This window comes from Podarcis raffonei, chromosome 3 (genome assembly GCF_027172205.1).
Source record: "Podarcis raffonei isolate rPodRaf1 chromosome 3, rPodRaf1.pri, whole genome shotgun sequence".
Taxonomy (NCBI): Eukaryota; Metazoa; Chordata; class Lepidosauria; order Squamata; family Lacertidae; genus Podarcis; species Podarcis raffonei.
In genome coordinates this window covers 118,624,100-118,696,188 of record NC_070604.1, presented here as the reverse complement: position 1 = coordinate 118,696,188, position 72,089 = coordinate 118,624,100, and the positions used below count along the sequence as shown (strand labels likewise).

Below are 72,089 nucleotides of genomic sequence, written 5' to 3'. Positions count from 1 at the left end.
AATAAAACTATGTCTGGAGGTATACAGTGGTACCTTGGTTCTCAAACGCCTTGGTAGCCAAACAACTTGGAAACTAAACACTGCAAACCCAAAAATAAGTGTTCCAATTTGCAAACGTTTTTCGGAATCTGAATGTGCTCCATTTTGAGTGTTACGCTTGCATTACGAGTGTTATGCTGAGGACTGTCTGTTTTTCCTATTTATTTTCCCTTTTTGTTTTTGTGGCTCTTTTGTGTATTGTTTTTGCGTGGCTATTCCCTCCCCCTCCCACAAATGGAGTAAATAAAGACACAGGACACCAGAATTTAGGTTAATGGGCGAAAAATGGCCACAACTTTATTGATTACAGGAAAGAGCGGTATTGGCTTAGGCATTGGCCCTAACAGACTATCCGGTTCTAACCGGGAAGGGTTAAACACCAGCAGGGGGAGCCCCCGAGATGCACATCCCTAGGCGCTCCCCAAGGGGTTACCGCTCGGGAGCGCGCTTTAGGCCCTAGCCTCCGTAGGTTTCGGACGAGGCGACGCCCCTCGGAGTCCTTTAACGAACTACCCTTCAAGAAGTGGGGGAGGTGATGGCGTTCCTCCCCCCCGATCTCATTTGCATAACAATACCCCGGCCAATGCCTAACCGCCAAGACCAAGAAGTTGTGACGTTTGCTACGAGGTAGGCGAAAAAACCAAGTGGCTTCAAAATTCCAGCCAATTAGCCAAATGGAAAAACTCCTACCAGGCCCCTTGCGGCGACCAGCCAAAGCCCATAGCAAAGTCTGAATGCTAACCTAAAGGGCGGGTGGGTGGGAAAACACAGCTGCTGCGAAGGAGGAAAAGGGGCGAGCCAAGGGCTGCCCCGACCTTAAGTGCCCCTAGGTCGGCCCGCCCCTGCTGCCAGCCGATTGGCTGAGGCTGCAGGAGATGAATAATAAGAGGGAATCCCTGGTTCCCGCGGGGCTGACACCAGCCCCGCGAGAGTGCGTGTGGGCGGGGTCATGAGCCCGCAACACCCCCCCCTCCTAAATTCGGGAGTGGCTTTCTGACTGTTTGGAACCCAGTTCAGCCACTGATTGATTGATTGTGGGTTTGCAGTACATTGTTGATTGTTTTCACGTTATGGGTCAATGGTCTCATTAGATAGTAAAATTCATGTTAAATTGATGTTTTAGGGGTTGTTTTTAAAAGTCTGGAATGGATTGATCCATTTTGCATTAATTTCTATGGGAAAGCACACCTTAGTTTTGGAACGCTTTGGTTTTGGAACGCACTTTCAGAACGGATTAAGTTTGAGAACCAAGGTACCACTGTATAGCCATTCAGCTAAGTACCCACCATTCACATCTTAAAAGAGTGAGCTCTGTTGCCATAGAGAGGAATGGATGTGCCTTCTCTTATCTCACCCAACTGGAAGCCATGGGATCCTAGGATGAAGAATTCTTCCTGGTAGGCACATGTGCATGCAATTATGCCTAATATACTGTAATGAGTGGGCTTTGTGGAGCTAGTTTCTGTAAAAGCCTGGGCTACTTCCCATCCTGTAATCCTGTGGCTGGAGGGGCCTAGAATCTATAAGAGGAAACTTCCAGATCTGGTCTGGTCAGTTTAATAACCCCAAAATTCAGAGACCTGTGAATTTGGAAGGATGACTATATTTCAATTGGCATACTTTTTAAATGAACGCAACTCAGTTTGATTACTATTTAAAGGGAAACTGAACAGAATTTCTTCTCCCTCTTGTACCACCCTCCATATTTTGTCACTCTTCATTTTCCACATTGTGGCCCAGTCCACCTCACTAGACTATTTTGAGGGATCCTCACCCCCTCTTAGTCTTCCTTTCTAATGCTGTTTTGGGCCTCTCCACAAGCCATGCCTGCTGAAACCTCCGTCTCATGGATGTAAGGTGCCATTTTGGCTTCAGTAGCAAGAACACTCATGCTTAGAAATGAAAAACAGAGGAGAAAAGGCTTTTGGATCTGCTTTTATTGCAAGGTTCAAGCTCACGTGAGCCTTGAAAATGTTGCTTTTTTCAATCTTGATGCTTTGGAGAAGAAGTCCATAGCTGGGGATCAAGCGGGATCCAGTGGCTCTCAAAGAGAGGGAGCATCTTCCACTTTTCAAAGGCATCTATTACTCCTCCCGTCTAAAACATAGAAACCAGCAACAAAACAACAACAGTTAACTCAGTTTCATAGCAAAGTGACCATGTTTGAGACGTGAAAACAGAAAGCAAGGCATGTTGGACCACAAGAAAGATTTCATGATAATAAACCATTGGGTAGGCATAGGTCTGTTTCAGTTTTTTCATTTCCAGGAACTATGAATTACATAGATTCACCTTTCGATGAGAATTAAATGCAGTCTCTCAGACACCCCTACCCCTGGGGTACTTTTTTTTTTAGTTATAATTAAATATGTCACAGAATAGTGAGTGAGCTTTCAAGGTCTCCAATATTCTCCTGCAGACTGGATGTTATGCACAGCAGGGATTTGTTGTCTTTGTGGTCCTAAGGAAGAGTTCTGGGTTAACAGGAAGCTTGCTCACCATTTTGTGACAATGTTTTGAGAAACACGGGAGGTACTGGCACCCTGGGGTTCATTCCGTCCAGTTGCTAATTTCTCTGTATGCACCCAAGACAAAAGTCTACTGCCTCAGGTTCTTTCTTTAAAAGATAAAATAATAATGAATCTGCTTGGAATTGAAAGTGGGAGATTTGCCTGGAATGTATGGGATGTGAAACTGAGGTAATCTTAAATGGTGGAGGGCAGGACACCACACAGAGTAAGTGCCCAGCATCTGTTACAGCTGCAGAATAGACATCCCTTAGGCACTGAGATAAACAATGGATGAAGCTGCACAACAAATTAAATGTGCCCATCTGGTGTGGTTTAGGGATTTGGCAAAGGAGATCTGGCATAAGCTCAGAGGGCAAAGGGGCCAAAGACAGCTGGACCAGCCATGAGGCAGGTGAGGACCCTGCTTCTGGTGGCAGAAGCCCCTCAGACAACAAACCCATTGGTGACCCTCCTGCCCCACTGGTTCTGCCTGTGGCGAAAGAACTCAGCACCATCTTGCTTAAAATGGGCAACAATGGTAGTGCCACTTCTGTGCCTGCAACCAACAGGGTATGGTGTGTGTCAGTGGCAGATCAGGCCATGGCAGGAGGAGCAGGTAGATGGGCTTAGGAGCTGTGCTGGCAGAATGGCAAAGCAGCCATTACCATTTTGCATCAAGCGGCAATATGGGATGTGCCACCCTTGGCTGATTCTGGCATAGGTATTTTTATTTTTATTTTTGCAATGGAGCACTTGTGCTTGCAGGCAAAGGATGATCAGTTTAGGGGACTCTGCATTGGGTACTTAAAATGATCAATCCAGAGGGTAACGGGAGAGGGGTAGGAGGTGTAATTCTCTTTTGGTAAGCTGAAATTACCTTTTGCAACAGGGATATTCAAAAATACATCTTCCAATCCTTTTATAATTCTTGGGACATTCGAAAGGGTAGCAAGTACCATTGGCATTATGGCATTGCCTCTTATTCCTAGGTTCCTGGTACTGTGCAGATCCTGTGCAAAGAGAGAAACAAACATAAGTGGGGACAAGGAAGTTAAATCACAATAGAATGAAAGAGAGGAACAACTCCACAGCCCTTTGAACAGGAGTGGCTCTGTGACGCTCTGGGTGCTGTGGCATCCCAACTCCTACCCCCCCACCCCACCCTCCCTGCCAGTGGCCACTGGTGTTTACCACCCTTGCTATATTCACAAGAAGAAATGGTAAATGTGCTTATCCAGATATTTGCTCATGAGTGGAAGGTGTCAGTCCACGAAACAGGACAGCAAGAAGTGAGGCACACATGGCTTATACGTTATAGAGAAACTAAAGCCTGGAACTGAAGCCATCAGAGCCCCAAGGACTACCCAGAATAAAAGGCTCTAAATTACCTCAAGAAACATTCCCCACTAATTAGAAACTATATACCCCAAATTTATTGGCAGACCTGTGGAAGAGACAAATCAAAATATTTTGTAAAACATATTCCATAAATTTGCATAGAATTCCATAAAATCTAACCAAACTGAGAAAAGAAGAGGCTACTTTTGTTTTTCCTTACCAGTTTTACATGGAAAGCCATTTTCCATATATTAAAAAAAGGTAAAGGACTCTTTTGACAGTTAAGTCCAGTTGCAGACAACTCTGGGGTTGCGGCGCTTATCCCACTTTACAGGCTGAGGGAGCAGGCGTTTGACCACAGACAGCTTCCGGGTCACGTGGCCAGCATGACTAAGCTGTTTACCTTCCCGCCAGAGCGGTACCTATTTATCTACTTGCACTTTGATGTGCTTTCGAATTGCTAGGTTGGCAGGAGCTGCGACCGAACAATGGGAGCTCACCCCGTCGTCTGGATTCAAACCGCCAACCTTCTGATCGCCAAGCCCAAGAGGCTCAGTGGTTTAAACAACAGAGTCACCCATGTCCTTTTTTCCTTATATTACTGTGCCATAATGAAGACAACATGTGAACATCAAAGCACAGCCATCCTCTGAAAGGCAGCTCTCCCTCCAAGTAATGTGTTTAAAAAATGTACCTGAAAAAGTGTAATTTCATGACAATAGCATGAAAATATAGGTTATAATAGGGGAAATTGCATAGCAGTTATGGGCATAATGGGGGAAATTCAGCAACACAGTGCATATTTTCCCTAGTAGACACACTTTGGTAGGCAATTTTGTCAGATATATACATTTTTATGCAAAGAATTCCCACTAAAGAGATTACCACTAAAGAAACGTCTCTAGAAATAAAAGTGAGCTTCCTTTGCAAGGCCACAGAACAGCAACTGTACTCCTCTCCCTCTTCCACCCCAAAATAGGCTGGCAGGTTTCCCTCTGTCTTCTTCCTCTCCATCCCTTACCTGGGGAAGCCAGGAGCAGCAAAGAGAGAACTGCGAAGCACAGGTGAAGGATCTTCATGGCTCAAGATGAATTGTGGTGGCAAAGCCAGCTTTTAAGCCAAATGGAGCCCCAAACTTGCCAAGAGAGGGCAGGGAGGGAGAAGCAGATTGCATAATTGTAATTTCTTTGGGACGTTGTGACTTAGGCTGACGTGGACGAGAATGTTGACAAAATCACGTGCCTCTGCAATGCCATTCCTGCATTCTGTCAGTCATAGCAGTTTCCACTGAAGATCACAAACATTCAGGTATGCTGTATTCATGTTACAGAGGGAGATAGCTTAAATCAAATGAAACATTTATGAGGAGGATGCAATGCCCCACATAGGCAGTGCTAGGGGGGATGTATCCCTCAGGTAAATGACTCACCCCTCACCTGTCCCCACCACATTGCTGGACCCTTGCGGTTACCTGAAGGAAGGGCACTTTTCACATGCTCACCTCCCACAATGATTATTCTTAATCTGGCCAAACTTCGATTCACAAAATGTTTAGGGGTATGCGTTACCCCTGCATCACCCCAGGAAATAGCACTGGTAGTAGTAATAGCTTCAAACAGTTCTTCCAAAAAAAGAGAGATTCAAGTCCACCGATTGAAGTGGTTGAGTGGGACATGCAGGGCAAGGAGATTTCAAAGGTGAAATGGTGGACTCTTTGCTTACTTGAAGGAAAGGCAATCTTCACATGCTCTCTTGTCCTTTTTCTCATTCTTGCAATCATCATCATCATCATCATCATCCTTTTTCGCAAACACCTTTTTCTAACTAGACTCAAAGCCACTTACAAAAATATTTTCAAAGGGGCTCTGCTTCTCTGCTTGTTACACCTGCCATGTCCACTCTGCACCCCATAATAATTGGCCAACCTGTCCTTTCCTTTCTCCTTTCCACCCTTGAAGATGACTAAGCCCCCTTTCCCCCTTCCCAACCCTGTTTCTGAAGCTGCTTCACTCTTCTGTCCTGCGCTCCTTGGAGTCGCTGTTATTTGTGACTAAAGACAAGGGTTAAGGGATCTCCAGAACAGAAACATCCAAAGGCCGATGAGTTAACCTTCTCTGCTTTGAGGTTTCATTTGAGCTTTCATGCTCAGGCCTGGTGCTTTCATGCACAAGGTGCTTGAAACTGAATATGGAACCCTTTGCAAGGAATATATGGAACCTAATCCTCAGCCATCAGACTCGGGTGGCGCTGTGGTCTAAACCACTGAGCCTTGGGCTTGCCAATCAAAACGTCGGTGGTTCAAATTCCCGTGACGGGTTGAGCTCCCGTTGATCGGTCCCAGCTCCTGGCAACCTAGCAGTTCGAAAGCACACCAGAAAATGCAAGTAGATAAATTGGTACCGTTCCTGCGGGAAGGTAAAAGGTGTTTCCGTGCACTGTTCTGATTTCGCCAGAAGCGGCTTAGTCATGCTGGCCACATGACGTTGAAAAACTGTCTGCGGACAAATGTAGGCTCCCTCAACCAGTAAAGCAAAATGAACGCTGCAACTCCAGAGTCGTCTGCGACTGGACTTAACTGTCAAGGGTCCTTTACCTTTTAATCCTCAGCTATTCAAACAAGATGGAGGGGAGAAGATCACACTGAGCAAATGTCCAGCAGCTATTGAAGTTTTTCGGATGGGCAGTTATGGTAATCCCTTTCCACTGAGATAAACAATAAATGAAACTGCATATTAATCTAAACATGCAAATACCATGTGATTGAATAATTCGACCAAGAAGAATTGGCAAAACCTCACAGAGCAAAGCAACCAAAGACAGGGCTGATCCCAGAGCCTTGAGGCAGGTGAGGATGCTGCTCCAGGTGGCAGAAGCCCCCAACCAGGCAGAATGCCCCTGGGTGCCCCTCCTGCCCTGCTGCTTCTGCCAGTGGAAGAGAAGCACCAGCATCATCAGCACTGATTTTGGACAAAATCCCTGCCATTTGGCGCAATACGGGAAGTGCCGCCCTAGGCTGATTCTGCCATAGGTGTCTTTTGCAATGGACAAAGTATTGAAACAACTGGCTGCACAACCAATTAAGCTTGCAATCAAAGGACGATGTATTAAGGGACCACTTAAGTAATTGATGCTTTGTGTAACGAATGGAACAGGTAGCTGGTACTCACTGCTCTATCAAAATGACATTCTGTGTAATAAAAAGGTTGCATTAGAGATACTTTGTAAAGCCAGTGGTTGTTTAATTAATGAAAAACCTAATTATTGTTACAATTATGACAACTGCTTATTTCTGTTTCTGACGGAATAGAATGGCTCTAAGACACAGAATGGAGGGAAGAGGCAGGGAGGAGAGATGAGTTTGTATTGATGCAGTTTTTACATAATGGAGGAAATAATAAAGGTTTAATGGAATACTCAATTGGATATAGCAGAAAAATGCTATATTAAAGGAGGTTAAACTGGAATCAGATAAATGATCATCAACTTGTAAAGAAACCTATGGTTCATGTTAGCAGGCATCATAAAAGTTTTACGTAATGAAACTATTTTCTCAGTTCACTGGCTCCCTATGCCTAAATCCGAGAAGGGATGTCCATTTAGGGTGGTAGCCTAAAGCTACTCAGATCAGAGGCTCCTGAAAATGATTGATCCAAAAAATGCTACAAGAGGGGCATGGTGCGGGGAGGAGAAATAATACTTTCCTCTGGACACTTGTTTGATTCTCCTTTGCTAAGCTGAAGTTCCCTTCTGCAACAATTATACAGTGGTGGACAGATCCCAATGTCAGTGAAGACAGCAGGACAAACGAATGGGAGGCAGATACAATCAGTTTGTGATAGGCCATATCCTGTGTAGAGGAAGAACAAATACCATGGTCCACAAGTAAAAGGAAAGTTCATTCATAAGAGGAAGAAACGGAGGCACAACTTCATAGATCAAACAAAAAGTTTATGAGGAGAATAGGCAGTGCCAGGGGGATGTATCCCTCAGGTAAATAACTCACCCCTCACCTGTTCCCATCACATTGCTGGACCCTTGTGGTTACCTGAAGGAAGGGTACCTTTCACAATAACAATTGGCCAACCTGTCCATTCCCTTCTCCTTTACACCATAGAGGATGACCAAGCCATTTACTTACTTACTTACTGTGGCGATCACACAGGGCCCCCGGACGTTTGATGGTCTATTGACCCTGTGCCACCACTGTGATTGCTTTCTTCGCTGCCACCACCCCGCTTCTCACAGGGACACACGGAGTCCAGACAGTTGTTAACATTAACAAATAATCAAGTTTATTTTTAAATGCAGGAACAAGCGTATGGTTTCAGTTTATTTTTCTCTTGTCAGTTTCTTAATCTTAGTTCCTAACAACTCCAAACTGATTATTCCCAACTATCTATCTGACTCCACCTGACAATTCCTCTCACAATACATCTCTACCAACCCACACCTAATCCTCCCTCTTCCTTCTTCAACTCCCAAACCTCAACTCTCAACTCCCAAACCTCAACTGACTTTCAAAGTCTCCCACTCTAACTTTTACTCCCCCCTTGCATTCTCACTGGCCAATCACATCACACTCATTTTAACCCTTTCCTATGACGCATCCTAGGAGGCAAACGCCACATTCCTCCCCCCTTAAGAAGATTGACTCAGGAGGGATAACTTAACCTACCGTATTTTTCGCACCATAGGACGCACTTTTTCCCTCCTAAAAAGCAAGTGAAAATGTGTGTGCGTCCTATGGAGCGAATGCAGGCTTTCACTGAAGCCTGGAAAGTGAGAGGGGTCAGTGCGCACCGACCCTTCTCGCTCTCAAGGCTTCAGAAAGTTATCCGCTAGCCGTGGGAGACCCAGCTCTCCCACGGCTAGCGGAGTGCTGCATTAATCCCGAAGCTTGGGGCGTGCGGAGCTCAGCGCGCCCCAAGCTTCTGGGTGCCGGCAAGGTCTCCGCTAGCCGTCTAGACCTTGCCGGCACCCAGAAGCTTGGGGCGCGCTGAGCTCCGCAGCCCCAAGCTTCGGGATTAGTGCTCCGCTAGCCGTGTCTAGGCTGCGGATAGCAGCCTGCTTCCCGGAGCGTCGGGCGCCCTGAAAGCAGAGCGCCCGGCGCTTCGGGAACACATCCGCAGCCTAGGCAACCCTGCGGGAGGTCCCGCAGGGATGTCTAGGCTGCGGATAGCAGCCTGCTTCCCGGAGCGTCGGGCGCCCTGAAAGCAGAGCGCCCGGCGCTTCGGGAACGCATCCGCAGGGTGGGGAGCCCTGCAGGAGTTCCCCGCAAGGCTCCCCACGCTGCGGATAGCAGCCTGCCGCCCGGTGGGCGGGGCGCCCTGAATCAGAGCGCCCCTCGCGCCGGGCAGACATCCGCAGGGTGGGGAGCCCTGCAGGAGTTCCCCGCAAGGCTCCCCAAGCTGCGAATGGCAGCCTGCCGCCCGGTGGGCGGGGCGCCCTGAATCAGAGCGCCCCTCGCGCCGGGCAGACATCCGCAGGGTGGGGAGCCCTGCAGGAGTTCCCCACAAGGCTCTCCAAGCTGCGGATGGCAGCCTGCCGCCCAGCGGATGGGGCGCCCTGAATCAGAGCGCCCCTCGCGCCGGGCAGACATCCGCAGGGTGGGGAGCCCTGCAGGAGTTCCCCGCAAGGCTCTCCAAGCTGCGGATGGCAGCCTGCCGCCCGGTGGGCGGGGCGCCCTGAATCAGAGCGCCCCTCGCGCCGGGCAGACATCCGCAGGGTGGGGAGCCCTGCAGGAGTTCCCCGCAAGGCTCCCCAAGTTGCGAATGGCAGCCTGCCGCCCGGTGGGTGGGGCGCCCTGAATCAGAGCGCCCCTCGCGCCGGGCAGACATCCGCAGGGTGGGGAGCCCTCCAGGAGTTCCCCGCAAGGCTCCCCAAGCTGCGGATAGCAGCCTGCTGCCCGGCGGGCGGGGCGCCCTGAATCAGAGCGCCCCTCGCGCCGGGCAGACATCCGCAGGGTGGGGAGCCCTGCAGGAGTTCCCCGCAAGGCTCCCCAAGCTGCGGATAGCAGCCTGCCGCCCGGCGGGCAGGGCGCCCTGAATCAGAGCGCCCCTCGTGCCGGGCAGACATCCGCAGGGTGGGGAGCCCTGCAGGAGTTCCCCGCAAGGCTCCCCAAGCTGCGGATAGCAGCCTGCCGCCCGGCGGGCAGGGCGCCCTGAATCAGAGCGCCCCTCGCGCCGGGCAGACATTCGCAGGGTGGGGAGCCCTGCAGGAGTTCCCCGCAAGGCTCCCCAAGCTGCGGATAGCAGCCTGCCGCCCGGCGGGCGGGGCGCCCTGAATCAGAGCGCCCCTCGCGCCCGGCAGACATCCGCAGAGTGGGGAGCCCTGCAGGAGTTCCCCGCAAGGCTCCCCAAGCTGCGGATAGCAGCCTGCCGCCCGGCGGGCGGGGCGCCCTGAATCAGAGCGCCCCGCGTGCCAGGCAGACATCAGCCAGCCCCACAAGCTCGGGGGACAGCAGGGAGGCGCAGCGCCACTATCTCGCTGTTCCTCGACCTGGTTCGGTTTCCCTGACCTGCTTTTGGGGGGGAAATAAAGGGAATTTTTTTTCCCTTTATTTCCCCCCCAAAAAACTAGGTGCGCCCTATGGTCCGGTGCGTCCAATCGTGCGAAAAATACGGTAGTTATTCTCCTGATCAATCAGCAGTACATCTTTATGGCAAATAAACATTTCCTAACCTGTCATTTCACCCTTCACATCACACCTAACATTTGTACATCAAATACTGTGTTCTGGTAAAATATACATATATACAAAAACCTGCTACATCTTAAGCATTCACTTAACTTTCAATTGCAGGTCTTCTGGATAAGGCGTCTGCAACGGTGTTCAGGGTTCCTTTCACATTTTTAACTGTAAAATTAAAGTCTTGCAGTGATAGGGCCCACCTCATCAGCTTACTGTTGGTCTTCATGGTTCTCAGCCACAGCAAGGGTGAATGGTCAGTACATAAAGTAAAAGTTCGGCCCCAGATGTACGGCTTCAGTTTCTGTAATGCCCACACGATGGCAAGGCATTCCTTCTCGATGGTCAAATAATGTCTTTCCCTTGGTAGTAGTTTCTTGCTTATGAAGGTGATGGGATGCAGGTCGTCCTTCTCTCCCTGTTGGCACAGCACGGCCCCGATCCCGGCATTAGATGCATCGGTGAAGACGGTGAACTCACGATCATAATCAGGAGCAACAAGGACTGGATTTGATGTCAAGGCGCTTTTTAAGGCGTCAAACGCCTGCTGACATGCTGCTGTCCAGTTAACCTTGTCTGGCTCCTTCTTCTGCGTTAGGTCGGATAAAGGCACTGCTATCTCGCTAAATTTCGGAATAAATTTGCGATAATAACCGGCTAGTCCTAGGAAAGCTCTGACTTTCTTCTTGGAGGTAGGGGTAGGCCAGTTTGAAATGGCTTCTACCTTTGTCTCTAAAAGTTTCATCACTCCTCCTCCCACCATTCTTTGTGTTTCTCCCAAGTTGGACTGTACACAGCCATATCGTCCAGATAAGCAACTGTGAACTCTCTTAATCCGTTCAGGATTTTGTCCACCAATCGCTGAAAAGTTGCTGGCGCATTCTTTAAGCCAAAGGGCATTACTTTAAACTCAAACAGCCCTAAGGGACTTCTGAACGCAGTTTTCTCCTGGTCCCTAGGGTCCATTTCTACTTGATAGTACCCCTTTGTTAAGTCTAGGCAGGTGATGTAATGACACTGGCCTATAGCTTCGATCGGGTCATCTAAACGCGGCATTGGATATGCATCCGCTTTAGTGACATGGTTCAGCTCCCTATAATCCAGGCAAAATCTAATAGATCCATCAGGTTTGTCTAATAACACTATGGGTGCTGCCCAGCGGCTTTCCGAAGGGGTTATCATCCCTGCCTTCAGCATCGCCCTTACCTCATTGCTAACTTTCCCCACATACTCTCCAGTTATTCTGTAGGGGTTGACAGCAATAGGCTTAGCATCCCCAGTGTCGATATGATGTATAACTCCTTTAGCTCTACCTGGAGTGTTATTGAAAATGTCTTTAAAATCTTGTAGGTTCTGCTTAACCTCCACCTGCTGATTAAGGGTTAATGTAGGAGCTCTCTTTATTTCTTTTAGATTGCACAATTGCTCCCCTCTCCCTTCCCAGCATGTTATATCGGCTTCATCTGATTTGTCTGCCTCAAAACAATTAACTAAATCAGCATCTTCTTTCTGTTCTTGGGCAAAACTATGTTTTTGGCTTTTTACAAAAGGGACTAGCAGGGCTTGGTTTTCTCCCCTCAGAGTTCTGTTCCTCAGCTCTGTCTCCTTGGGTAACAGTAGCATTCCCCTCAGCATCGGGTGACTGTTGACCCCCCTTGGAGCGACTAACTACAAAAGAACTCTGTACATGCTCTAAGAGATCCCATCCGATCAGCACAGTAGTAGGAATCTCCTCAGAAATAGCAACCTGCCACTTCCCTGACCAATCTTGGAATTTAATATGGATTTCTGCAACTGGTAATACCTCAGGGTATTTAGAAATTCCTTTTAATTTCATAACTTTCCCTGGAATTATTTTGGTGGGACAGATGATCTCTGGGTGGACAATAGTGACTTGAGACCCGGTGTCTTTTAACCCCAGAAATCTCTTCCCTTCAATCCAAATATCTTCCCCAGCATTTTTAAAAAGAAGATTATCTTGTTTTATAGCATAGCAATGTGCCACTTTAGCCTCCACTACTTCAGCAGGCTTTGGCCTATCCTGACTAGCTTGGCTCTCCTCAGCTTCTTTGATACAAAAGGTTCTTCTCTGAGGGCTTATATTACCAGACTTTTCTCCTCCAGATCTACAATTAAATCTTTTGTGGCCAAATTTTCGACATCCCCAGCATTGAACTTCTTTGGGATTTGTATAGTTTGTTTTCCACCCTTTCTCCTCAGTGAGACTGGCGTGGGCTTGGGCCTTGTCATTTTGCCCTTTTGACAATGGCCTATCTCCCTTGTCTTTCTCTGAAGAGGGGTTTCCCTTTGCTTGTTGGAATTTATTTCTGTTAGTGCCCCACACTTTCCCGCCAAAACTTGGTTCATCAAACCTATGGTCCCTTATTTTGTTTATTTGGTCAGCTAAGTTAGCGGCTTCTTGAAGTGATTGAGGGTGTCTTTCCTTTATAAGATATTTTAACCGGTCTCCGACATTTGAGAATAAATTACAGCTAATGACCCACTGATCCTGGCTCTAAGGATCATCATCTTGTCCTCATCTTTCACTTGAAAGTCTTGACAAGCTCTTTCAAATGGTATAATGAAAGCCTCAGGGCAATCTTTTTCCTTAAACTCAGGAAAGCGTTTTAAATCTACCTTCACTTGAGTTGGACTACTGGTGTTATTACTATTATTTTGATTCTCCATAGCTGCTCATTCCAGTTTCCTCATTTCCAACTGAAATTGCATTCTTTCGCTCTCACTTTCAGCCCTAATTCTTTCGCTCTCCTGCTCAGCCTTAAGTCTTTCACTCTCCTTCTCAGCCTTAAGTCTTTCGCTCTCAGCTTTAATTCTTTCTATTTCTTGTGGAGATCTAATCTTTTCTAATTCCAATTTATATTCTTGTTCTAACTTCCATTTTACAAATCCTTCAGTGAATTTTGGATCTCCTGCCTCAGGTTCGATATTAGGTACATTTTCTAAACTCTGCTCTACTCTCTGAGGATTTCCATTCTCCTCTCCTTCAGAGCTTTCATAAGTTGTTTCCCTCACAGGGTTTCTTATCTTTTTGGGTGGCATATTGTGTGAGTGAGAATTATCAATAAATTAACAAAATACGGGAAATTTCCTCTCAGTACTGTTCTTTCTGGCTAGGCTTCTCTCAAGACTCTGGTCCCAAAGGTCTGCTATGGGTTTTCTCTCTAACCCTTCAAGCTCTACTTCCTCTGACCACGAGCCTAAACCGTCTACCAGAACAGACTTTGAGCTCTCTTTCTCTTTGTTATCTTGACTTCGCTGATCAGAAGGTCGGTGGTTCGAATCCCTGCAACGGGATGAGCTCCCATTGCTCGGTCCCTGCTCCTGCCAACCTAGCATTTCTAAAGCACGTCAAAGAGAAGTAGATAAATAGGTACCACTCTGGCGGAAAGGTAAACGGTGTTTCCGTGCGCTGCTCTGGTTCGCCAGAAGCGGCTTAGTCATGCTGGCCACATGACCCGGAAGCTGTACGCCGGCTCCCTCGGCCAGTAAAGCGAGATGAGCGCCACAGCCCCAGAGTCGGTCACGACTGGACGTAATGGTCATGGGTCCCTTTACCTTAAGTAAGTAAGTGAGTAAGTAAGTAAGTAATTAAGAAAATGGCTTAGTCATCCTCTACGGTGGAAAGGAGAAGGAAAAGGACAGGCTGGCCAATTATTGTTGTGAAAGGTGCCCTTCGTTCAGGTAACCGCAAGGGTCCAGCCAAGATTTATTTTAGGGGGGCCTATGAAGTTGTGCCTCCGTTTCATGCTCTTCTGAATGAACTTTCCTTTCACTTGTGGACCATTGTATTTGTTCTCCCTCTACACCGGATTTGGCCTGTTACAAACCGATTATATCTGCCTCCTGTTGATGATGTCCTGCTGTCTTCACTGACATTGGGAGCTGTCCACCACTGTATAATTGTTGCAGAAGGGAACTTCTGCTTGGCGAATGAGAATCAAACAAGTGTCCAGAGGAAAGTATTATTTCTCCTCCCCGCACCATGCCCCTCTTGTAGCATTTTTTGGATCAATCATTTTCAGGAGCCTCTGATCTGAGTAGCTTTAGGCTACCACCCTAAATGGACATCCCTTCTCGGATTTAGGCAAAGGGAGCCAGTGAACAGAGAAAATAGTTTCATTACGTAAAACTTGGAAAACTTTTATGATGCCTGCTAACATGAACAACAGGTTTCTTTACAAGTTCATTTATCTGATTCCAGTTTAACCTCCTTTAATATAGCATTTGTCTGCTATATCCATTTGAATTTTCCATTAGAACTTTATTATTTCATCCATTATGTAAAAACTGCATTGATACAAACTCATCTCTCCTCCCTCCCTCTTCCCTCCCATCCATGTCTTAGAGCCATTCTATTCCTTCAGAAACAGAATTAACCAAAACAAAACTCATTATAGTCATTATGTAGGTTGATTATACAGCCTGCAAGATTTACAGTTGTCTTAATTAGGTTTTTCATTAATTAAACAACCACTGGTAGTACAACGTATCTCTAATGCAACCTTTTTATTACACAGAATGTCATTTTCATAGAGCAGTGAGTACCAGCTACCTGTTCCATTCGTTACACAAATTACGTAAGTGGTCCCTGAATACATCGTCCTGTGATTGCAAGCTGAATTGGTTGCGCAGCCAGCTGTTTTCATACTTTGTCCATTGCAAAAGACACCTATGGCAGAATCAGCCTAGGGCGGCACTTCCCGTATTGCCCCAAATGGCAGCCCAAAATCAGTGCTGATGATGCTGGTGCTTCTCTTCCACTGGCAGAAGCAGCAGGGCAGGAGGGGCACCCAGGGGCATTCTGCCTGGTTGGGGGCTTCTGTCACCTGAAGCAGCATCCTCACCTGCCTCAAGGCTCTGGGATCAGCCCTGTCTTTGGTTGCTTTGCTCTGTGAAGTTTTGCGAATTCCTCTTAATCAAATTCTTCAATCACATGGTATTTGATTGTTTAGATTAATTGCAGTTTCATCTATTGTTTATCTCAGTGGAAAGGGATCACCATAACTGTCCATCCTAAAACTTCAATAGCTGCTGGACATTTGCTCACTGTGATCTTCTCCCCTCCATCTTGTTTGAATAGCTGAGGATTAAAAGGTAAAGGAACCTTGACAGTTAAGTCCAGTCGCAGACGACTCTGGAGTTGCGGCGTTCATCTTGCTTTACTGGTTGAGGGAGCCTACGTTTGTCCACAGACAGTTTTTTTGCATCATGTGGCCAGCATGACCAACCCGCTTCTGGTGAAATCAGAGCAGTGCACGGAAACACCGTTTACCTTCCCGCCGGAGTGGTACCTATTTATCTACTTGCACTTTGACGTGCTTTCGAACTGCTAGGTTGGCAGCAGCAGGGACCGAGTAACGGGAGCTCACCCTGTAACGGGGATTAGAATTCCCAACATTTTGATTGGCAAGCCCAAGGCTCAGTGGTTTAGACCACAGCGCCACCTGCGTCCGTTAGCTGAGGATTAGGTTCCATGTATTCCATGCAAAATGTCCCACATTCAGTTCCAAGCACCTTGCGGATGAAAGCACCAGGCCTGAGCATGAAATGAAATGAAACTTCAAAGCAGAGAAGGTTAACTCATTGGCCTTTGGATGTTTCTGATCTGGAGATCCCATCACTCCTGATCTTTAGCCAAAAATAACAGCGACTCCATGGAGCGCAGGACAGAAGAGTGAAGCAGCTTCAGAAACAGGGTTGGGAAGGGGAAAAGGGGGCTTAGTCATCTCCTAGGGTGGAAAGGAGAAAGGAAAGGACAGGTTGGCCAATTATTATGGGGTGCAGAGTGGGACATGGCATGTGGAGCAAGCAAAGAAGCAGAGCCCCTCATGTTTGAAAATATTTTTGTAAGTTGCTTTGAGTCTAGTTAGAAAAAGGTGTTTGAGAAAAAGGATGATGATGATGATGATGATTGCAAGAATGAGAAAAAGGACAAGAGAGCATGTGAAGATTGCCTTTCCTTCAAGTAAGCACAAGAGTCCATCATTTCACCTTTGAAATCTCCTTGCCCTGCACGTCCCACTCAACCTCTTCAATCAGTGGACGTGATTTTTTTTTTTTTTTGGAAGCACTGTTTGAAGCTATTACTACTACCAGTGCTATTTCCTGGGGGGATGCAGGCGTGCGCATACCCCTAAACATTTTGTGAATCTAAGTTTGGCCAGATTGAGGAGCAGTATTTCAATATGAGTAGGAAAATGAGAGTACCCCTAAACATTTTTTAGGGGGGAAAAGCACTGATTACTACTAAGAATAATCATTGTGGGAGGCGAGCATGTGAAAAGTGTCCTTCCTTCAGCTAATTGCAAAGGTTCAGCAATGCAATGGGGACAGTTGAGGGGTGAGTCATTTACCTGGGGGATACATCCCCCTAGCACTCCCTATGTGGGGCATTGCATCCTCAGCATAAATGTTTTGTTTGATTCAAGCTATCTCCCTCTGAAACATGAATACAGCACATCTGAATGTTTGTGATCTTGTGTGGAAACTGCTATGACTGACCGAATGCAGGAGTGCCTTTCCAGAGGCACGTGATTTTGGCAACATTCTCATCCACGTCAGCCTAAGTCACAACGTCCCAAAGAAATTAAAATTATGCAATCTGCTTCTCCCTCCCAGCCCTCTCTTGGCAACCTTCGGGGCTCCATTTGACTGAAAAGACGGCATTCGGCTTTGCCACCACAATTCATCCTGAGCCATGAAGATCCTTCACCTGTGCTTGGCAGTACTCTCTTTGGTGCTCCTGGCTTCCCCAGGTAAGGGATGGAGAGGAAGAAGGCAGAGGGACACATGCCAGCCATATTTGGGGTGGAAGAGGGAGAGGAGTACAGTTGCTGTTCTGTGGCCTTGCAAAGGAAGCTCACTTTTATTTCTAGAGACGTTTCTTTAGTGGTAATATCTTTTGTGGTAATTATTTGCATTAAAATGTATATATATCCGACAACATTGCCTACCAAAGTGTGTCTACTAGGGAAAATATGCACTGTGTTGCTGAATTTCCCCCATTATGCCCAAAACTGCTATGCAATTTCCCCTATTATAACCTATATTTTCATGCTATTGTCATGAAATTACACTTTTTCAGGTACATTTTTTAAACACATTACTTGGAGGGAGAGGTGATTTTCAGAGGACAACTGTGCTTTAATGTTCACATGTTGACTTCATTATGGCACAGTAATATAAGGAAAAAAGGACGTGGGTGGCCCTGTGGTTTAAACCACTGAGCCTCTTGGGCTTGCCGACCAGAAGGTTGGCGGTTTGAATCCCCACGACGGGGTGAGCTCCCATTGCTCGGTCGCAGCTCCTGCCAACCTAGCAATTCAAAAGCACATCAAAGTGCAAATAGATAAATAGGTACCGCTCTGGCGGGAATGTAAACGGTGATTCTGTGTGCTGCTCTGGTTCACCAGAAGCAGCTTAGTCATGCTGGCCACGTGACCCGGAAGCTGTCTGTGGTCAAACGCCAGCTCCCTCAGCCTGTAAAGCGGGATGAGCGCACAACCCCAGAGGTGTCTGCAACTGGAATTAACTGTCAAAACAGTCCTTTACCTTTTTTTAAATATATGGAAAATGGCACCGCATTAAAAGTTAAAAAGAGTGCAACTCAGCCCCTTTTAGTCTTCCTTTCTAATGACGTTTTAGGCCTCTCCACAAACCATGCCTGCTAACACCTCCTTCTCATGGACGTAAGGTGCCATTTTGGCTTCTTACTAGCAATAACACTCATGCTTAGAAATGAAAAACAGAGGAAAAAAGGCTTTTGGATCTGCTTTTATTGCAAGGCACAAGCTCAAGTAAGCCTTGAAACTGTTGCTTTTTTCAGTCTGGATGCTTTGGAGAAGAAGTCCCCAGCTGGGGATCAAGCGGGACCCAGCAGCTCTCAAAGAGAGGGAGCATCTTCCACTTTTCAAAGGCATCTATCACTCCTCCCGTCTAAAACATAGAAACCAGCAACAGAAAGACAAGAGTTAACTCAGTTTCATAGCAAAGTGACCATGTTTGACATACGAAAATACAAAGCAAGCCATGTTGGACCACAAGAAAGATTTCATGATAATAAACCATTGGGTAGGGACAGGTCTGCTTCAGTTTTTCATTTCCAGAAACTATGAATTACATAGATTCACCTTTCGATGAGAATTGAATCCAATCTCTTGCCCATCCTCATCCCTGGGGGACTTTCTTTTTTAGTTATAATTAAATATGTCACAGAATAGTGAGGGAGCTTTCAAGGTCTCCAATATTCTCCTGCAGACTGGATGTTATGCACGGCAGGGATTTCTTGTCTTTGTGGCCCTGAGGAAGAGTTCTGGGTTAACAGGAGCTTGCTCACCATTTTGTGACAATGTTTTGAGAAACATGGGAGAACTGGCACCCTGGGGTTTGTTCAGTCCAGTTGCAAATTTCTCTGCAATGACCCAGGACAAAATTCCTTCTTTCAAATTCTTTACATCTGAAAGACACAGCTGATTGCAGAGCTGGACCAGCCATGAGGCAGGTGAGGACCGTGCTTCAGGTGATAGATGCCCTGTAGACAACACACTCCTTGATCCCCCTCCTTCCCCACTGGCCCTTCAGTGGTAAAGCACCACAGCACCATCTTGCTTAAAATTTGCAACGAAGGCTGTCCTGCTTCTCTGCCAATGAGGATAGATTGTGTGGCAGTGGCAGAGCAGGCCATAGCAGCAGGAGCAGTAAGATAAGGTGTGGTTTGGGGATTTGGCAAAGTAGAACTGGCATAAGCTCACAGGGCAAAGGGGCCAAAGACAGCTGGATCAGCCATGAGGCAGGTGAGGACCCTGCTTCTGGTGGCAGAAGACCCTCAGACAAAAAACCCATTGGTGCCCCTCCTGTCCCACTGGTTCTGCCTGTGGTGAAAGAACTCGGCACCACCTTGCTTAAAATGGGCAACAATGGTAGTGCCGCTTCTGTGCCTGCAACCAACAGGGTATGGTGTGTGTCAGTGGCAGATCAGGCCATGGCAGGAGGAGCAGGTAGATGGGCTTAGGAGCCGTGCTGGTAGCACGGCAAATAAGCAATTCTTACTTCGCCTCAAGCGGCAAAATGGGATATGCTGCCCTTGGCTGATTCTGCCATAGATTTTTTTGTCCTTGTTTTGCAATGGAGCAATCGAGCTTGCAGGCAAAGGATGGTCAACTTAGGGGACTCTGCATTTGGTACGTGGAGCAATTAACTATTTAGGTAAACGATGCTTTGGGTAATTAATGGAGCAGGTAGCTGGTACTCATTGACCTATGAAAGCAATATATGTAATTAACAAATTGGATATAAGAGGGTTGTGATGGAAAAGTCTAATGGATTTTTTTTTTAATAATATTTTTATTAAACAATTTTTATATTCATACAAACAAAACATACATAAACAAACAGAAGACAAAAACAAGACAAAAAACAAGTACCATTTCATGTCCTAATTTCTTAAACCTTTCTTCTTCGACTTCCTCATGCCTCCCGTTTCTGTATTCCAAATTCTAATCAATTGTTCAGCAAATCTTCCCTTATTTTGCTATAAATTTAAGCTAATCATCCTTATTCTCCTTGTCTTAACCATTACTAATAGTAACCATTTACTTTAGTCCAACATCATTCTAGCTGTCATTAATTTTGTAATATTTCTTTAAATAGTCCTTAAACTTTTTCCATTCTTCTTCCGCCGCTTCTTTTCCCTGGTTTCGGATTCTGCTCGTCATTTCTGCCAAGCCCATGTAGTCCATCACCTTCATCTGCCATTCTTCCAGTGTGGGTAGATCCTGTGTCTTCCAGTACTTTGCAATGAGTATTCTAGCTGCTGTTGTAGCATACATAAAAAAAGTTATATCTGTCTTTAACACCCCTTGGCCGACAATGCCCAAGAGAAAGGCCTCTGGTTTCTTAGGGAAGGTATATTTAAATACCTTTTTCAGTTCATTATAAATCATTTCCCAGAATGCCTTAATCTTCGGGCACGTCCACCAGAGGTGAAAAAATGTACCTTCCTTTTCCTTACATTTCCAACATTTATTGTCAGGCAAGTGGTAGATCTTTGCAAGCTTGACTGGGGTTATGTACCACCTATAAATCATTTTCATTATATTTTCTCTTAAGGCATTACATGCCGTGAATTTCATCCCGGTGGTCCACAACTTTTCCCAGTCAGCGAACAAAATATTATGACCAATGTCCTGAGCCCATTTAATCATAGTTGATTTAACCATTTCATCTTGTGTATTCCATTTCAGCAGCAAGTTATACATTTTTGACAAATTCTTAGTACTGGATTCTAACAGTTCAGTCTCTAATTTTGATTTTTCCACCTGGAAGCCAATTTTACTGTCCAATTTAAACACTTCATTTATTTGATGATAGTGCAGCCAATCTCTCACCTTCCCTCTTAATTTTTCAAAACTCTGCAATCTCAATTTGTCCCCTTCCTTTTCCAGAATTTCCCAATATCTTGGCCATTTCGACTCCATATTTAACTTTTTAACTGCCTTAGCTTCCATTGGCGACAACCACCTTGGAGTTTTATTTTCCAGCAAATCTTTATATCTGACCCAGACATTTAATAGTGCTTTTCTGACAATATGGTTTTTAAAACTTTTGTGCGCTTTAACCTTGTCATACCACAGATATGCATGCCACCCAAAAATATTATTAAAACCTTCCAAATCCAAAATGTCTGTGTTTTCAAGAAGCAGCCAATCTTTTAGCCAGCAGAAAGCTGCCGCTTCATAGTACAATTTAAAGTCTGGCAGGGCAAACCCCCCTCTTTCCTTTGAATCAGTTAATATCTTAAATTTTATTCTGGGCTTCTTGCCCTGCCAGACAAATTTAGATATATCTTTCTGCCACTTCTTGAAACAATCCATTTTATCCATTATTTGTAATGCTTGAAACAAAAACAACATTCTTGGCAATACATTCATTTTTATAACTGCAATTCGGCCTAACAAGGAAAGCTTCAAGTTTGACCAAATCTCCAAATCTTTTTTCACTTCTGTCCAAGTTTTTTCATAATTGTCTTTAAATAAATTCACATTCTTAGCTGTCATATTCACACCCAGGTATTTCACTTTTTTAACCACAGTCAACCCCGTCTCATTCTGAAACCTTTCTTTTTCAGTCTGTGTTAAATTTTTCTCCAATACCTTAGTTTTTAACTTATTCAATTTAAATCCTGCCATTTGACCAAACTCTTGAATTATTTCCAAAACTCTTTTCGTACTAGCTTCTGGCTCTTGTAAAGTAAGTACTAGGTCATCTGCAAGTGCTCTCAATTTGTATTGTTTAGCTCCGACCTGAACCCCTTTGACCAACTGGTCCTTCCTAATCATATTAAGCAAAACCTCCAGGACCGATATAAAAAGTAATGGGGAGATAGGGCACCCCTGACGTGTCCCTTTTTCAATCTTGAACTCTTCTGTTACCACATTATTTACAATTAATTTTGCTTTCTGTTCAGAGTATATTGCACCTATACCATTTTCAAACCCTTGGCCTACCCCCATCCCCCGGAGGTTCTTCAACATGAAACTCCAAGATATATTGTCAAAGGCTTTCTCGGCGTCCACAAATATCAAAACAGCCTTAGTATTTATATTCACTTCCAGCTTCTCCAAAATGTCAATTATGTTCCTTACATTATCCGACAAATGCCTTTTCGGGAGAAAGCCCGCTTGGTCCCCATGAATCTCCTCCATCAAAACTCTTTTCAGTCTCTTTGCTAAAACATCAGCAAAGATTTTGTAATCCACATTTAGTAACGAGATGGGTCGGTAGTTCTTAAGTTGGGTCTTTTCAGTCTCTGTCTTTGGTATAAGTGTAATGTAGGCCTCCCTCCACGTATCTGGTGCCCTTCTCCCCTCAATAATTTCATTGCAGACTTCCTTCAAGGGTTGTATAAGCCCTTCCTTCAAGACTTTGTAATATTTGGAAGTCAATCCATCCGGTCCAGGTGATTTGCCCAACGTCATGTTTTGAATGGCATCTTCTATTTCCTGTGCTGATATCTCCTGGTTCAAAATTGTCTTACTTTCCTGCGAAATCTTTTTCAGCCCATTTTTCTCGAGGAATTGTTGTATATCTGTTTCTTTCTGCGGCCCTTGTGTATACAGTTGTCTAAAGTAGCTCTGAAAACAGTTCCTAATTTCCACTGGGTTACATATGTTCTTTCCCTCCACTTCTAAGTTTGTTACCGTGTTGAGTTTTTGTCTCTTCTTTATTTGCCAAGCCAATAACTTGCCACATTTATCTGCAGATTCAAAAGTCTTTTGTCTCATTTGTTTAATTTTCCATTCTATTTCTTGATTCATCAGTTCCATATATTGTGTTTGGTACAATTTAATTTCTCTTAAAATCTCTTGCGATTTTGGCTTCAGTCTTAATTTCCTTTCCCCTTCTTTTATCTTTTCCAAAATTTTCTCTTTCCTCTCATTTTGCTTTCTTTTCTTTAATGTATTTTGTTGTATCAAAAACCCTCTCATCACGGCTTTACTTGCGTCCCATACTATTCTTTTTTCTACTTTAGTCCTTAAATTAATTTCAAAATAATCTTTCAGAGTTTTTTGGGCCTTTTTACAGATCTCCTCGTCTCTAAATAAGGTGTCATTCATTCTCCATCTGAAGGAACCAGTTGTTGTTTGCTTCATCACCATCTTTACTGCGTTATGGTCGGAGAGAGTTTTTGGGCAGATTTCCACTTTCTTTATATTCGACGCCATACTGCTAGTCACCCAAATTTGGTCGATCCGAGTCCATGTCATTTTGGCTTCAGAAAAGAAGGTTTCCTCTCTCTCTAATGGGTGTTTTGTTCTCCAAATATCAATCAAGTCCATATTGTCAGTCATTTCAAAAAAAGTTTTTGGTAGTCTTCCATCTTTTGTAACTACCTGTCTTTGTGCTTTGTCCATATTTGTTGAAACTACTCCATTCATGTCCCCCATCATGATTAATTTATAATCCATATAGTCCATTAAAGTCTCATGCAACTTCTTAAAAAATTCTGCTTTCCCTTCATTTGGTGCATATATTCCCACTATCAAAAATTTTTCTCCTTGGAATTGAATTTCAATTGCCAAATATCTTCCTTGGTCATCTTTAAAGATTTGTTTCGGTTGCAGATTTTCCTTTGCATAGATCACCACTCCTCTCTTTTTTACTCTGTCTGAAGATATAAATTCTTGTCCCAGTCTCTTGTTTATTAATAATTTTCTGTGTACTCTTGTCACATGAGTCTCTTGTAGGCAAATCAAGTCCAATTGATCTTTCTTTAGAGCATGAAATATATTTTTCCTTTTTCGGGGATTATTTAGACCGTTACAATTCCAGGTTAGAAGTTGCAAAGCCATGATGGGGTTACTTGCTTCCTCCTACAGCTCCCAGTTGTTGTTCGTCTTTTGTCGGTGGTTCTGTGTCCGTATCTAGTGATCCCTTGCTTGAAGGGAAGTCTAATGGATTTTAACAGCAGATGAATGCTACGTTAAAGGATGCTAAACTGGAATCAGACAGATTATTATAAACATGCAGACTGATCAATAGTTAATTGTGACAAGCCATCCTAAAGTTTTCCAGGTTGTACGTAATGAAACTAATTTCTTAGTTCTGTGGGTCCCTTAGCCTCAGTCTGAGAAGGGGTGTCAATTAAGGGTGGCAGCCACCCAAAGCAGAGGCGCCAAATAATAATAATAATAATAATAATAATAATAATAATAATAATAGTAATAAAAATAGTAATAAAAATAATTTATTATTTATACCTCACCCATCTGGCTGGGCTTCCCCAGGACTCTGGGTGGCTTCCAGCAAAATAATAAAATACAATAATGCATCAAACATTAAAATGAAATGAAATGAAATGAAATAATGAAATGAAATGAAAAAATGATCAATCCAGAGGCTCAAGGGAGAGGGGCAGGAGGTGTAATTCTCCTTTGGCAAGAAGAAATTACCTTCTGCAACAGAACAGATCATCATCACACATTCCAATGTATTGAGAATTATCAGGACAACCTCCACTTATGCAAATACCGTCGCTATTTTCACACTCGTCATAATTGTTAACTTCATCGTCTTGTGCAGATCCTGTGCAAAGAGAGAAACAAACGTAAGTGTGGAGAAGGAAGATAATTCACAATAGGCAGAAAGAAAGCCACAACTCCATAGCTCTTTGAACCGGAGTGGCTCTGTGACTCTCTGGGTGCTGTGGCATCCTAACTCCTACCCCCCCAACCCGCCACTGGCCACTCCTGTTCACCCCCTTGCTATATTCACAAGAAGAAATGGTAAATGTGCTTATCCAGATATTTGCTTGTAAGTGGAGGATGTCAACCTATGAATCAGGAGAGCAAGAAGTGAGGCACACATGGCTTATAAGTTATAGAGAATCTAAAACCTGTAACTGAAGCCATCAGAGTCCTAAGGACTACCCAGAATAAAAGGCTCTATGTTGCATCAAGAAAACTTCCCCACTAATTAGACACGACATATGCCAAATTTAGTGAAAGACCCGTGGAAGAGGCAAATCAAAATTTTACTTTTTAAAATGTATTCCATAGAATTGCATAGAATTCCATAAAATCTAACCAAACTGAGAAAAGAGGAGGCTCCTTTTGTTTTTCCTTACCACTTTTACATTTGATGCAATTTTTCCATGTATTACTGCACCATAATAAAGTTAACATGTGAACATCAAAGCACAGCCATCCTTTGAAAGGCAGTTCTCCCTTCAAGTAATGTTTTTTTAAAAATGTGTCTACTCAACTTCACATGAAAAAGTGTAACTTCATGAAAACAGAATGAAAATAAAGGTTATATTAGGGGAGATTGCACAGCAGTGATGGGCATAATGGGGGAAATTCAGCAACACAGTGCATGTTTTCCCTAATAGACACACTTTGGTAGGCAATGTTGTCGGATATATATACATTTTTATGCAAAGAATACCCAAAAAGAGATTACCACTAAAGAAACGTCTCTAGAAAGAAAAGTAAGCTTCCTTTGCAAGGCCACAGAACAGCAACTGTACTCCTCTCCCTCTTCCAGACCATAATAGGCTGGCAGGTGTCCCTCTGTCTTCTTCCTCTCCATCCCTTACCTGGGGAAGCCAGGAGCAGCAAAGAGAGAACTGCGAAGCCCAGGTGAAGGATCTTCATGGCTCTGGATGAACTGTGGTGGCAAAGCCAAAAGCCTGCTTTTAAGCTAAATGGAGCCCCAAAGCTTGCCAAGAGAGGGCAGGTAGGGAGAAAAAGATTTCATAATTGTAATTTCTTTGGGACGTTGTGACTTAGGCTGACGTGGAAGAGAACGTTGCCAAAATCACGTGCCTCTGGAACGGCATTCCTGCATTCTGTCAGTCATAGCACTTTCCACAGAAGTAAAATCACAAACATTCAAATGTGCTGTATTCATGTTTCAGAGCGAGATAGCTTGAATCAAATGAAAAATTTATGATGAGGATTCAATGCCCCACATAAGTAGTGCTAGGGGGATGTATCCCTCAGGTAAATGACTCACCCCTCACCTGTCCCCACCACATTGCTGGACCCTTGCGGTTACCTGAAGGAAGGGCACTTTTCACATGCTCGCTTCCCACAATGATTATTCTTTTTGTTTTAATTACTTTTTTATTCAAAATTAAAACAAAACATATTATCCAGAAACATATCATCCTTATTTTCCCTCTTTTTCCTCCCTCCCCTCCTTCCCCCCACAGAACCCACCCACCCCCACCCCCCAACTTTCCTCAGTTTCAGTCTTTGATTTCTCTAAAAATGCTGTTTTCTGCATGTTACACAGTTGTATAGATCCTCAAACTATTTAAGTAATAATTATCAATAAAAAGTTTGTGAATGGTTATTCAAAACCAGCCAAGGAGTCCAGTTCACTTTGTTGCGTCTTCAAATACTTTGTAAAGGGTTCCCATTCATCTTTAAAGTCACAGTTATCCTTCTCCCATATCTTGTGTGTCAGTTTTGCCAGTTCTGCATAATCCATCAATTTCTCTTGCCATGATTCTTTAGTTGGGGTTTCTTCAGTCTTCCATCCTTGTGCCATTAAAACTCTCACAGCCGTTGTCGCATACATGAAGATGTTTTTCATAATGATTATGATTATTATTTTTTTAAAGAATATTTATTAGATTTTCCAATTTTTTAAACAAACAAACAAAAACAGAACAAATATAATGATTATTCTTATTCTTAGTAGTAGTCTGCTTTTTTCAAAAAAATATATATATTGAAAAACTGCCCCTCAATGAGGCCAAACTTAGATTCACAAAATGTTTAGGGGTAGGCGTACCCCTGCGACCCCCCAGGAAATCATGTCGTCCAAATCATGGAGATCCACGTGTTGCGGTGAGATCACCAAACTGCCTTCTTGTTGCAGGGGCGGGCCCGTTTGGATGACCTCCTTGCCTCATTGGTCGCCCCTTTGTTACTGGGGCAGATTTCTGACAGTTGGGGTTTGATTGGCACATAAGGGGCTATTTAAGGGGCTGAACATGGCAAAGTACTTCCTCTTTCGCATCGTGCAGCGGATCTCCTTCCATCCCTATAATTTTAGGTTGTGTTTTTGACCTTGCTATGCCTGTCTAGGGGTCGTCTGTTTTTGGAGCAGGGGCCCGGTAGGAATTTTGCCACTTGGCTGATTGGCTGGTGCCATTTGGTTTTTGCCTACCGTGTAGCAAATCGTCACAACTTTGTAACTTTGTTAGGCATTGGTTCATTCTTTGGTGGAGGGGATTATGGATGGGCTGTGCCTGCCCCTCAATTTTGTTGCTGCTGCTGGGCAATTCCGTTAAAGGAATCCAGGGGCTCGATTTGCTCTGTCCGATCTCCCCTCAGGGGTAGGGCCATGCCAGAGTTCCTGGGAGCATCTGGGGTGAACTAAGAGGCGAAAATCCGCCTCTGTGCTCCCCCCGTATGTTTTCCCTTACTGACTTCTGGAGGTTCCAGTTGTCAGTCCGGTGCAGGTTCAGGTAGTCCGAACCAATGCCTAAGCGACCACTCACATGCTGTAAACAATAAAGTTGTGGCCAAATTAATGCCAAAAATATTCTGTTTCCTGTGTGATTTATTTTGGAGGTTGTTTGGGGGTCTTCACACGCAAAAAGCACAGGTAGTAGTAATAGCTTCAAAGAGTTCTTCAAAAAGAAAAGAACCAAGTCAATCGATTGAAGAGGTTGAGAGGGGACATGCAGGGCAAGGAGATTTCAAAGGTGAAATGATGGACTCTTGTGCTTACTTGAAGGAAGGGCAATCTTCACATGCTCTCTTATCCTACTCCTTATCCTTCTTGCAGTCATCACCATCCTATTTCTCAGACACCTTTTCCAGACAAGACTGAAGGCAACCTACAAAAATATTTTCAAACTGGAGGGGCTCTGCTTCCTTGCTTGCTCCACCTGCCATGTCGCACTCTGCACCCCATAATAATTGGCCAACCTGTCCTTTCCTTTCCCCTTTCCACCCTAGAAGATGACTAAGCCCCCTTTCCCCCTTCCCAACCCTGTTTCTGAAGCTGCTTCGCTCTTCTGTCCTGCACTCCATGGAGTCGCTGTTATGTCTGGCTAAAGATCAGGGATCTCCAGAACAGAAACATCCAAAGGCCAATGAGTTAACCTTCTCTGCTTTGAGTTTTCATTTGAGATTTCATTCTCAGGCCTGGTGCTTTCATGCGCAAGGTGCTTGGAACTGAATGTGGGACACTTTGCATGGAATATATGGGACGTAAACCTTAGCTATTCAAACAAGATAAAACCCATCAAATTGGTTTCCACAAAAGCAACATGGCAGTTACAGACCACAGATGCTCAGCTGCTTTTAACATTGCCCGTCTCTTGCATCACCCAACATTTCCACATGCCTGGAAGAAGCTGACCATTTGGATCCCTTCCAGTCAGGATTCAGGCCTCATCATGGGACTGAAACTGCCTTGGTCACACTGGTCTTGGATCTCCGGCGGGCTAGGGACAAAGGTGAGAGCTGTTTCCTAGTTCTGCCAGATCTCTCAGTGGCTTTTGACACCATCGACCATAACATCCTTCTGGACCGCCTCAAGGGGCTGGGAGCTGGGGGCACTGTCATACAGTGGTTCCACTCCTTCCTCCTGGGACGTGTTAATAAAGTGGTGGGCGGGATGAGTGTTCAGATCCCTGACCTCTCACTTGTGGGGTGCCTCAGGGTTCTGTCCTCTCCCCCATGCTTTTCAACATCTACATGCTGCCACTGGGAGAGATCATCAGGGGGTTTGGGCTGGGTGTTCCTCAGTATGCGGATGATACCCAATTCTCTTTCAAATCAGAACCAGTGAAAGCGGTGAAGGTCCTGTGTGAGTGTCTGGAGGCAGTTGGAGGATGGATGGCAGCTAACAGATTGAGGTTGAATCCTGACAAGACAGAAGTACTGTTTTTGGGGGAAAGGAGGCGGGCAGGTGTGGAGGACTCCCTGGTCCTGAATGGTGTAACACGTCCCTGAAGGACCAGGTGTGCAGCCTGGGAGTCATTATGGACTCACAGCTCTCCTTGGAGGCGCAGGTCAATTCTGTGTCCAGGGCAGCTGTTTATCAGCTCCATCTGGTACGCAGGCTGAGACCCTACCTGCCCGCAGACTGTCTCACCAGAGTTGTGCATGCTCTGGTTATCTCCCACTTGGAGTACTGCCATGCGCTCTATGTGGGGCTACCTTTGAAGGTGACCCAGAAACTGCAGCTAATGTGGAATGTGGCAGCTGGCCTGGTGACTGGGAGCGGCCGCCAAAACCATATAACACCAGTCTTGAAAGATCTACATTGGCTCCCAGTACGTTTCCGAGCACAATTCAAAGTGTTGGTGCTGACCTTTAGAGCCCTAAACGGCCTCAGTCCAGTATACCTGAAGGAGCATCTCCACCCCCATCATTCTGCCCAGATACTGAGGTCCAGTGCTGAGGGCATTCTGGCGGTTCCCTCGTTGCGAGAAGCCAAGTTACAGGGTAGTGGCACCCGCCCTGCGGAATGCCCTCCCATCAAATATCAAAGAGGAAAACAAATACCAGACTTTTAGAAGACATCTGAAGGCAGCCTTGTTTAGGGAAGTTTTTAATGTTTAATAGGTTATTGTATTTTAATAATCTGTTGGAAGCCGCCCAGAGTGGCTGGGGAAACCCATCCAGATGGGCAGGGTATAAATAAATTTATTATTATTATTATTATTATTATTATTATTATTATTACTATTACTATTATTATTTGCATTCTCTTATCTCACCAGACTGGGTGCCATGGGATCCTAGGATGAAGAATTCTTCCTGGTAGGCACATGTGCATGCAATTATGTCTAATATACTATAATGAGTGGGCTAGGTGAAGCTAATTTCTGCAAAAGCCTGGGCTACTTCCTGTGACGTTAACATATGAGAGTGCTGGAGGTGAAATAGTTAAGCAGGTTACCCTATCAGAACCCAGGGGGTGGAGTCAGAGGGACTATAAAACCAACTCTGGGAGGGGCGAAGGGAGGAGTTTGTTGGGAGTGGGGTGGTTGGTTGGAGTGGGAGTGAATTGGGATAGTCTGTGGGTAGGTTGAATTAGTGTAGCGAAATAAGCTGAGTCAGGAACATTTAGGAGTTAGAAAGACAAGTAAATATCGGAGAGGTGGTTTAGTGAGTGAGAGCAGGTATGAAACCACACACTTGTTAAATTGCAATAAATCAACAGAACTTTATGTTCCAATTTAACCCAGACTGGACTCAGTATTGTACCAGGTAGGGCCTGGGTGGTGGCAGCGAGAAATAAAGTGGTGGCACAGGGATCAATAGATGGTGAAACATCCGGGACCCTGTGTGATTGCCTCACTTCCCAACCTGCAATTTTGTGGAGGGAGGGGGCAAGAATCCATAAGAGGAAACTTCCAGACCTGGTCTGGTCAGTTCAATAATCCCAAAATTCAGACACCTGTGGGTTTTGAAGAATGACTATATTTCAACTGGCAAACTTTTTAAAAGAGTGCAACTCAGGTTGGTTACCATTTAAATGGAAGCAGAACTGAACTTCTTCTCCCTCTCATTCCACCCTCCATATTTTGTGACTCTTCATTTTCCACATTGTGGCCCAGTCCTCCTCACTAGATTGTTTTGGGGGATCCTCACCCCCTTTTAGTCTTCCTTTCTAATGATGTTTTGGGACTCTCCACAAACCATGCCTGCTAACACCTCCTTCTCATGGATGTAAGGTTCTATTTTGGCTTCACTAGCAAGAACACTCATGCTTAGAAATGAAAAACAGAGGGAAAAAGGCTTTTGGATCTGCTTTTATTGCAAGGCACAAGCTCACGTGAGCCTTGAAAATGTTGCTTTTTCAATCTGGATGCTTTGGAGAAGAAGTCCCTAGCTGGGGATCAAGCGGGATCCAGCGGCTCTCGAAGAGAGGGAGCATCTTCCACTTTTCAAAGGCATCTATCACTCCTCCCGTCTAAAACATAGAAACCAGCAAAAAAAAAAGACAAGAGTTAACTCAGTTTCATAGCAAAGCAACCATGTTTGAGACACGAAAACACAAAGCAAGGCATGTTGGACCACAAGAAACATTTCATGATAATAAACCATTGGGTAGGGACAGGTCTGTTTCAGTTTTTCATTTCCAGAAACTTCGAATTACATAGATTCACCTTTCGATGAGAATTGAATCCAATCTCTTGCCCATCCTCATCCCTGGGGGACTTTCTTTTTTAGTTATAATTAAATATGTCACAGAATAGTGAGGGAGCTTTCAAGGTCTCCAATATTCTCCTGCAGACTGGATGTTATGCACGGCAGGGATTTCTTGTCTTTGTGGCCCTGAGGAAGAGTTCTGGGGAAACAGGAAGCTTGCTCACCATTTTGTGACAATGTTTTGAGAAACACGGGAGAACTGGAACCCTTGGGTTCATTCCGTCCAGTTGCTAATTTCTCTGCAATGACCCAAGACAAAAGTCTACTGCCTCAGGTTCTTTCTTTAAAAGATAAAATAAGAATGAAGCTGCTTGGAATTGAAACTGCGAGATTTGCATGGAATGTATGGCATGTGAAACTGAGGTAATCTTAAATGGTGGAGGGCAGGACACCACACAGAGTATGTGCCTAGCATCTGTTAAAGCTGCAGAATAGACATCTCTTAGGCACTGAGATAAACAATGGATAAAGCTGCACAACAAATTAAATGTGCCCATCTGGTGTGGTTTAGGGATTTGGCAAAGGAGATCTGGCATAAGCTCACAGGGCAAAGGGGCCAAAGACAGCTGGACCAGCCATGAGGCAGGTGAGGACCCTGCTTCTGCTGGCAGAAGCCCCTCAGACAATAAACCCATTGGTGCCCCTCCTGCCCCGCTGGTTCTGCCTATGGTGAAAGAACTCAGCACCATCTTGCTTAAAATGGGCAACAATGGTAGTGCCGCTTCTGTGCCTACAATCAACGGGGTATGGTGTGTGTCAGCGGCAGATCAGGCCATGGCAGGAGGAGCAGGTAGATGGGCTTAGGAGCCGTGCTGGCAGAATGGCAAAGCAGCAATTAGCATTTTGCATCAAGCGGCAAAATGGGATGTGCCACCCTTGGCTGATTCTGGCATAGGTATTTTTATTTTTATTTTTGCAATGGAGCAATTGTGCTTGCAGGCAAAGGATGATCAATTTAGGGGACTCTGCATTGGGTACTTAAAATGATCAATCCAGGGGGTAATGGCAGAAGGGCAGGAGGTGTAATTTTCTTTTGGTAAGCTGAAATTACCTTTTGCAACAGGGATAACTATAAATACACCTTCCAATCATTTTATAATCATTGGGACAACGTACAGGGAAGCAAGTACCATTCACACTATGGCATTGCAAAGTATTCTTAATTTCCTGGTCCTGTGCAGATCCTGTGCAAAGAGAGAAACAAACATAAGTGGGGAGAAGGAAGTTAATTCACAACTGGATGAAAGAGAGGAACACTCCACAGCCCTTTGAACACGAGTGGCTCTGTGACGCTCTGGGTGCTGTGGCATCCCAACTCCTACCCCCCACCCCACCCCTGCCACTGGCCACTGGTGTTTACCACCCTTGCTACATTTACAAGAAGAAATGGTCAATTTGCTTATCCAGATATTTGCTCATCAAGAAACATTTCCCACTAATTAGGAACTTTATACCCAAAATTTATTGGCAGACCTGTGGAAGAGACAAATCAAAATTTTACTTTCTAAAACGTATTCCATAAATTTGCATAGAATTGCATAAAATCTAACCAAACTGAGAAAAGAAGAGGCTGCTTTTGTTTTCCTTACCAGTTTTACATGCGATGCCATTTAATTCCAGTTGCAGACAACTCTGGAAGCCGGCGTTTGACCACAGACAGCTTCCGAGTCACGTGGCCAGCATGAGTAAGCTGCTTCTGGTGAACCAGAGCAGCACACAGAAACGCCGTTTACCTTCCAACCAGTAGCTATTTATCTACTTGCACTTTGATGTGCTTTTGAACTGCTAGGTTGGCAGGAGCAGGGACCAAGCAACAGGAGCTCACCCCGTCGCGGGGACTCAAACCGCCAACCTTCTGATCGGCAAGCCCAAGAGGCTCAGTGGTTTAAACTACAGGGTCACCCATGTCCTTTTTTCCATATATTACTCTGCCATAATGAAGTCAACATGTGAACATCAAAGCACAGCCTTCCTTTGAAAGGCAGCTCTCCCTCCAAGTAATGTGTTTAAAAAATGTACCTGAAAAAGTGTAATTTCATGACAATAGCATGAAAATATAGGTTATAATAGGGGAAATTGCATAGCAGTTATGGGCATAATGGGGGAAATTCAGCAACACAGTGCATATTTTCCCTAGTAGACACACTTTGGTATGCAATTTTGTCAGATATATACATTTTTATGCAAAGAATTCCCACTAAAGAAACGTCTCTAGAAATAAAAGTGAGCTTCCTTTGCAAGGCCACAGAACAGCAACTGTACTCCTCTCCCTCTTCCACCCCAAAATAGGCTGGCAGGTTTCCCTCTGTCTTCTTCCTCTCCATCCCTTACCTGGGGAAGCCAGGAGCAGCAAACAGAGAACTGCGAAGCACAGGTGAAGGATCTTCATGGCTCAGGATGAATTGTGGTGGCAAAGCCAGGCAAAGCCAGCTTTTAAGCCAAATGGAGCCCCAAAGCTTGCCAAGAGAGGGCAGGTAGGCAGATTGCATAATTTTAATTTCTTTGGGACGTTGTGACTTAGGCTGACGTGGACGCGAATGTTGCCAAAATCACGTGCCTCTGGAACGGCATTCCTGCATTCTGTCAGTCATAGCAGTTTCCACAGAAGATCACAAACATTCAGGTGTGCTCTATTCATGTTTCAGAGCGAGATAGCTTGAATCAAATGAAACATTTATGAGGAGGATGCACCACATAGGCAGTGCTAGGGGGGATGTATCCCTCAGGTAAATGACACACCCCTCACCTGTCCCCATCACATTGCTGGACCCTTGCGGTTAACTGAAGGAAGGGGACTTTCACATGCTCATCTCCTACAATGATTATTCTTAGTAGTAGCCCATGCTTTTCCCCCCTAAAAATTTTTTAGGGTTACTCTCATTTTCCTACTCATGTTGAAATACTGCTCCTCAATCTGGCCAAACTTAGATTCACAAAATGTTTAGGGGTATGCGTACCCCTGCATCCCCCCCCCCGGAAATAGCACTGGTAGTAGTAATAGCTTCAAACAGTTCTTCCAAAAAAAGAGAGATTCAAGTCCACTGATTGAAGAGGTTGAGTGGAACATGCAGGGCAAGGAGATTTCAAAGGTGAAATGATGGACTCTTTGCTTACTTGAAGGAAAGGCGATCTTCACATGCACCCTTGCCCTTCTTTTCATCATCATCATCCTATTTCTTAAACACCTTTTTCTAACTAGACTCAAAGCAACTTACAAAAATATTTTTAAACATGAGGGGCTCTGCTTCTCTGCTTGCTCCACCTGCCATGTCCCACTCTGCACCCCATCATAACTGGCCAACGTGTCTTTTCCGTTCTCCTTTCCACCCTAGAAGATAACTAAGCCCCCTTTTCCCCTTCCCAACCCTGTTTCTGAAGCTGCTTCACTCTTCTGTCCTGCGCTCCATGGAGTTGCTGTTATTTGTGGCTAAAGATCAGGGGTGATGGGATCTCCAGATCAGAAACATCCAAAGGCCAATGAGTTAACCTTCTCTGCTTTGAGGTTTCATTTGAGCTTTCATGCTCAGGCCTGGTGCTTTCATGCGCAAGTTGCTTGGAACTGAATGTGGAACACTTTGCAAGGAATATATGGAACCTAATCCTCAGCTAACGGACGCGGGTGGCGCTGTGGTCTAAACCACTGAGCCTTGGGCTTGCCAATCAAAATGTTGGCAATTCAAATCCCCGTTACAGGGTGAGCTCCCGTTGCTCGGTCCCTGCTCCTGGCAACCTAGCAGTTCGGAAGCACGTCAAAGTGCAAGTAGATAAATAGGTACCGCTCCGCTTAAAGGTAAATGCCGTTTCTGTGTGCTGCTTTGATGTCACCAGAAGCGGCTTAGTCATGCTGGCCACATGACCCAGAAAAACTGTCTGTGGACAAATGTCGGCTCCCTCGGCCAGTAAAGCGAGATGACCGCCGCAACCCAAGAGTCGTCCGCGACTGGAGTTAACTGTCAGGGTCCCTTTACCTTTACCTTTTAATTCTCAGCTATTCAAACAAGATGGAGGGGAGAAGATCACAGTGAGCAAATGCCCAGCAGCTATTGAAGTTTGAGGATGGGCAGTTATGATGATCCCTTTCCCCAGAGATAAACAATATATGAAACTGCATATTAATGTAAACAATCAAATACCATGTGATTGAAGGATTCGACCAAGAAGAATTGGCAAAACTTCACAGAGCAAAGCAACCAAAGACAGGGCTGATCCCAGAGCCTTGAGGCAGGTGAGGATGCTGCTCCAGGTGGCAGAAGCCCCCAACCAGGCAGAATGCCCATGGGTGCCCCTCCTGCCCTGCTGCTTCTGCCAGTGGAAGAGAAGCACCAGCATCATCAGCACTGATTTTGGACAAAATCCCTGCCATTTGGGGCAATACGGGAAGTGCCGCCCTAGGCTGATTCTGCCATAGGTGTCTTTTGCAATGGACAAAGTATGAAAACAACTGGCTGCGCAACAAATTAAGCTTGCAATCAAAGGACGCTGCATTCAGGGACCACTTAAGTAATTGATGCTTTGTGTAACTAATGGAACAGGTAGCTGGTACTCACTGCTCTATGAAAATGACATTCTGTGTAATAAAAAGGTTGCATTAGAGATACTTTGTACTTCCAGTGGTTGTTTAATTAATGAAAAACATAATTAAGACAACTGTAAATCTTGCAGGCTGTATAATCAACCTACATAATGACTATAATGAGTTTTGTTTTTGTTTTTTATGTTTCTGATGGAGTAGAATGGCTCTAAGACATGGAATATGGAGGGTGGAGAGATGAGTGTGTAGCAATGAAGTTTTTCCATAATGGGGGATATAATAAAATTTTGATGGAAAATGCTGTTGTTGTTTAGTCATGTCCGACTCTTCGTGACCCCATGGACCAGAGCACGCCAGGCACTTCTGTCTTCCACTGCCTCCCGCAGTTTGGTCAGACTCATGTTGTAGCTTCAAGAACATTGTCCAACCATCTCATCCTCTGCCGTCCCCTTCTTCTTGTGCCCTCAATCTTTCCCATGTTTCATGTTAGCAGGCATCATAAAAGATTTCCAAGTTTTACGTAATGAAACTATTTTCTCAGTTCACTGGCTCCCTTTGTCTAAATCCGAGAAGGGATGTCCATTTAGGGTGGTAGCCTAAAGCTACTCAGATCAGAGGCTCCTCAAAATGATCGATCCAAAAAATGCTGCAAGAGGGGCAGGGCGTGGGGAGAAGAAATGATACTTTCCTCTGGACACTTGTTTGATTCTCATTCGCCAAGCAGAATTTCCCTTCTGCAACAATTATACAGTGGTGGACAGATCCCAATGTCAGTGAAGACAGCAGGGCACATAAACAGGAGGCAGATGCAATCAGTTTGTGACAGGCCAAATCCTGTGTAGAGGAAGAACAAATACCATGGTCCACAAGTGAAAGGAAAGTTCTTTAAGAAAAGAATGAAACAGAGGCACAACTTCATAGGCGCCCCCTAAAATAAATCTTGGCTGCACCCATGCTTCCCATAATTGTAATTTCTTTGGGAGGTTGTGACTTAGGCTGACATGGAAGAGAATGTTGTCAAAATCACATGCTTGTGGGAAGATATTGCTGAAATCTGGTAGTCTTAGCTGTTTCCACAGAAGTAAGATCCCAATTACAGATCACAAATATTCAGATCTGCTGCATTCATGTTTCACAAGGAGATAGCTTGGATCAAAAAAAAGTTTATGAGGAGGATAGGCAGTGCCAGGGGGATGTATCCCTCAGGTAAATAACTCACCCCTCACCTGTTCCCATCACATTGCTGGACCCTTGTAGTTACCTGAAGGAAGGGCACCTTTCACAATAATATTGGCCAACCTGTTCTTTCCCTTCTCCTTTCTGCCGTAGAGGATGACTAAGCCATTTACTTACTTGCTTGCTTACTTACTTATTTAATATACTGCTTTATAACTGGGGGTCTCAGGGCAGTTCACAGAATAAAATTAAGATAAAAGGTAAAGGTACCCCTGCCCGTACGGGCCAGTTGTGTCCGACTCTAGGGTTGTGCGCTCATCTCACTTAAGAGGCCGGGAGCCAGCGCCGTCCAAAGACACTTCCGGGTCACGTGGCCAGCATGACGAAGCTGCTCTGGCGAGCCAGCACCAGCACAGCACACGGAAACGCCGTTTACCTTCCCGCTATAAAGCGGTACCTATTTATCTACTTGCACTTAGGGGTGCTTTCGAACCGCTAGGTGGGCAGGAGCTGGGACCGAAAGACGGGAGCTCACCCCGCCGCGGGTATTCGAACCACCGACAATACGATTGGCAAGTCCTAGGCACTGAGGTTTTACCCACAGCGCCACCTGCGTCCCTAAAATTAAGATATAATACCACAAAATACCTAATAAAAATAAAAAGCAACTCAATACCCCCACCAAAAAACCACATAGTCAAATATAAAATGCAAATAATTAACAGGAGAGTAAAATATTATTTCAAGCTGGCTGACACGTTGTCATTAGAAAACAGCCCAGACCCTCCATCTCCCAGAACCCAGAGGGACTTAAAAGTAGGAAAGCAAGGACTTCGAAGACAGAGGACACTTAGCGGAACCCGTAGAGGAGATGATGTTGATGATGACAAACGAGGAAGTGGGAGAGATAAGAGGTAGAGATTCACTGGGGACAACATCATATCCATATCCAGCAGGCCCCCATCCCAAAGAACAAGATGGAGTTGCAGGCGTTCCTGGGACTGCTGAACTTTTATAACATGTTCCTGCCCCACAAAGCCACGGTGGCTGAGCCTCTTCACCGACTCCTCAGCACAAAGACACCTTGGTCCTGGGGTCATCGAGAGATGGCGGCCTTCAACGCGGTCAAGGCCCTCCTTTCATTGGACAGTGTGCTGATACAGTACACTGAAGCCAGGCCGCTGGTCCTTGCCTGCGCCGCCTCACCTTTTGGCATCGGCACTATCCTTAGCCACCGTTTTCCAGACGGAAGAGAAGCACCGCTCGCCTATTTTTCCAGGACGCTATCTCTAACTGAACGGAATTAAAGCCAGCTCGACAAGGAGGCACTGGCACTTGTGGCTGGAGTGAAGAGGTTCCATGAATACCTCTATGGCAGGACTTTTGACCTCATCACTGACCACAAGCCACTCCTGGGCCTCCTCGCCGGTGATCGTCCAACTCCACCGGTCCTCTCGCCGTGCATGCTGCGATGGACTGTTTTCCTGGCTGCCTACCAATACCGGCTTGTCCATCGCTCGGGGAAATCGATGGGCCATGCCGACACCCTCAGCCGTTGCCCTCTTCCAGCCTTTGTGGAAGACCCGGCTCCTGCTTCATCGCTCCTCCTGATTGAGGATCTTCCGGCAGCGCCTGTATCGGCTGCCTCTGTGGCCTCCCCATCTGCCCAGGATCGCACCATCAGCCGTGTGCTCAACTGGATGTGGAGGGGGTGGCCATAAGGGCCTTTTGCATTGGAGTTCCTGCCGTTCGCAACCAGACAACATGAACTCTCAGCTCATCACGGCTGTCTGCTGTGGGGAGACCACGTCGTGATTCCCCAAAGACTCTCATCAACGTGTCCTGGAGGCTCTGCACGTTGGCCACCCAGGAATCGTCAAAATGAAGGCGTTGGCTCGGTGTTACGTCTGGTGGCCTAACATGGATGATGCCGTCACTGCCTGGGTTTCTGCCTGCCAAGCGTGCCAAGAATCAAGGCCTGCGCCACCGGCAGCTAAGGGACACACCTGGGAGACGCCCAAGACACCCTGGTCGAGGGTGCACATCAATCTGGCCGGTCCCTTTCACGGCCAGACCTTTATGGTAGTGGTGGACGCCTATTCCAAATGGCTGGAGGTGGCCCTGATGCCCTCCACCACTACCGAGGCCATCATCCGGGTGCTGCGAGCCCTCTTTGCGATGCATGGGTATCCTGATGTCCTTGACCACAGTTCACGTCAGGCACTTTTGAGCGGTATCTTTTGGGACTGGGCATCTGCCATGCCCTAACGGCACCATTTCATCCATCCATCCAGCAACGAGCAAGCAGAGAGAATGGTGCACTCGGCAAAAGAGGCACTGGTGTGCCTGGACCAGGGAGACTGGCATGAGCAGGTCGCCGAATACTTGTTCGTACAACACATCACCCCTCATGTGGCCACAGGGCAGAGTCCTGACGAACTGCTTATGGGCTGCTGCCTCAGGTCCCCGCTCGCCCTGCTGCACCCGGACTTTGCCATGGCCAAACCCCCAGGCTGTGCCAACGTGCCACGGTTATTTGTTCGGGGAAACCAGGTCTTTGCCCGGAACTTTGTGTGGGACATTCCTTGGGTGCCAGCCACAGTAGTGGGAGTCACTGGACCTCGTTCGTACCAGGTGGCTCTCGAAGACGGACCCTTGTGGCGCCGGCACATAGACCAGCTTAGGCGCAGGGTTGGGGACTTGGACACTACCGTGGTGCCCCCAACTGCACTTGTGGCTTGGGAACAGACACTTACAGATGGTGAGGCTCCACCTACACCTCTCTCGCAAACTGCCAGCGTGGAGCCGAACCAAGCCACTTCAGAGGGTCTGCCAGACTTACCACAGACTCAGAGCACTGCCTTGCCTGACATTCCGCCAACTCCACTTGCGGAGGTTCCACCCACAGCAGCGGATCCAGGGGACTTGGTTTCAACGCCACCTAGGGTCACACCGCAGCCTCAGCAAGAATTGGGTGCCCCCCCCCCCGGACTTGGTTACCAGTCCCCGGCGGTCTGGCAGAGTTTCCAAGCACCCAACTTAGTTAAAGGACTATGTTGTTGGACATGTATCACTGTTGGTCTAAGTATGTGAAATGTAATCGATATGCTTTTGTGCCTAATTGAACCATTAAGTGTAGTGCTGTATATAAGGAAACCATTACGATTGTAACTAACGCCTTATCTCGGTGGGGAGGGGTGTTATGTACTGAAGTTCTCACCCTGGGCCAGCAAGGGGATACTGTAGATAGTTATGCAGATGAAGGATCGAAAGTGACGTTCAGTGATTGGATAGTTTTAGAAAGTTGCTACAGTTACGTAGTTCTGGAGCTCTATATAAGTAGGCTGACTGAGCTCTTCAGCTCAGTTCTGTTCTGGCCTCTGAATAAACAAGAGGAAGAAGAAGAAGAAGAGTTTGGATTTGATATCCCGCCTTTCACTCCCCTTCAGGAGTCTCAAAGAGGCTAACATTCTCCTTTCCCTTCCTCCCCCACAACAAACACTCTGTGAGGTGAGTGGGGCTGAGAGACTTCAGAGAAGTGTGACTGGCCCAAGGTCACTTCCCTAAACAAGGCTGCCTTCAGATGTCTTCTAAAAGTCTGGTATTTGTTTTCCTCTTTGATATTTGATGGGAGGGCATTCCGCAGGGCGGGTGCCACTACCCTGTAACTTGGCTTCTCGCAACGAGGGAACCGCCAGAATGCCCTCAGCACTGGACCTCAGTATCTGGGCAGAATGATGGGGGTGGAGATGCTCCTTCAGGTATACTGGACTGAGGCCGTTTAGGGCTCTAAAGGTCAGCACCAACACTTTGAATTGTGCTCGGAAACGTACTGGGAGCCAATGTAGATCTTTCAAGACTGGTGTTATATGGTTTTGGCGGCCGCTCCCAGTCACCAGGCCAGCTGCCACATTCCACATTAGCTGCAGTTTCTGGGTCACCTTCAAAGGTAGCCCCACATAGAGCGCATGGCAGTACTCCAAGTGGGAGATAACCAGAGCATGCACAACTCTGGTGAGACAGTCTGCGGGCAGGTAGGGTCTCAGCCTGCGTACCAGATGGAGCTGATAAACAGCTGCCCTGGACACAGAATTGACCTGCGCCTCCAAGGAGAGCTGTGAGTCCATAATGACTCCCAGGCTGCACACCTGGTCCTTCAGGGACGTGTTACACCATTCAGGACCAGGGAGTCCTCCACACCTGCCCGCCTCCTTTCCCCCAAAAACAGTACTTCTGTCTTGTCAGGATTCAACCTCAATCTGTTAGCTGCCATCCATCCTCCAACTGCCTCCAGACACTCACACAGGACCTTCACCGCTTTCACTGGTTCTGATTTGAAAGAGAATTGGGTATCATCCGCATACTGAGGAACACCCAGCCCAAACCCCCTGATGATCTCTCCCAGTGGCAGCATGTAGATGTTGAAAAGCATGGGGGAGAGGACAGAACCCTGAGGCACCCCACAAGTGAGAGGTCAGGGATCTGAACACTCATCCCGCCCACCACTTTATTAACACGTCCCAGGAGGAAGGAGTGGAACCACTGTATGACAGTGCCCCCAGCTCCCAGCCCCTTGAGGCGGTCCAGAAGGATGTTATGGTCGATGGTGTCAAAAGCCACTGAGAGATCTGGCAGAACTAGGAAACAGCTCTCACCTTTGTCCCTAGCCCGCCGGAGATCCAAGACCAGTGTGACCAAGGCAGTTTCAGTCCCATGATGAGGCCTGAATCCTGACTGGAAGGGATCCAAATGGTCAGCTTCTTCCAGGCATGTGGAAATGTTGGGTGATGCAAGAGACGGGCAATGTTAAAAGCAGCTGAGCATCTGTGGTCTGTAACTGCCATGTTGCTTTTGTGGAAACCAATTTGATGGGTTTTATCTTGTTTGAATAGCTAAGGTTTACGAAATCTCAAATGAAAACTCAAAGCAGAGAAGGTTAACTCATTGGCCTTTGGATGTTTCTGTTCTGGAGATCCCTGATCTTTAGCCAGACATAACAGCGACTCCATGGAGTGCAGGACAGAAGAGCGAAGCAGCTTCAGAAACAGGGTTGGGAAGGGGGAAAGGGGGCTTAGTCATCTTCTAGGGTGGAAAGGGGAAAGGAAAGGACAGGTTGGCCAATTATTATGGGGTGCAGAGTGCGACATGGCAGGTGGAGCAAGCAAGGAAGCAGAGCCCCTCCAGTTTGAAAATATTTTTGTAGGTTGCCTTCAGTCTTGTCTGGAAAAGGTGTCTGAGAAATAGGATGGTGATGACTGCAAGAAGGATAAGGAGTAGGATAAGAGAGCATGTGAAGATTGCCCTTCCTTCAAGTAAGCACAAGAGTCCATCATTTCACCTTTGAAATCTCCTTGCCCTGCATGTCCCCTCTCAACCTCTTCAATCGATTGACTTGGTTCTTTTCTTTTTGAAGAACTCTTTGAAGCTATTACTACTACCTGTTCTTTTTGCGTGTGAAGACCCCCAAACAACCTCCAAAATAAATCACACAGGAAACAGAATATTTTTGGCATTAATTTGGCCACAACTTTATTGTTTACAGCATGTGGGTGGTTGCTTAGGCATTGGTTCGGACTACCTGAACCTGCACCGGACTGACAACTGGAACCTCCAGAAGTCAGTAAGGGAAAACATACGGGGGGAGCACAGAGGCGGATTTTCGCCTCTTAGTTCACCCCAGATGCTCCCAGGAACTCTGGCATGGCCCTACCCCTGAGGGGAGATCGGACAGAGCAAATCGAGCCCCTGGATTCCTTTAACGGAATTGCCCAGCAGCAGCAACAAAATTGAGGGGCAGGCACAGCCCATCCATAATCCCCTCCACCAAAGAATGAACCAATTCCTAACAAAGTTACAAAGTTGTGGCGATTTGCTACACGGTAGGCAAAAACCAAATGGCACCAGCCAATCAGCCAAGTGGCAAAATTCCTACCGGGCCCCTGCTCCAAAAACAGACGACCCCTAGACAGGCATAGCAAGGTCAAAAACACAACCTAAAATTATAGGGAGGGAGGGAGATCCGCTGCATGATGCGAAAGAGGAAGTACTTTGCCATGTTCAGCCCCTTAAATAGCCCCTTATGTGCCAATCAAACCCCAACTGTCAGAAATCTGCCCCAGTAACAAAGGGGCGACCAATGAGGCAAGGAGGTCATCCAAACGGGCCCGCCCCTGCAACAAGAAGGCAGTTTGGTGATCTCACCGCAACACGTGGATCTCCATGATTTGGACGACATGATTTCCTGGGGGGTCGCAGGGGTACGCCTACCCCTAAACATTTTGTGAATCTAAGTTTGGCCTCATTGAGGGGCAGTTTTTCAATATATATATATTTTTGAAAAAAGCAGACTACTACTAAGAATAAGAATAATCATTATATTTGTTCTGTTTTTGTTTGTTTGTTTAAAAAATTGGAAAATCTAATAAATATTCTTTAAAAAAATAATAATCATAATCATTATGAAAAACATCTTCATGTATGCGACAACGGCTGTGAGAGTTTTAATGGCACAAGGATGGAAGACTGAAGAAACCCCAACTAAAGAATCATGGCAAGAGAAATTGATGGATTATGCAGAACTGGCAAAACTGACACACAAGATATGGGAGAAGGATAACTGTGACTTTAAAGATGAATGGGAACCCTTTACAAAGTATTTGAAGAGGCAACAAAGTGAACTGGACTCCTTGGCTGGTTTTGAATAAACATTCACAAACTTTTTATTGATAATTATTACTTAAATAGTTTGAGGATCTATACAACTGTGTAACATGCAGAAAACAGCATTTTTAGAGAAATCAAAGACTGAAACTGAGGAAAGTTGGGGGGTGGGGGTGGGTGGGTTCTGTGGGGGGAAGGAGGGGAGGGAGGAAAAAGAGGGAAAATAAGGATGATATGTTTCTGGATAATATGTTTTGTTTTAATTTTGAATAAAAAAGTAATTAAAACAAAAAGAATAATCATTGTGGGAAGCGAGCATGTGAAAAGTGCCCTTCCTTCAGGTAACCGCAAGGGTCCAGCAATCTGGTGGGGACAGGTGAGGGGTGAGTCATTTACCTGAGGGATACATCCCGCTAGCACTGCCTATGTGGGGCATTGAATCCTCATCATAAATTTTTCATTTGATTCAAGCTATCTCGCTCTGAAACATGAATACAGCACATCTGAATGTTTGTGATCTTACTTCTGTGGAAAGTGCTATGACTGACAGAATGCAGGAATGCCGTTCCAGAGGCACGTGATTTTGGCAACGTTCTCTTCCACGTCAGCCTAAGTCACAACGTCCCAAAGAAATTACAATTATGAAATCTTTTTCTCCCTACCTGCCCTCTCTTGGCAAGCTTTGGGGCTCCATTTGGCTTAAAAGCAGGCTTTTGGCTTTGCCACCACAATTCATCTTGAGCCATGAAGATCCTTCACCTGGGCTTGGCAGTTCTCTCTTTGCTGCTCCTGGCTTCCCCAGGTAAGGGATGGAGGGGAAGAAGACAGAGGGACACATGCCAGCCATATTTGGGGTGGAAGAGGGAGAGGAGTACAGTTGCTGTTCTGTGGCCTTGCAAAGGAAGCTCACTTTTCTTTCTAGAGACGTTTCTTTAGTGGTAATCTCTTTCGTGGGAATTCTTTGCATAAAAATGTATATATGGGACAACATTGCCTGCAAAAGTGTGTCTATTAGGGAAAACATGCACTGTGTTGCTGAATTTCCCCCATTATGCCCATCACTGCTGTGCAATCTCCCCTAATATAACCTTTATTTTCATTCTGTTTTCATGAAGTTACACTTTTTCATGTGAAGTTGAGTAGACACATTTTTAAAAAAACATTACTTGAAAGGAGAACTGCCTTTCAAAGGATGGCTGTGCTTTGATGTTCACATGTTAACTTTATTATGGTGCAGTAATACATGGAAAAATTGCATCACATGTAAAAGTGGTAAGGAAAAACAAAAGGAGCCTCCTCTTTTCTCAGTTTGGTTAGATTTTATGGAATTCTATGCAATTCTATGGAATACATTTTAAAAAGTAAAATTTTGATTTGCCTCTTCCACGGGTCTTTCACTAAATTTGGCATATGTCGTGTCTAATTAGTGGGGAAGTTTTCTTGATGCAACATAGAGCCTTTTATTCTGGGTAGTCCTTCAGACTCTGGTGGCTTCAGTTACAGGTTTTAGATTCTCTATAACTTATAAGCCATGTGTGCCTCACTTCTTGCTCTCCTGATTCATAGGTTGACATCCTCCACTTACAAGCAAATATCTGGATAAGCACATTTACCATTTCTTCTTGTGAATATAGCAAGGGGGTGAACAGGAGTGGCCAGTGGTGGGTTGGGGGGGTAGGAGTTAGGATGCCACAGCACCCAGAGAGTCACAGAGCCACTCTGGTTCAAAGAGCTATGGAGTTGTGGCTTTCTTTCTGCCTATTGTGAATTATCTTCCTTCTCCACACTTACGTTTGTTTCTCTCTTTGCACAGGATCTGCACAAGACGATGAAGTTAACAATTATGACAAGTGTGAAAATAGCGACGGTATTTGCATAAGTGGAGGTTGTCCTGATAATTCTCAATACATTGGAATGTGTGATGATGATCTGTTCTGTTGCAGAAGGTAATTTCTTCTTGCCAAAGGAGAATTACACCTCCTGCCCCTCTCCCTTGAGCCTCTGGATTGATCATTTTTTCATTTCATTTCATTTTAATGTTTGATGCATTATTGTATTTTATTATTTTGCTGGAAGCCACCCAGAGTCCAGATGGGTGAGGTATAAATAATAAATTATTGTTATTACTATTATTATTATTATTATTATTATTATTATTATTATTATTATTTGGCGCCTCTGCTTTGGGTGGCTGCCACCCTTAATTGCCACCCCTTCTCAGACTGAGGCTAAGGGACCCACAGAACTAAGAAATTAGTTTCATTACGTACAACCTGAAAAACTTTAGGATGGCTTGTCACAATTAACTATTGATCAGTCTGCATGTTTATAATAATCTGTCTGATTCCAGTTTAGCATCCTTTAACGTAGCATTCATCCGCTGTTAAAATCCATTAGACTTTTCCATCACAACCCTCTTATATCCAATTTGTTAATTACATATATTGCTTTCATAGGTCAATGAGTACCAGCTACCTGCTCCATTAATTACCCAAAGCATCATTTACCTAAATAGTTAATTGCTCCACGTACCAAATGCAGAGTCCCCTAAGTTGACCATCCTTTGCCTGCAAGCTCGATTGCTCCATTGCAAAACAAGGACAAAAAAATCTATGGCAGAATCAGCCAAGGGCAGCATATCCCATTTTGCCGCTTGAGGCGAAGTAAGAATTGCTTATTTGCCGTGCTACCAGCACGGCTCCTAAGCCCATCTACCTGCTCCTCCTGCCATGGCCTGATCTGCCACTGACACACACCATACCCTGTTGGTTGCAGGCACAGAAGCGGCACTACCATTGTTGCCCATTTTAAGCAAGGTGGTGCCGAGTTCTTTCACCACAGGCAGAACCAGCGGGGCAGGAGGGGCACCAATGGGTTTTTTGTCTGAGGGGCTTCTGCCAGCAGAAGCAGGGTCCTCACCTGCCTCATGGCTGGTCCAGCTGTCTTTGGCCCCTTTGCCCTGTGAGCTTATGCCAGTTCTACTTTGCCAAATCCCCAAACCACACCTTATCTTACTGCTCCTGCTGCTATGGCCTGCTCTGCCACTGCCACACAATCTATCCTCATTGGCAGAGAAGCAGGACAGCCTTCGTTGCAAATTTTAAGCAAGATGGTGCTGTGGTGCTTCACCACTGGAAGTCAGTGGGGCAGGAGGGGGATCAAGGAGTGTGTTGTCTACAGGGCATCGATCACCTGAAGCACGGTCCTCACCTGCCTCATGGCTGGTCCAGCTCTGCAATCAGGCGTGTCTTTCAGATGTAAAGAATTTGAAAGAAGGAATTTTGTCCTGGGTCATTGCAGAGAAATTAGCAACTGGACTGAACAAACCCCAGGGTGCCAGTTCTCCCATGTTTCTCAAAACTTTGTCACAAAATGGTGAGCAGGCTTCCTGTTAACCCAGAACTCTTCCTCAGGGCCACAAAGACAACAAATCCCTGCCGTGCATAACATCCAGTCTGCAGGGGAATATTGGAGACCTTGAAAGCTCCCTCACTATTCTGTGACATATTTAATTTTACTTATAAAAGGAAGTCCCCCAGGGATGAGGATGGGCAAGAGATTGGATTCAATTCTCATCGAAAGGTGAATCTATGTAATTCATAGTTTTTGGAAACGAAAAACTGAAACAGACCTATCCCTACCCAATGGTTTATTATCATGAAATGTTTCTTATAGTCCAACATCGCTTGCTTTGTATTTTCTTGTCTCAAACATGGTCACTTTGCTATGAAACTAACTGTTGTCTTTTTGTTGCTGGTTTCTATGTTTTAGACGGGAGGAATGATAGATGCCTTTGAAAAGTGGAAGATGCTCTCTCTCTTTGTGAGCCGCTGGATCCCGCTTGATCCCCAGCTAGGGACTTCTTCTCCAAAGCATCCAGACTGAAAAAAGCAAGAGTTTCAAGGCTTACTTGAGCTTGTGCCTTGCAATAAAAGCAGATCCAAAAGCCTTTTTTCCTCTGTTTTTCATTTCTAAGCATGAGTGTTATTGCTAGTGAAGCCAAAATGGCACCTTACGTCCATGAGAAGCAGGTGTTAGCAGGCATGGTTTGTGGAGAGGCCCAAAACATCATTAGAAAGGAAGACTAAAAGGGGCTGAGTTGCACTCTTTTAAACTTTTAATGCGGTGCCATTTTCCATATATTTAAAAAAAGGTAAAGGACTGTTTTGACAGTTAATTCCAGTTGCAGACAACTCTGGGGTTGTGCGCTCATCCCGCTTTACAGGCTGAGGGAGCTGGCGTTTGACCACAGACAGCTTCTGGGTCACGTGGCCAGCATGACTAAGCTGCTTCTGATGAACCAGAGCAGCACACAGAATCACCGTTTACATTCCCGCCAGAGCGGTACCTATTTATCTATTTGCACTTTGATGTGCTTTTGAATTGCTAGGTTGGCAGGAGCTGCGACCGAGCAATGGGAGCTCACCCCATCGTGGGGATTCAAACCGCCAACCTTCTGGTCGGCAAGCCCAAGAGGCTCAGTGGTTTAAACCACAGGGCCACCCAAGTCCTTTTTTCCTTATATTACTGTGCCATAATGAAGTCAACATGTGAACATTAAAGCACAGTTGTCCTCTGAAAATCACCTCTCCCTCCAAGTAATGTGTTTAAAAAATGTACCTGAAAAAGTGTAATTTCATGACAATAGCATGAAAATATAGGTTATAATAGGGGAAATTGCATAGCAGTTTTGGGCATAATGGGGGAAATTCAGCAACACAGTGCATATTTTCCCTAGTAGACACACTTTGGTAGGCAATGTTGTCGGATATATATACATTTTAATGCAAATAATTACCACAAAAGATATTACCACTAAAGAAATGTCTCTAGCAAGAAAAGTGAGCTTCCTTTGCAAGGCCACAGAACAGCCACTGTACGCCTCTCCCTCTTCCACCCCACAAATGGCTGGCAGGTGTCCCTCTGTCTTCTTCCTCTCCATCCCTTACCTGGGGAAGCCAGGAGCAGCAAAGAGAGAACTGCCAAGCACAGGTGAAGGATCTTCATGGCTCAGGATGAATTGTGGTGGCAAAGCCGAATGCCGTCTTTTCAGTCAAATGGAGCGCCGAAGGTTGCCAAGAGAGGGCTGGGAGGGAGAAGCAGATTGCATAATTTTAATTTCTTTGGGACGTTGTGACTTAGGCTGACGTGGACGAGAATGTTGCCAAAATCACGTGCCTCTGGAAAGGCACTCCTGCATTCGGTCAGTCATAGCAGTTTCCACAGAAGATCACAAACATTCAGGTGTGCTCTATTCATATTTCAGAGCGAGATAGCTTGAATCAAACAAAACATTTGTGCTGAGGATGCAATGCCCCATATAGGCAGTGCCCGGGGGATGTATCCCCCAGGTAAATGACTCACCCCTCACCTGTCCCCATTGCATTGCTGAACCTTTGCAATTAGTTGAAGGAAGGACACTTTTCACATGATTATTCTTAGTAGTAATCAGTGCTTTCCCCCCCTAAAAAATGTTTAGGGGTACTCTCATTTTCCTACTCATATTGAAATACTGCTCCTCAATCTGGCCAAACTTAGATTCACAAAATGTTTAGGGGTATGCGCACGCCTGCAGAGGATGAGATGCCACCGGCAGCTAAGGGACACACACCTGGGAGACGCCCAAGACACCCTGGTCGAGGGTGCACATCGATCTGGCCGGTCCCTTTCACGGCCGGACCTTTATGGTAGTGGTGGACGCCTATTCCAAATGGCTGGAGGTGGCCCTGATGCCCTCCACCACTACCGAGGCCGTCATCCGGGTGCTGCGAGGCCTCTTTGCGACGCATGGGTGTCCTGATGTCCTTGACCACAGTTCACGTCAGGCACTTTTGAGCGGTATCTTTTGGGACTGGGCATCTGCCATGCCCTAACGGCACCATTTCATCCATCCAGCAACGAGCAAGCAGAGAGAATGGTGTGCTTGGCAAAAGAGGCACTGGTGTGCCTGGACCGGGGAGACTGGCATGAGTGGGTCACTGAATACTTGTTCGTACAACACATCACCCCTCATGTGGCCACAGGGCAGAGTCCTGACGAACTGCTTATGGGCTGCTGCCTCAGGTCCCTGCTCGCCCTGCTGCACCAGACTTTGCTGTGGCCAAACCCCCAGGCTGTGCCAACGTGCCACGGTTATTTGTTCCGGGAAACCAGGTCTTTGCCCGGAACTTTGTGTGGGACATTCCTTGGGTGCCAGCCACAGTAGTGGGAGTTACTGGACCTCGCTCGTACCAGGTGGCACTCGAAGACGGACGCTTGTGGTGCTGGCACATAGACCAGCTTAGGCGCAGGGTTGGGGACTTGGACACTACCGTGGTGCCCCCAACTGCGCTTGTGGCTTGGGAACAGACACTTACAGATGGTGAGGCTCCACCTACACCTCTCTCGCAAACTGCCAGCGTGGAGCCGAACCAAGCCACTTCAGAGGGTCTGCCAGACTTACCACAGACTCAGAGCACTGCCGTGCCTGACATTCCGCCAACTCCACTTGCGGAGGTTCCACCCACAGCAGCGGATCCAGGGGACTTGGTTTCAACGCCACCTAGGGTCACACTGCAGCCTCAGCAAGAATTGGGTGCCCCCCCCGGACTTGGCTACCAGTCCCCGGTGGTCTGGCAGAGTTTCCAAGCACCCAACTTAGTTAAAGGACTATGTTGTTGGACATGTATCACTGTTGGTCTAAGTATGTGAAATGTAACCGATATGCTTTTGTGCCTAATTGAACCATTAAGTGTAGTGCTGTATATAAGGAAACCATTACGATTGTAACTAACGCCTTATCTCGGTGGGGAGGGGTGTTATGTACTGAAGTTCTCACCCTGGGCCAGCAAGGGGATACTGTAGATAGTTATGCAGATGAAGGATCGAAAGTGACGTTCAGTGATTGGATAGTTTTAGAAAGTTGCTACAGTTACGTAGTTCTGGAGCTCTATATAAGTAGGCTGACTGAGCTCTTCAGCTCAGTTCTGTTCTGGCCTCTGAATAAACAAGAGGAAGAAGAAGAAGAAGAGTTTGGATTTGATATCCCGCCTTTCACTCCCCTTCAGGAGTCTCAAAGAGGCTAACATTCTCCTTTCCCTTCCTCCCCCACAACAAACACTCTGTGAGGTGAGTGGGGCTGAGAGACTTCAGAGAAGTGTGACTGGCCCAAGGTCACCCAGCAGCTGCATGTGGAGGAGCGGAGACGCGAACCCGGTTCCCCAGATTACGAGACTACCGCTCTTAACCACTACACCACACTGGCTCTCGAGCTGTTTGAAGAATCGCTGTGTCGTCTGATATGTTCGCCCACAACTTAACAGTATTCTCCTGTTAATTATTTGCATTTTGTATTTGACTATGTGTGGTTTTTTGGGGTGGGGGTATTGAGTTGCTTTTTATTTTTATTAGGTATTATGTGGTATTATATCTTAATTTTATTCTGTGAAATGCACTGACACCCCCAGTTAAAAAGCGGTATATTAAATAAGTAAGTAAGTAAGTGATGCGGGTGGCGCTTTAAGGGACGCGGGTGGCGCTGTGGGTTAAACCACAGAGCCTAGGACCTTAAGTAAGTAAGTAAGTAAGTAAGTAAATGGCTTAGACATCCTCTACAGTGGAAAGGAGAAGGGAAAGGACAGGCTGGCCAATTATTATTGTGAAAGGTGCCCTTTGTTCAGGTAACTGCAAGGGTCCAGCAATGTGATGGGAACAGGTGAGGGGTGAGTTAATTATCTGAGGGATACATCCCCCTGGCACTGCCTATCCTCCTAATAAACGTTTTGTTTGATCCAAGCTATCTCCTTGTGAAACATGAATGCAGGAGATCTGAATGTTTGCGATTTGTAGTTGGGATCTTACTTCTGTGGAAACTGCTATGACTACCAAATTTCAGCAATATCTTCCCACAAGCATGTGATTTTGACAACATTCTCTTCCATGTCAGCCTAAGTCAAAACGTCCCAAAGAAATTAAAATAATGGGAAGCATGGGTGCAGCCAAGATTTATTTTAGGGGGGCCTATGAAGTTGTGCCTCCGTTTCTTCCTCTTCTGAATGAACTTTCCTTTTACTTGTGGACCATGGTATTTGTTCTTCCTCTACACAGGATTTGGCCTGTCACAAACTGATTGCATCTGCCTCCCATTCATTTGTCCTGCTGTCTTCACTGACATTGGGATCTGTCCACCACTGTATAATTGTTGCAGAAGGGAACTTCAGCTTGGTGAATGAGAATCAAACAAGTGTCCAGAGGAAAGTATCATTTCTCCTCCCCACGCCCTGCCCCTCTTGTAGCATTTTTTGGATCGATCATTTTGAGGAGCCTCTGATCTGAGTAGCTTTAGGCTACCACCCCAAATGGACATCCCTTCTCGGATTTAGTCAAAGGGAGTCAGTGAACAGAGAAAATAGTTTCATTACGTAAAACTTGGAAAACTTTTATGATGCCTGCTAACATGAACAATAGGTTTCTTTACAAGTTAATGATCATTTATTTGCTTCCAGTTTAACCTCCTTTAATATAGCATTTGTCTGCTATATCCATTTGAGTTTCCATTAAAACTTTATTATTTCATCCATTATGTAAAAACTGTATTGAAACAAACACATCTTTCCTCCCTCCCTCTTCCCTCCCTTCCGTGTCTTAGAGCCATTCTATTCCCTCAGAAACAGAATTAACCAAAACAAAACTCATTATAGTCATTATGTAGGTTGATTATACAGCCTGCAAGATTTACAGTTGTCTTAATTAGGTTTTTCATTAATTAAACAACCAGTGGCAGTACAACGTATCTCTAATGCAACCTTTTTATTACACAGAATGTCATTTTCATAGAGCAGTGAGTACCAGCTACCTGTTCCATTAGTTACACAAAGCATCAATTACTTAAGTGGTCCCTGAATGCAGCGTCCTGTGATTGCAAGCTTAATTGGTTGCGCAGCCAGTTGTTTTCATAATTTGTCCATTGCAAAAGACACCTATGGCAGAATCAGCCTAGGGCGGCACTTCCCGTATTGCCCCAAATGGCTGTGAACTTTTCCAAAATCAGTGCTGATGATGCTGGTGCTTCTCCTCCACTGGCAGAAGCAGCAGGGCAGGAGGGGCACCCATGGGCATTCTGCCTGGTTGGGGGCTTCTGCCACCTGAAGCAGCATCCTCACCTGCCTCAAGGCTCTGGGATCAGCCCTGTCTTTGATTGCTTTGCTCTGGGAGGTTTTGCCAGTTCCTCTTGGTCGAATCCTTCAGTCACATGGTATTTGATTGTTTACATTAATATGCAGTTTCATATATTGTTTATCTCAGGGGAAAGGGATCACCATAACTGTTCATCCTCAAACTTCAATAGCTGCTGGGAATTTGCTCACTGTGATCTTCTCCCCTCCATCTTGTTTGAATAGCTGAGGACTAAAAGGTAAATGTAAAAGATCCCTGACAGTTAAGTCCAGTTAAAAAAGGAAAAAGGATGATGATGATGATTGCAAGAATGAGAAAAAGGAGAAGAGAGCATGTGAAGATTGCCCTTCCTTCAAGTAAGCAAAGAGTCCATCATTTCACCTTTGAAATCTCCTTGCCCTGCATGTCCCACTCAACCTCTTCAATCAGTGGACTTGAATCTTTTTTTCTGGAAGAACTGCCTGAAGCTATTACTACTAACAGTGCTATTTCCTGAGGGGGGGGGATGCAGCGGTAACGTATACCCCTAAACATTTTGTGAATTTAAGTTTTGCCAGATTGAGGAGCAGTATTTCAATATGAGTAGGAAAATGAGAGTAACCCTAAACATTTTTTAGGGGAGGAATGCACGGGCTACTACTAAGAATAATCATTGTGGGAAGTGAGCATGTGAAAAGTGCCCTTCCTTCACGTAACCGCAAGGGTCCAGCAATGTGATGGGGACAGGTGAGGGGTGAGTCATTTACCTGAGGGATACATCCCCCTAGCACTGCCTATGTGGGGCATTGCATTTTCTCCATAAATGTTTCGTTTAACTCAAGCTATCTCGCTCTGAAACATGAATACAGCCCATTTGAAAGTTTGTGAACTTCTGTGGAAATTGCTATGACTGACCGAATGCAGGAATGCCGTTCCAGAGGCACGTGATTTTGGCAACATTCTCGTCCACGTCAGCCTAACTCACAATGTCCCAAAGAAATTACAATTACGGGAAGCCCAGCCCTCTCTTGGCAAGCTTTGGGGCTCCATTTGGCTTAAAAGCTGGCTTTGCCTGGCTTTGCCACCACAATTCATCCTGAGCCATGAAGATCCTTCACCTATGCTTGGCAGTTCTCTGTTTGCTGCTCCTGGCTTCCCCAGGTAAGGGATGGAGAGGAAGAAGACAGAGGGACACCTGCCAGCCTATTTTGGGGTGGAAGAGGGAGAGGAGTACAGTTGCTGTTCTGTGGCCTTGCAAAGGAAGCTCACTTTTATTTCTAGAGACGTTTCTTTAGTGGTAAATTTTGCATAAAAATGTATATATCAGACAAAATTGCCTACAAAGGTGCAACTAATAGGGGATATATGCACTGTGTTGCTGAATTTCCCCCATTATGCCCATAATTGCTATGCAATTTGCCCTGCTATTGTCATGAAATTACACTTTTTCAGGTACATTTTTTAAACACGTTACTTGGAGGGAGAGCTGCCTTTCAGAGGACAGCTGTGCTTTGATGTTCACATGTTGACTTCATTATGGCACAGTAATATAAGGAAAAAGGGATGTGGGTGGCCCTCTGATTTAAACTACTGAGCCTCTTGGGCTTGCTGATCAGAAGGTTGGCGGTTTGAATCCCCACGACGGGGTGAGCTCCCATTGCTTGGTCGCAGCTCCTGCCAACCTAGCAATTTGAAAGCACATCAAAGTGCAAGTAGATAAATAGGTACCACTCTGGTGGGAAGGTAAACAGCGTTTTTTGTGTGCTGGTCTGGTTCGCCAGAAGCAGCTTAGTCATGCTGGCCACATGTCTGCGGACAAACGCCGGCCCCCTCGGCCTATAGCGCGAGATAAGCATGCAACCCCAGAGTTGTCTGCAACTGGACTTAACTGTCAAAAAAGTCCTTTACCTTTTTTAATATATGGAAAATGGCATCGCATGTAAAACTGGTAAGGAAAAACAAAAGCAGCCTCTTCTTTTCTCAGTTTGGTTAGATTTTATGGAATTCTATGCAAATTTATGGAATATCTTTTACAAAATAAAATTTTGAGTTTTCTCTTCCACTGGTCTGCCAATAAATTTGGGGTATATAGTATCTAATTTGTGGGAAAAAATTCTTTTTTAAAATAACTTTTATTTTGCTTTAAACAGGTACATATAAATATAGACAACCAAAATTACAAAGGAAAATTCCTTAGTAGTAATGGGGGGGGACTTTTAAAACTACAAAAAATATCAAAGTACATGACACAGAACATAAGCAACCATGGAAAAGATAAAAGAAAAGAAAAAAGAAAAAAAGAAAAAGGAAGATGAGCCAAAGCAGGAAGGCTCATCTATTGTACACTTCCATCAAGCTCAAAACAGATCATTATTCTTATCAATTATCTCTATCTGCGTTCCAAAGGAATCCCTCATCTTGGTATCAGGGAACATTTCTCTATGTGGCATCATTCTAAACATAGCCAGATCTTTCTTGCTGAGCCCTTGTCCCCTAAATAATTATTTAAACATTCCCATTCTTCCTTCACCAATTTTTTAGGTTTATCTCTTATTGCATCTGTCAGCTTTGCGAGCTCCAAGTACTCGCACAATTTGACTACCCATTCCTCTTTAGTGGGTGTATTTTTATCTTTCCAGTGTTTTGCCACTATAACCCTTGCTGCTGACGTTGCATACATAAATAGCCTAGTTTTGTTTTTGGGAATGTTATCTGAAACCATTCCTAGTAAAAATTCTTCCGGTTTCTTGCTAAATGTAGTTTTTATCAATCTCTTTATCTCTTCATAAATCACATTCCAAAATCTTTGTATCTCTAGACAGGACCACCACATATGGTAGTATGTTCCTATCTGTTCCTTACATCGCCAGCACTTTGTTATTGTTTGAGTTATTTATTTTTGCAAGTTTTACAGGGGTCAGGTACCACCTATAGTACATTTTCATAAGATTTTCCCTTATAAGGAAACAAGCCGTGAATTTTATATTTTTAGTCCAATATTCGTTCCAAATATTGGGTTTGATCGTATGTCCCAGGTCCCTCTCCCATTTTACTGGTAATTTCTTTGATATCTTCCTCCTTTCTTTGCCAATTCAAAAGTACTTTGTACATTTTAGAAAGTATCTTTTTGATTATTATATAAAATATCCTTCTCCAGATAGGATATTTTTTTGTCAAATCATTTGGTTCTTTTATCCTTTTCAAGGGCGGCTTTTAATTGATAGTACTGCAGCCAGGTTATTCCCTTCTGTTTCAATTCGCTTAGGCCCTTTATTTTCGGATCACTACTTGTTTCCTCTACTAAGTCCTTATGTTAGCCAATCGCTGTTCATATTTATCCTTTGAACCGACATAGATTCCATTGGTGACAGCCACCATGGTGTTTTGGTTACTACTGATTTTTTACTCCTCTCCCATACTTCATATAATGCCCTTCTCACAATATGATTTAAAAATCCTTTGTGGGATTTAACCTTGTCATAGCCTATGTAGCCATGCCACCCATACACAATATCCCATCCCTCCAGATCTAGGACTTCCGTGTTTTTAATTAATATCCAGTCCTTAATCCATGTCCAGCACGCTGCCTCAAAGTACAGTTTAAGGTCAGGGACCGCAAAGCCTCCTTTTTCCTTCAACTCTGTTAGTAGCTTAAATTTTATGTGTGGTTTTTTCCCTTGCCAAATAAGCTTGGCAAGGTCTTTCTGCCATTCCTTAAAACACTTTATGCCTCTAATTATAGGAATGTTTGGAACATAAAAATCATCTTTGGCAATACCATCATTTTAACTGTGGATATTCTCCCCCACAGGGACAAATTCAATTTCCCCCAAGTCTCTAATTCTTTTTTTATTTCCTTCCACTTCTTCTCATAATTGTCTTTATATAAGTTTAGATTCTTATTGGTGATCCAAACCCCCAAATAATTTACCTTATTGGCTACCTTTAAACCTGTTGTATTTTCCAGTTCCTCTTGTTCCAAATTACGCAAATGTTTCATTAATAATTTGGATTTTCCTTTATTCAGTTTGAACCCAGAGACGTTCCCAAATTCTTCCAGTTTTGCAAGAGTTTTTTGGATACTTTCCACTGGGTTTTCAGTGGTTACGATTACATCATCGGCAAAGGCTTTAATTTTGTAGTATCAAGTTCCTAGCTTAATTCCTCTTATATTTTTATCCTTTCTTATTGCTATTAAAAGTGGTTCCAAGGTGGCAATAAAAAGAAGTGGGGAGAGAGGGCACCCCTGTCTTGTCCCCCTTTTGATGCTGAACGTTTCGGTGATCTTGTTATTTATTAGCAATTTTGCTTTTTGGTTATCATATATCGCCCTAATTCCATTAATTATTTTCTCCCCTACGTCCAGACCTTTGAAAGTTTCCAATAGGAAATTCCATGACACTCTATCAAAAGCTTTTTCTGCATCAATCAATAACATGGCCATCTTTTTACTTGGTTTCATTTCCACATATTCCAACAGGTCAATTATTTTATTCTTGTATTGTCTTTTATATGTCTATCCGGTAGGAAGCCCGCCTGGTCTCTGCTGATTATTTGTTTAGAGTCTTTTTTAATCTATTAGCCATCACCCCAGCGTAGATTTTATAGTCTGTATTCAACAGGGAGACTGGTCTATAATTGTTCATGTCTGTCAACTCCACTCCCTGTTTCGGGATTAGAGTGATCAGTGCTTCTTTCCATGATTGTGGTATATCTTTCCCTCCCAGTATATTATTCATTATTCTTTGTAATATAGGGAGGGATACTTCTTCCAGGTTCTTATAGTACATTAATGTGATTCCGTCAAGACCTGGCGATTTGCCACTCTTCATTTTTTTTATTACTTGTGCTATTTCATCTATTTCTATATTGGAGTTTAGGGCCTCAACTTCTTCTTTTTCAATTCTTGGTAATTTTTTTGTTGTAAATATTCTTCCATTTTATTAACCTCTAATTGTTCTTGTTTATACAAATCTTTATAAAAGTTTAAGAATTTTATTTTTATTTTTACTGGGTCTGTTAAAAATTCTTGATATAGTATATAGCCTTTTATTCTGGGTAGTCCTTGGGGCTCTGATGGCTTCAATTACAAGCTTTGTTGTTTAGTTGTTTAGTCGTGTCCGGCTCTTCGTGACCCCATGGGCCAGAGCACGCCAGGCACTCCTGTCTTCCACTGTCTCCCGCAGTTTGGTCAGACTTTAGTTTAGTTTAGTTTAGTTTAGTTACAGGCTTTAGTTTCTCTATAACGTATAAGCCATGTGTGCCTCACTTCTTGCTGTCGTGTTTCGTGGACTGACACCCTCCACTCATGAGCAAATATCTGGATAAGCACATCTACCATTTCTTCTTGTGAATGTAGCAAGGGTGGTAAACACCAGTGGCCAGTGGCAAGGGGTGGGGCGAGGGGTAGGAGTTGGGATGCCACAGCACCCAGAGAGTCACAGAGCCACTCCTGTTCAAAGGGCTGTGGAGTTGTTCCTCTCTTTCATCCTATTGTGAATTAACTTCCTTCTCCCGAGTGGACAGTTATGTTTGTTTCTATCTTTCCACAGGATCTGCACGTGGTCCACCTACCAATCCTTTTCATTGCCATAAAGCCAACGGTTCTTGCTTCCCTAAACGTTGTCCCGATACTCATGAAAAAATTGGAAAGTGTTTATCTAGTATGCTCTGTTGCAAAAGGTAATTTCAGCTTACCAAAAGAGAATTACACTTCCTGCCCCTCTCCCATTACCCTCTGGATTGATCATTTTAAGTACCCAATGCAGAGTCCCCTAAACTGATCATCCTTTGCCTGCAAGCACAATTGCTCCATTGCAAAAATAAAAATAAAAATACCTATGCCAGAATCAGCCAAGGGTGGCACACCCCATTTTGCCGCTTGATGCAAAATGCTAATTGCTGCTTTGCCATTCTTGCGGCACGGCTCCTAAGCCCATCTACCTGCTCCTCCTGCCATGGCCTGATCTGCTGCTGACACACACCATACCCTGTTGATTGCAGGCACAGAAGCGGCACAACCATTGTTGCCCATTTTAAGCAAGATGGTCTGAGTTCTTTCCCCACAGGCAGAACCAGCGGGGTAGGAGGGGCACCAAAGGGTTTGTTGTCTGAGGGGCTTCTGCCAGCAGAAGCAGGGTCCTCACCTGCCTCATGGCTGGTCCAGCTGTGTTCGGCCCCTTTGCCCTGTAAGCTTATGCCAGATCTCCTTTGCCAAATCCCTAAACCACACCGGATGGGCACATTTAATTTGTTGTGCAGCTTCATCCATTGTTTATCTCAGTGCCTAAGGGATGTCTATTCTGCAGCTTTAATAGATGCTGGGCACTTACTCTGTGTGGTGTCCTGCCCTCCACCATTTAAGATTACCTCAGTTTCACATCCCATACATTCCATGCAAATCTCCCACTTTTAATTCCAAGCAGCTTCATTCTTATTTTATATTTTAAAGAAAGAACCTGAGGCAGTAGACTTTTGTTTTGGGTGCATACAGAGAAATTAACAACTGGACTGAATGAACCCCAGGGTGCCAGTACCTCCCGTGTTACTCAAAACATTGTCACAAAATTGTGAGCAAGCTTCCTGTTTCCCCAGAACTCTTCCTCAGGGCCACAAAGACAAGAAATCCCTGCCGCGCATAACATCCAGTCTGCAGGAGAATATTGGAGACCTTGCAAGCTCACTCACTATTCTGTGACATATTTAATTGTACCTAGAAAAGAAAGTCCCCCAAGGGTAAGGATGGGCAAGAGATTGGATTCAATTCTCATTGAAAGGTGAATCTATGTAATTCATAGTTACTGGAAATGAAAAACCGAAACAGACCTATCCCTACCCAATGGCTTATTATCATGAAATGTTTCTTGTGGTCCAACATCGCTTGCTTTGTATTTTCATGTCTCAAACATGGTCGCTTTGCTATGAAACTGAGTTAACTCTTGTCTTTTTGTTGCTGGTTTCTACATTTTAGACGGGAGGAGTGATAGATGCCTTTGAAAAGTGGAAGATGATCCCTCTCTTTGAGAGCTGCTGGGTCCCGCTTGATCACCAGCTGGGGACTTCTTCTCCAAAGCATCCAGATTGAAAAAAAGCAACATTTTCAAGGCTTACATGAGCTTGTGCCTTGCAATAAAAGCAGATCCAAAAGCCTTTTCCCTCTGTTTTTCATTTCTAAGCATGAGTGTTCTTGCTAGTGAAGCCAAAATGGCACCTTACGTCCATGAGAAGGAGGTGTCAGCTGCATACTGATGAACACCCAGCCCAAACCCCCTGATGATCTCTCCCAGCTGCTGCATGTAGATGTTGAAAACATCTGCCCTCAGATCTGTGGACCAGAACCAGAGGCAGGGATAGTCCTCAAACAACGACTAAACCTGCCTCTTCGGTAATGACATAGTCTGGTCTTAGCGTAACTTCTCCTCCTACCCCTAATCACTGAGATCGGTTCTCCCAGTGCACACACACACACACACACCCCGGTGGAACCTGCCCCAGCCATTTTGTTGGATGCTCTGCCCCCGCCACTTAATGGATCCAAATGGTTTCCAAAGAGTGGCAGGGGATGCTTTATCTCATGTTGATGGCCTTTCAGCTGATTCCCTGGTGGCCCACTGGAATGTGGCCTTAACCAGGGCTATTGACTGTTTGGCTCCAAAGCGCCCTCTCCGATTGCATAGTTTTCCACAGATCTGAGGGCAACGATACAATCGCTGAGATGGCTAGAGCGCCAGTGGCGGATAAGTCATTCGGAAGCTGACTGGACACGGGTTAGAGCTCAATGTCGAGCCTACCAAGTGGCGGTAGCGATGGCAAAGAGGACTTTCTTCACCGCCTCTATTGTATGTGCAGAAAACAGCAGCAGGAAACTCTTTCATGTGGTTTGCAATTCAGCAGAACCACCTGCTACATCAGGGCCCAGTACGGGCCACATGATCTCCTGCAATGATTTTGCAAAGATTTTTGCAGATAAAGTCACTCAGATTCAAGAAGAGGTAGACTCCACCGTGGGAGCAGGTCCAGGGCGGGAGAGTGCTAGAGTCCAGTCTAGTCAAGTTGTGTGGGATCAATTCCAGTTTGTTACCTCTGAGGATATGGACAGGCTGCTTGGACGAGTGAAACCAACCACCTGTCTCATTGATCCTTGCCCATCCTGGCTTATAAAAGCTAGCCGGGAAGGGCTGGGCGATGGACTTCGTGGGGTGGTGAATGCTTCTCTCTGTGAGGGAGCCTTCCCAGACCTGCTGAAAGAGGTGGTTATGAAACCGCTTCTTAAAAAACCATCTTTAGATGCTGCCAATATGGCCAACTATCATCCAGTCTGAAATCTTCCATTCTTGGGCAAGGTGATTGAGAGAGTGGTTGCTGAACAACTCCAGGCATGCCTGGAAGAAGCAGACCATTTGGATCCCTTCCAGTCAGGATTCAGGCCTCATCTTGGGACTGAAACGGCCTTGGTCACACAGGTCTGTGATCTCCGGCAGGCTAGGGACAAAGGTGGGAGCTGTTTCCTAGTTCTCCTGGATGTCTCAGTGGCTTTTGACACCATCAACCATAACATATGTCTGGACCGCCTCAAGGGGCTGGGAGCTGGGGGCACTGTCATACAGTGGTTCCGCTCCTTCCTCCTGGGCCGTGTTCAGATAGTGGTGGGGGGGATGAGTGTTCAGACCCTGAGGTCTCACTTGTGGGGTGCCTCAGGGTTGTGTCCTCTCCCCCATGCTTTTCAACATCTACATGCAGCCACTGGGAGAGATCATCAGGGGGTTTGGGCTGGGTGTTCATCAGAATGCGGATGATACCCAGCTCTAACTCTCTTTCAAATCAGAACCAGTGAAGGTCCTGTGTGAGTGTCTGGAGACGGTTGGAGGATGGATGGCGGCTAACAGATTGAGGTTGAATCCTGACAAGACAGAAGTACTGTTTTAGGAGGGACAGAAGATGGGCAGGTGTGGAAGACTCCCTGGTCCTGAATGGGGTAACCGTGCCCTGAAGGACCAGGTGTGCAGCCTGGGAGTCATTCTGGACTGACAGCTGTGCATGGAGGAGCAGGTCATTTCTGTGTCCAGGGCAGCTGTTTACCAGCTCCATCTGGTATGCAGGCTGAGACCCTAGCTGGCCATAGACTGTCTCACCAGAGTGGTGCATGCTCTACCTATCTCTCACTTGGACTACTGCAGTGCGTTCTGTGTGGGGCTACCTTTGAAGGTGATCTGGAAACTACAACTATTCCAGAATGCAGCAGCTAGACTGGTGACTGGGAGCAGCTGCCAAAACCATTTAACACTGGTCTTGAAAGACCTACACTGGCTCCCAGTACATTTCCAAGCACAATTCAAAGTGTTGGTGTTGACCTTTAAAGCCCTAAACAGCCTTGGTCCAGTCTACCTAAAGGAGCGTCTCCACCCCCATCGTTCTGCCCGGACACTGAGGTCCAGCGCCAAGGGCCTTCTGGCAGTTCCCTCACTGCGATAAGCCAAGTTACAGGGAAACAGGCAGAGGGCCTTCTCGGTAGTGGCACCTGCCCTGTGGAATGCCCTCCCAGCAGATGCCAAAGAGAAAAACAACTACCAAACTTTTAGAAGACCTCTGAAGGCAGCCTTGTTTAGGGAAGTTTTTAATGTTTAATAGGTTATTGCATTTTAATATTCTGTTGGAAGCCGCCCAGAGTGGCTGGGGGAACCCAGCCAGTGGGGTGGGGTATAAATAATAAATTATTGTTATTGTTATTGTTATTATTTGCATTCTCTTATCTCACCAGACTGGGTGCCATGGGATCCTAGGATGAAGAATTCTTCCCGGTAGGCACATGTGCATGCAATTATGCCTAATATACTATAATGAGTGGGCTTGGTGGAGCTAATTTCTGCAAAAGCCTGGGCTATTTCCTGTGACGTTAACATATGAGAGTGCTGGAGGTGAAATAGTTAAACATGTTACCCAATCAGAACCCGGGGGGTGGAGTCAGAGGGACTATAAAACCAGCTCTGGGAGGGGCGAAGGGAGGAGTTTGTTGGGAGGTTGGTTGGATTGGAAGTGAATTGGGATAGTCTGTGGGTAGGTTGAATTAGTGAGGCGAAATAAGCTGAGTCAGGGACAGTTAGAAGCCAGGAAGACAAGTAAATATCTGAGAGGTGGTTTAGTGAGTAAGAGCAGGTAGCAGAAATTATAGGTCTGGTTAGGCACCCCATGATTGTAATTCACTGAAACCGTTTATGAAACCACACGCTTGTTAAACTGCAATAAATAAACAGAAGTTTATGTTCCAACTTCACCCTGACTGGACTCAGTATTTTACCAGGTAGGACCTGTGTGGTGGCAGCGAGAAATAAACTGGTGGCACAGGGATCAATAGACGGTGAAACGTTCAGGAACCCTGTGTGATCACCACACTTCCCAACCTGCGATCCTGTGGGGGGTGGGGGCAAGGATCTATAAGAGGAAGCTTCCAGACCTGGTCTGGTCAGTTCAATAATCCCAAATTCAGACACCTGTGGATTTTGAAGGATGACTATATGTCAATTGGCATACTTTTTCAAAGAGTGCAACTCAGATTAGTTCCCATTTAAAGGGAATCTGAACAGAATTTCATCTCCCTCCCATTCCACCGCCCATATTTTGTCACTCTTCATTTTCCACATTTTGGCCCAGTCCTCATCACTAGACTGTTTTGGGGGATCCTCAGCCCCTTTTAGCCTTCCTTTCTAATGACATTTTGGGCCTCTCCACAAACCATGCCTGCTGACACCTCCTTCTCATGGACGTAAGGTGCCATTTTGGCTTCTAACTAGCAATAACACTCATGCTTAGAAATGAAAAACAGAGGGAAAAGGCTTTTGGATCTGCTTTTATTGCAAGGCACAAGCTCATGTAAGCCTTGAAAATGTTGCTTTTTCAGTCTGGATGCTTTGGAGAAGAAGTCCCCAGCTGGGGATCAAGCGGGATCCAGCGGCTCTCAAAGAGAGGGAGCATCTTCCACTTTTCAAAGGCGTCTATCACTCCTCCCGTCTAAAACATAGAAACCAGCAACAAAAAGACAACAGTTAGTTTCATAGCAAAGTGACCATGTTTGAGACAAGAAAATACAAAGCAAGCGATGTTGGACTATAAGAAACATTTCATGATAATAAACCATTGGGTAGGGATAGGTCTGCTTCAGTTTTTCATTTCCAGAAACTATGAATTACAAAGATTCACCTTTCGATGAGAATTAAATGCAGTCTCTCAGACACCCCTACCCCTGAGGGACTTTCTTTTCTAGGTACAATTAAATAAGTCACAGAATAGTGAGGGAGCTTGCAAGGTCTCCAATATTCTCCTGCAGACTGGATGTTATGCACGGCAGGGATTTGTTGCCTTTGTGGCCCTGAGAAAGAGTTCTGGGGAAATAGGAAGCTTGCTCACAATTTTGTGACAATGTTTTGAGAAAAAAACATTTGCCTGGAATGTATGGGATGTGAAACTGAGGTAATCTTAAATGGTGGAGGGCAGGACACCACACAGAATATGTGCCTAGCATCTGTTAAAGCTGCAGAATAGACATCCCTTAGGCACTGAGATAAACAATGGATGAAGCTGCATAACAATTAAATGTGCCCATACGGTGTGGTTTAGGGATTTGGCAAAGGAGATCTGGCATAAGCTCAGAGGGCAAAGGGGCCAAAGACAGCTGGACCAGCCATGAGGCAGGTGAAGACCCTGCTTTTGGTGGCAGAAGCCCCTCAGACAACAAACCCATTGGTGGCCCTCCTGCCCCGCTGGTTCTGCCTGTGGGGAAAGAACTCAGACCATCTTGCTTAAAATGGGCAACAATGGTTGTGCCACTTCTGTGCCTGCAGCCAACAGGGTATGGTGTGTGTCAGCGGCAGATCAGGCCATGGCAGGAGGAGCAGGTAGATGGGCTTAGGAGCCGTGTCAGCAGAATGGCACAGCAGCCATTACTATTTTGCATCAAGCGGCAATATGGGATGTGCCACCCTTGGCTGATTCTGGCGTAGGTATTTTTATTTTTATTTTTGCAATGGAGCAATTGAGCTTGCAGGCAAAGGATGATCAGTTTAGGGGACTCTGCATTGGGTACTTAAAATGATCAATCCAGAGGGTAATGGCAGAAGGGCAGGAGGTGTAATTCTCTTTTGGTAAGCTGAAATTACCTTTTGCAACAGGGAACACTAGGAAAACACTCTCCAATCTTTTCATGAGTATCGGGACAATGCATAGGGTAGCAACCACCACCTTTGGTGTTAAGGCATCGCTTAGCCTTCGTGGCCTGTGCAGATCCTGTGCAAAGAGAGAAACAAATATAAGTGGGGAGAAGGAAGTTAATTCACAACTGGATGAAAGAGAGGAACAACTCCACAGCCCTTTGAACAGGAGTGGCTCTGTGACTCTCTGGGTGCTGTGGCATCCCAACTTCTACCCCCCCACCCCACCCTCCCTGCCACTGGCCACTGGTGTTTACCACCCTTGCTACATTCACAAGAAGAAAAGGTAAATCTGCTTCTCCAGATGTTTGCTCATGAGTGGAGGGTGTCAGTCCACGAAACACGACAGCAAGAAGTGAGGCACACATGGCTTATAAGTTATAGAGAAACTAAAGCCTGTAACTGAAGCCATCAGAGCCCCAAGGACTACCCAGAATAAAAGGCTGTATACTACATCAAGAAACATTTCCCACTAATTAGAAACTATATAGCCCAAATTTATTGCCAGACTTGTGAAAGAGACAAATCAAAATTTTCTTTTGTAAAACATATTCCATAAATCTGCAGACAATTCCATAAAATATAACCAAACTGAGAAAAGAAGAGGCTACTTTTGTTTTTCCTTACCAGTTTTACATGCAAAGCCATTTTCCATATATGAAAAAAAAGGTAAAGGACTGTTTTGACAGTTAAGTCCAGTTGCAGACAAGTCTGGGGTTGTGCGCTCATCCCGCTTTACAGGCTGAGGGAGCCGGCGTTTGACCAGAGACAGCTTCCGGGTCACGTTGCCAGCATGACTAAGCAGTTTACCTTCCCGCCAGAGCGGTACCTACTTATCTACTTGACTTTGATGTGCTTTCGAATTGCTTGGTTGGCAGGAGCTGCGACCGAGCAATGGGAGCTCACCCCGTCGTGGGGATTCAAACCGCCAACCTTCTGATCGCCAAGCCCAAGAGGCTCAGTAGTTTAAATCAGAGGGCCACCCACGTCCCTTTTTCCTTATATTACTGTGCCATAATGAAGTCAACATGTGAACATCAAAGCACAGCCGTCCTCTGAAAATCACCTCTCCCTCCAAGTAATGTAATGTGTTTAAAAAATGTACCTGAAAAAGTGTAATTTCATGACAATAGCATGAAAATATAGGTTATAATAGGGGAAATTGCATAGCAGTTATGGGCATAATGGGGGAAATTCAGCAAAGCAGTGCATATATCCCCTAATAGATGCACCTTTGTAGGCAATTTTGACAGATATATACATTTTTATGCAAAGAATTCCCACTAAAGAGATTACCACTAAAGAAACGTCTCTAGAAAGAAAAGTGAGCTTCCTTTGCAAGGCCACAGAACAGCAACTGTACTCCTCTCCCTCTTCCACCCCATAATAGGCTGGCAGGTGTCCCTCTGTCTTCTTCCTCTCCATCCCTTACCTGGGGAAGCCAGGAGCAGCAAACAGAGAACTGCGAAGCACAGGTGAAGGATCTTCATGGCTCAGGATGAATTGTGGTGGCAAAGCCAGGCAAAGCCAGCTTTTAAGCCGAATGGAGCCCCAAAGCTTGCCAAGAGAGGGCTGGGAGGGAGAAGTAGATTGCATAATTTTAATTTCTTTGGGACGTTGTGACTTAGGCTGACGTGGACGAGAACGTTGCCAGAATCACGTGCCTCTGGAAAGGCATTCCTGCATTCGGTCAGTCATAGCAGTTTCCACAGAAGTAAAATCACAAACATTCAAATGTGCTGTATTCATTTTTCAGAGTGAGATAGCTTGAATCAAATGAAACACTTATGATGAGGATTCAATGCCCCACATAGGCAGTGCTAGGGGGAAGTATCCCTCAGGTAAATGACTCACCCCTCACCTGTCCCCATCAGATTGCTGGACCCTTGCGGTTACGTGAAGGAAGGGCAGTTTTCACTTGCTCGCCTCCTACAATGATTATTCTTAGTAGTAGCCCGTGCTTTCCCCTCCTAAAAAATGTTTAGGGTTACTCTCATTTTCCTACTCATATTGAAATACTGCTCCTCAATCTGGCAAAACTTAGATTCACAAAATGTTTAGGGGTATGCGTAACAGTTCTTCAAAAAAAAAAAAAGAAAATTCAAGTCCACTGATTGAAGAGGTTGGGTGGGAAGTGCAGGGCAAGGAGATTTCAAAGGTGAAATGATGGACTCTTTTGCTTACTTGAAGGAAGGACAATCTTCACCTGCTCTCTTGTCCTTTTTCTCATTCTTGGAATCATCATCATCATCCTTTTTCCCAAACACCTTTTTCTAACTAGACTCAATGGAACTTACAAAAATATTTTCAAACAGGAGGGGCTCTGCTTTTCTGCTTGCTCCACCTGCCATGTCCACTCTGCACCCCATCATAATTGGCCAAACTGTCCTTTTCTTTCTCCTTTCCACCCTTGAAGATGACTAAGCCCCCTTTTCCCCTCCCCAACCCTGTTTCTGAAACTGCTTTACTCTTCTGTCCTGCGCTCCATGGAGTCGCTGTTATTTGTGGCTAAAGATCAGGGATGATGGGATCTCCAGAACAGAAACATCCAAAGGCCAATGAGTTAACCTTCTCTGCTTTGATGTTTCATTGGTGCTTTCATGCGTAAGGTGCTTGGAATTGAATGTGGAACACTTTGCAAGGAATATATGGAACCTTATCCTCAGCTAACGGACGCGGGTGGCGCTGTGGTCTAAACCACTGAGCCTTGGGCTTGCCAATCAAAATGTTGGCAATTCAAATCCCCGTTACAGGGTGAGCTCCCGTTGCTCGGTCCCTGCTCCTGGCAACCTAGCAGTTCGGAAGCACGTCAAAGTGCAAGTAGATAAATAGGTACCGCTCCGCTTAAAGGTAAATGCCGTTTCTGTGTGCTGCTTTGATGTCACCGGAAGCGGCTTAGTCATGCTGGCCACATGAACCAGAAAAACTGTCTGTGGACAAATGTCGGCTCCCTCGGCCAGTAAAGCAAGATGACCGCCGCAACCCCAGAGTCGTCCGCGACTGGAGTTAACTGTCAGGGTCCCTTTACCTTTACCTTTTAGTCCTCAGCTATTCAAACAAGATGGAGGGGAGAAGATCACAGTGAGCAAATGCCCAGCAGCTATTGAAGTTTGAGGATGGACAGTTATGGTGATCCCTTATCCAATGAGATAAACAATATATGAAACTGCATATTAATCTAAACAATCAAATACCATGTGATTGAAGGATTCGACCAAGAAGAATTGGCAAAACCTCCCAGAGCAAAGCAACCAAAGGCAGGGCTGATCCCAGAGCCTTGAGGCAGGTGAGGATGCTGCTTCAGGTGGCAGAAGCCCCCAACCAGGCAGAATGCCCCTGGGTGCCCCTCCTGCCCTGCTGCTTCTGCCAGTGGAGGAGAAGCACCAGCATCATCAGCACTGATTTTGGGCTGCCATTTGGGGCAATACGGGAAGTGCCGCCCTAGGCTGATTCTGCCATAGGTGTCTTTTGCAATGGACAAAGTATGAAAACAGCTGGCTGCGCAACAAATTAAGCTTGCAATCACAGGACAATGTATTCAGGGACCACTTAAGTAATTGATGCTTTGTGTAACTAATGGAACAGGTAGCTGGTACTCACTGCTCTATCAAAATGACATTCTGTGTAATAAAAAGGTTGCATTGGAGATACTTTGTACTGCCAGTGTTTGTTTAATTAATGAAAAACATAATTAAGACAACTGTAAATCTTGCAGGCTGTATAATCAACCTACATAATGACTATAATGAGTTTTGTTTTGGTTAATTCTGTTTCTGAAGGAATAGAATGGCTCTAAGACACGGAAGGGAGGGAAGAGGGAGCGAGGAGAGATGTGTTTGTATCAATGCAGTTTTTACATAATGGAGGAAATCATAAAGTTTTAATGGAAAACTCAAATGGATTTTAACAGCGGACAAATCCTATATTTAAGGAGGTTAAACTGCCTGGCGTGCTCTGGTCCATGGGGTCACGAAGAGTCGAACACGACTAAACGACTAAACAACAACAACAAACTGGAATCAGATAAATGACCATCAACTTGTAAAGAAACCTATTGTTCATGTTAGCAGGCATCATAAAAGTTTTCCAAGTTTTACGTAATGAAACTATTTTCTCAGTTCACTGGCTCCCTTTACCTAAATCCGAGAAGGGATGTCCATTTAGGGTGGTAGCCTAAAGCTACTCAGATCAGAGGCTCCTCAAAATGATCGATTCAAAAAATGCTACAAAGAGGGGCAGGGCGTGGGGAGGAGAAATGATACTTTCATCTGGACTCTTGTTTGATTCTCATTTACTAAGCTGAAGTTCCCTTCTGCAACAATTATACAGTGGAGGACAGCTCCCAATGTCAGTGAAGACAGCAGGACAAACGAACGGGAGGCAGATACAATCAGTTTGTGACAGGCCAAATCCTGTGTAGAGGGAGAACAAATACCATGGTCCACAAGTAATAGTGAGTAATAGTGCCACTGTATTCTGCTCTGGTCAGACCTCACCTGGAGTACTGTGTCCAGTTCTGGGAACCACAGTTCAAGAAGGACACTGACAAACTGGAACGTGTCCAGAGGAGGGCAACCAAAATGGTCAAAGGCCTGGAAACGATGCCTTATGAGGAACAGCTAAGGGAGTTGGGCATGTTTAGCCTGGAGAAGAGGAGGTTAAGGGGTGATATGATAGCCATGTTCAAATATATAAAAGGATGTCACATAGAGGAGGGAGAAAGGTTGTTTTCTGCTGCTCCAGAGAAGCGGACACAGAGCAATGGATCCAAACTACAAGAAAGAAGATTCCACCTAAACATTAGGAAGAACTTCCTGACAGTAAGAGCTGTTTGACAGTGGCATTTGCTGCCAAGGAGTGTGGTGGAGTCTCCTTCTTTGGAGGTCTTTAAGCAGAGGCTTAACAACCATATGTCAGGAGTGCTCTGATGGTGTTTCCTGCTTGGCAGGGGGTTGGACTTGATGGCCCTTGTGGTCTATTCCAACTCTATGATTCTATGATTCTAAGTGAAAGGAAAGTTCATTCAGAAGAGCATGAAACGGAGGCACAACTTCATAGGCCCCCCTAAAATAAATCTTGGCTGCACCCATGCTTCCCATAATTGTAATTTCTTTGGGACTTTGGGACTTAGGGTGACATGGAAGAGAATGTTGCCAAAATCACATGCTTGTGGGAAGATATTGCTGAAATCTGGTAGTCATAGCAGTTTCCACAGAAGTAAGATCGCAACTACAGATCGCAAACATTCAGATCTGCTGCATTCATGTTTCACAAGGAGATAGCTTGGATAAAGCAAAAAGTTTATGAGGAGGATGCAGTGCCCTGCATAGTCAGTGCCAGGGGGATGTATCCCTCAGGTAAATAACTCACCCCTCACCTGTTTCCATCACATTGCTGGACCCTTGTAGTTACCTGAAGGAAGGGCACCTTTCACAATAATAATTGGCCAACCTGTCCTTTCCCTTCTCCTTTCTATCACAGAGGATGACTAAGCCATTTTATTATTATTTGTTTGTTTGTTTGTTTATTATACCGCTTTATAACTGGATGTATAGTCAGCTTCGGGAATTTGTTTAATTCTGCCTCTGCCCTTGAGATTTCGGCATTTTGATAATTGTCCTTGCCAGTTATCAGTGTTGGGAGGCTGCCCCCGGCAGGTCCTGCACAGTCTGTCATGATTTATAAATTAACCGGCAACTAATGTTGACTCGGGACAATCTGTCAGGACGCTGTCAGCAGCTCCTTGCTGTTTTCCCAGGAATCCATAGAAACAAGGAATCCTTTTTTATTTCAGACTTTACAGAGAGAGGGTATAGGACCCAGCCTCTTGGATAATGATGTTGTCCCCAGTGAATCTCTACCTCACGTCTCTCCCACTTCCTAGTTTGTCATCATCAACATCATCTCCTCTACGGGTACCGCTAAGTGCCCTCTGTCTTTGAAGCCTTTTCTCTCCTACTTTTAAGTCCCGCCGGGTTCTGGGAGATGGAGCGTCTGGAATTTTTTCTAATGACAACGTGTCAGCCAGCTTGAAATAATATTGTATTTGTTATGTACTGAAGTTCTCATCCTGGGCCAGCAGGGGGATACTGTAGATAGTTATGCAAATGAAGGATCAAAAGTGACGTTCAGTGATTGGATAGTTTTAGAAAGTTGCTACAGTTACGTTGTTCTGGAGCTCTATATAAGCAGGCTGACTGAGCTCTTCAGCTCAGTTCTGTTCTGGCCTCTGAATAATCAAGAGCTGTTTGAAGATTCGCTGTGTCGTCTGATATGTTCGCCCACAACTTAACACTGGCGACGAGGATGGGATCGATGGACATCAGAGCACAGCCAGATGCGGCCACCCTCTGAACTGAGCTGAATCACTGAGCTGAATCTCTGAGCGAAATCACTGAACATAACCAATTCAGAGCTGACTGTTCTGGCTAGAGCACTGTGTTCCATCCATCGCCCTTCACGCCGGCATCAGAATCATGGCTTCACTTGTGCCTCTACCGCCGTTTGCGCCAACCTCTGAATCATGGGACTCCTACCTCGCTCGGTTTGACTGCTACCTCCAAGCCAACGAGCTGACAGAAGTATCAAAGGAATGGAAGCGGGGCATATTCCTCAGCCTCTGTGGGCCTGAGATGTTTGAGACGGCCCGAGCATTGGTTGCGCCTGAAGCAGTACAGGCAACAACATGGGACATGATTCAAGAGAAGCTCCGCAACCACTACACGCCAAAGCCATCCAAGATTGCTGCCCGCCATGCATTCTACCACCGGAACCAGTCAGAGGGGGAGTCAATTAACAACTACACTGCCGCTCTCCGACAAGCTGCAATGCACTGCGAGTTCCGAGACTTAGACGATGCCCTGATGGATCAAATCGTCTGTGGGGTCTGGGACATCCGTCTGCAATGGCGTCTCCTCGCCAAGCCAGACCTCACCCTACAGGAAGCCATTGAGGAGGCCGTGGCCTCGGAAGCTGCCAAACGCTCCGCCCAGGAGATACGCAAGGCCAGCAGCCTGCGTCTTGCTAGGAAGCCAGTTCCAGTGCATCATGAAGAGGCCAGCAGTGATGAGGCATCCTCCAGTGAAGACGATGACGTGCACCAGACAAAGC

At 45.4% G+C, this 72,089-nt stretch overlaps 2 long non-coding RNA genes across 2 annotated transcripts; both read right to left on the bottom strand.

Moving 5' to 3' along the window:
• Positions 1-1,958: 1,958 nt before the first annotated feature.
• On the bottom strand, positions 1,959-5,740 carry LOC128411422 (uncharacterized). Its single transcript, XR_008329802.1, has 3 exons — positions 4,909-5,740; positions 3,427-3,559; positions 1,959-2,136 (listed from the first exon to the last, which is right to left on the bottom strand). It is a non-coding gene; the product is annotated as an uncharacterized LOC128411422 (long non-coding RNA).
• A 25,124-nt stretch (positions 5,741-30,864) lies between these two features.
• Positions 30,865-65,458, bottom strand: LOC128411424 (uncharacterized). Its single transcript, XR_008329804.1, has 2 exons — positions 64,929-65,458; positions 30,865-31,041 (listed from the first exon to the last, which is right to left on the bottom strand). It is a non-coding gene; the product is annotated as an uncharacterized LOC128411424 (long non-coding RNA).
• Between the last annotated feature and the right edge of the window lie 6,631 nt (positions 65,459-72,089).